Source organism: Mesocricetus auratus, unplaced genomic scaffold (assembly GCF_017639785.1).
Source record: "Mesocricetus auratus isolate SY011 unplaced genomic scaffold, BCM_Maur_2.0 Super-Scaffold_100007, whole genome shotgun sequence".
NCBI lineage: Eukaryota > Metazoa > Chordata > Mammalia > Rodentia > Cricetidae > Mesocricetus > Mesocricetus auratus.
Genome location: NW_024429191.1, coordinates 48,061,086 through 48,131,533, shown reverse-complemented (window position 1 = coordinate 48,131,533; position 70,448 = coordinate 48,061,086). Strand labels below are relative to the sequence as shown.

General features: G+C 48.2%; 2 protein-coding genes across 2 annotated transcripts in view; both read left to right on the top strand.

Moving 5' to 3' along the window:
• The window catches only part of Gucy2d (guanylate cyclase 2D, retinal), a 17,790-nt gene extending 3,057 nt beyond the window's left edge, over positions 1–14,733 (top strand). The window contains exons 3-19 of the mRNA XM_005067565.4: positions 1,154–1,505; positions 1,815–1,899; positions 2,110–2,212; positions 2,546–2,647; positions 4,145–4,225; positions 5,473–5,679; positions 5,837–5,993; positions 6,371–6,520; positions 7,311–7,459; positions 7,974–8,137; positions 8,224–8,416; positions 8,825–8,999; positions 9,235–9,333; positions 9,450–9,544; positions 9,677–9,762; positions 9,942–10,051; positions 10,520–14,733. Coding sequence (XP_005067622.1) covers positions 1,154–1,505; positions 1,815–1,899; positions 2,110–2,212; positions 2,546–2,647; positions 4,145–4,225; positions 5,473–5,679; positions 5,837–5,993; positions 6,371–6,520; positions 7,311–7,459; positions 7,974–8,137; positions 8,224–8,416; positions 8,825–8,999; positions 9,235–9,333; positions 9,450–9,544; positions 9,677–9,762; positions 9,942–10,035 — 2,292 coding nt within the window. The 3' untranslated portion in view covers positions 10,036–10,051; positions 10,520–14,733. The remainder of the gene's footprint in view (positions 1–1,153; positions 1,506–1,814; positions 1,900–2,109; positions 2,213–2,545; positions 2,648–4,144; positions 4,226–5,472; positions 5,680–5,836; positions 5,994–6,370; positions 6,521–7,310; positions 7,460–7,973; positions 8,138–8,223; positions 8,417–8,824; positions 9,000–9,234; positions 9,334–9,449; positions 9,545–9,676; positions 9,763–9,941; positions 10,052–10,519) is intronic.
• A 27,790-nt stretch (positions 14,734–42,523) lies between these two features.
• Positions 42,524–50,955, top strand: Alox15b (arachidonate 15-lipoxygenase type B). The gene is made up of 14 exons (XM_005067568.4): positions 42,524–42,670; positions 42,757–42,979; positions 43,256–43,337; positions 46,211–46,333; positions 46,548–46,651; positions 47,733–47,905; positions 48,115–48,261; positions 48,370–48,573; positions 49,014–49,100; positions 49,213–49,382; positions 49,542–49,663; positions 49,763–49,863; positions 49,942–50,112; positions 50,545–50,955. The coding sequence occupies exons 1-14, from the start codon at positions 42,524–42,526 to the stop codon at positions 50,722–50,724; spliced, it is 2,034 nt and encodes a 677-aa protein (XP_005067625.1). The 3' UTR covers positions 50,725–50,955.
• The last annotated feature ends 19,493 nt before the right edge of the window (positions 50,956–70,448 follow it).

Sequence of the window (70,448 nt, the reverse complement as noted above, 5' to 3'; positions counted from 1 at the left end):
CTCTTTTGTCTCTCTCCTACCCATTCCCCCCTCGATAATTCTGATTCATGACCTAGGGGAAGGTCCGGAACCTTCCACCTCTTCCTCCCTCCTTTGCATGCCTAAAGCCCTCCTGCTTCCCTGTGCCTTCACTATTCCACTCCCTTAGCATCTGGTTCCTCCTAAACCAAAGGAATGTTTGCTCACAGGAGAGGACTGTCTCACACACCATGTGTCACTAGTGTTCCGTGGTATCTGCCATCCCAAGAAACAGGAATTGGGCATAGTAGTGAGGAGAGGTACCAACGGTAGTACTTCTTTGGGGTAGGGATGGAGGAAACCCTGATAACCAAGGCAGGCCTGGTAACGTGGGCAAGTAATCATAGATAATTAAAAGGCTGAAGCGAGAGGATCGAAAATTCAACATCTGCTTTGGGATGTACCGTGTGTGTGGTGTGTGCGTGTGCGTGTGTGTGTGTGTGTGTGTGTGTGTGTGTATGTGTGTGTGTGTCTGTGTGTGTGTATGTGTGTGTGTGTGTTATGTAAGAAAGAGTGGAAAAGAGAGAGGAGGGAGAAGGCAGGAGTAAAGATAGATCCAGATAGATCCACCATCTTCCTAGGCCTCATAATGAGTTTAAGGTCAAACTCAGCATTTTAGAAAGATCATGACTCAATAAATGAAATAAACAACAAAAAGACATGAGCAGAGGATTAGGGGAGGGGTTTTAGATGAATGGTAGGTGATGAGATTTTTTGTTTTGTTTTGTTTTCTTTTTTTTTGAGACATGATTTATTTGTATTGTTTTGGAGCCTGTCCTGGAACTCACTTTGTAGACCAGGCTGGCCTTGAACTCATAGAGATCCACCTGCCTCTGCCTCCTGAGTGCTGGGATTACAGGCATGCAGGTAGGTGATGAGATTAAAGGTATAAGCCAGGCAAAAAACTAGATGAGAAAGTCTCAGCTATGGAAAGTTACTGAACTGATGAGAGAAGAACCTCATTTCTGAAAGGAGGTACCATCAATGCCAACAGACAATAAGGAGGATGGGGAGCCATCACCTAGGAGATAGGAACCCTCAGAGCTAGTGGGGCCGATGAAGGAACAGGCTTTCCAGAGAATTCTCGCCCGTTTATGGGTTCTAAGTCCTCACTCTCTCCTCTCCTCTCCTCTAGGTGTCTCCACTGTTTGGAACCATCTATGATGCTGTCTTCCTGTTGGCTGGAGGAGTGACGAGAGCCAGAGCAGCTGTGGGTGGTGGGTGGGTGTCAGGTGCATCTGTGGCCCGCCAAGTTCAGGAAGCCCAAGTTTCTGGCTTTTGCGGGGTCCTGGGAAGAACCGAGGAGCCCTCCTTTGTGCTGCTGGACACAGATGCCTCTGGAGACCGGCTCCTCGCCACACACCTGCTGGATCCCATCCGAGGCTCTATGCGCTCAGCTGGGACCCCTGTGCACTTCCCTCGAGGGGGACCTGCGCCTGGGCCAGACCCTTCCTGCTGGTTCGATCCAGATGTGATCTGCAACGGAGGTGAGGGGAGCACCCTCAGGCTCCCATGGAAACAGTTAGCATGGGCAATTCACAAAGTTCTGAGAGAGAGAGGGAAACCCGATATTTTCCCCGGCCCTCCTTCAGCCCATATCTTGCTCAGGGTTCCAATCAAGGACTTCCAAAGCCCTTGAGGACCCTGCAGCATCTCCAGACCACCCCTTTGAGGAATCTGTGAGCTTGCACACAGCAAGCCCATTTCTTAGATTTGTCATGACTGATTGAACATCTCCCTCCCTTAAGAGGTCCTTCTCCCTCCAAGACCAAGTGTCCGTCTCTTTGTCCCTTCAGGAGTGGAGCCAGGCCTGGTCTTTGTTGGCTTCCTCCTGGTGATAGGGGTGGCGCTGACTGGGGCCTTCCTGGCTCATTACTTGAGGTGAGTAAGGGAAGTAAAATTGGGTCACAAAGACAGGAGTGAGGGCCATAAAAGGGGGGAAAGCCATTTTGGGGAGGGACCCAGGGAGTTGGCAGAATTTTTAGGGAATAGCTATATTCCAGTACACTTCCTTGAACTAATGTCACCGTTCTGCTCTATCCCCTGTTGGCCTCTTATGGAATTTGTGGGGATGACCATGTCCCCCACCAGGCACAGGCTGCTACACATGCAGATGGTCTCCGGACCCAACAAGATCATCCTGACTCTGGAAGATGTTACCTTCCTCCACCCACAGGGGGGCAGCTCTCGGAAGGTCAGGAAAGCAGGGAGCCAGGAGGCACCTGTACTTCCCCCAGGCCAGCAATCCCCCCAGCTCCCATGTGAGAAACTTAGCTTCTGGCCCAGCTGTGTCCTTGGGAATCAGAGACCTTATCTATGCAATAGGGGTGACAGTCCTGTCTTGGGCTGGTATGAAGGTCCAACTAGAAAAGAAATATTTGTTTTGTAAGCTGTGGTGTACTGGGTACCATCTCCACCTGCCCTGCAGATTCCTTTTCCTCATTTCTTTCAGCCACAGAACTCAGCATGAGCCGAGGTCTTTAACCCCTGAATATATTCTGACACTTGCATTGCCCTCTGTCCTCAGGTGGCCCAGGGCAGTAGATCGAGTCTGGCTACCCGGAGCACATCAGACATTCGCAGTGTCCCCAGCCAGCCCCCAGAGAGCACCAACATTGGCCTCTATGAGGTGAGCTAAAGCTGGTACTCCAGGAGGGGAAAAACAGGAAGAATGCTGGAACCCATGCCAAGAGGAAAAACACTATCAAGGGAGAGTTAAGTCGTACCCTGGAGCATCCAGGCAGGGAGATGAAGCTGGGCAGGATCTAGGGCAAAAGTCACAGATTTAGCAACCCTAACCTGATTCTCCAATCTGGAAATCCTTCCAGCCACAAGATTCAGGTGAGAGCTCCCCAAAACCCAAAATCTGGAGGCTGGGGCTGCTCTGGAGCATGCTGGGATCAGGCTGGTGTAGCCAGTGAGGCCAGCGCCTTCTCTACTGCGAGTCCCTGCCCCTGCCCCCTCAACATTTTCAACCAGTTCTGGTCAGACTCATGAACACAAGCCCTCCACCAGAAAAGAAATGCCAGAGAGCACTAACAGCTGGGCCAGCACATGTGAATGTGGTCAAGTGGGTGAGAAATGCCAAGAGGAGGTTTGGAGAATTCAGCTCATCGGGAAGAGTGAGGAGAGCACCCAAGCCCAAGGCCTTGGAGAGAACGCACAAGTTCTCCCTGTGTCACCCGAGACCATGGTGACCGCTTCCTAGAGACACATTATTGTTGCTTTTAATAATCTACTTATTTTTATTTTATGTGCACTGGTGTCTTGCCTGCATGTATGTCTGTGTGAGGGTATCAGGTCTTGGAATTTCACAGTTGTGAGCTGCTGTGTGGTGCTAGAAATTGAATCTAGAAGAATAGCTGGTGCTCTTAGCCATGGATCCATCTCCCCGCACCACATTATTGTTATTTTAAGCACGGTGTTAGATGCTTGGGACCACTCTCTGCCTATGCTAAGTCTTTCTTCTCTCTGGCCCTGCCCACTAAATGCAACCCCAGTTTTTATCTCTACATTTACTTCCAAATGCTTAATAGGAGTCAATACCAAATCCTCATGAATCTCTTCTAGTTCATATCTCTTAGCAACAGGTCAGACCACTAATCTGATTTGCAAGGCCCAGGGCAAATTAAGAACAAAGGGCTCCCTGTTCATCCAGATGACAGCAGCAAGTCACTGAACCAAGTGGCCACACCATGGCATGCCATGGGCTGACCCCACAAGCAGCTGGAGACAAGGAGGCCAGGGTCCAGAGCGAGACCCCTCCCTCCACAGCTAGTTCACAATAATCCCTGATGACTCCTAGTTCTCTCTCATGACAGGGCATAGTGAGGAGGGCTGTGTGTGTAACAGTCCGCGTGTGTGACTGTTGATGGGAGTATCTGGGAGGTGAGGACCACCATACATGACTTCCCATCGTCCTCACCTGGGCTCTGACCCAGCTACCCGTGAAACGCATGGGCGTACATTGAGCCGTTTACCTCTGATGTTCTCTGTCTTATGGCAGATGTGCTGGGGCACTGGGGCACTGGGGCACTGGGGCTCGGGGGCACTGGAAATGTGACAGCCCTAGAGCAGCTTGCATCTTGGGGCTTTAAGGGCTCAATTCCTTAACCTTCTGCTGCAGGGAGACTGGGTTTGGCTGAAGAAATTTCCAGGGGATCATCACATGGCTATCAGGCCAGCAACCAAGACGGCCTTCTCCAAGGTGAGCCATGATGGGGAGTTGGGTGGCTGTCCTGCCCATTCCTGGCTTCTTTTTGTAGCAGGTTACAGGAGTAATTCCTAGGGTTTCCTTCCACTCCAGAGAGGACTTCCTACCATATCTCATGATATTAACCTTTCTCTTTGACACTCTTATCACAAGTTATATGTGACAAATGACATGTTAATTGATCACAAAAGTTGTACATTCAGCTATGGTCTGGCTTATCTGCCTCCACACATGGATGGAAGTCAAATGAGGGTGCTACCATATTCCCAGCACCCAGCACAGGGTCTGGAATATCAGAGGCCAGTGGATTTGTGTTGAGTGAAATGGTTAAAAAAAAAAAAAAGTAAAAATGAGGACCCATTGAGATGGCTGGACCAAGGTGCCTACTGACAAGTCTAGTCACCCCCATTAACAGAAGGAAAGAGCTGACTGCTGCCAAATTGCCCTCTGATCTCCACATGGGTGCCGTGGCACACACATGCCCACACACGTGCACACATGCAGATATGCACACATAAAAACAGGAAATGTCAATGGGTTTCCACTGCTGCGAGGACACCTGTGGGATGTGGCCCCAGCTGTGCTGACGTATGAATAAAGTGGGCATTTGGCAAGGAGGCAGTAGAACAACTTACCCCGGTGTTTTCAGCTTTCCTGGCCCCTTCCCCCAGCACCAAGCATCCGTAGTTGGGCCTCTTACCAGGAGGCAGCCACTGGGGCTTGTGATCAGAGTTGGGAGTGACTTAAGTGAGTTGCCTTTGTGGACAAAGTCACCGTTTGACACTAGGTGTTTAAAATGAAAAGCAGCTCTTAACTGGGCATGTGGCCCCAGGGGCAGCTGGAAGGCAGCAGCATTTGGTCTGTCCAGCCCTTCACCAACAACTGCCACATTAGAAAGAGCAGGGTATGGCAAGCTTCTTCCTGCCTTCCCTTTACGACGTGACGTAACTCTGTAGTTAACTAAGTCCCTCAGCTTTCTAGTTAGCAAATCGGAACCTGACTGGGTCCTAAGCCCCAGTGTATGTTCGTTTTTTCATTCATAATTTTAAGCTTCGCCATTCATAATCCGAACAGAACTATAGAGAGAAGAAAGGCCTCCCACCCCCCCCTTCCTATTTTACTTACCATTTTCAATCGTATATCCCCAGTTTGGATGCCCGAGACACTGAATGGGGGAGGGGGATATTGGTGCTCCGTGCATTGCCTCCTGGGGGGAAAAAGCCTGGGTTTCTGCCTTTCAGCTGCGGGAGCTTCGGCACGAGAACGTGGTCCTCTACCTGGGGCTCTTCCTGGCAGGGACAGCAGACAGTCCTGCCGCCCCTGGGGAGGGCATCTTGGCTGTGGTTTCAGAACACTGTGCTCGGGGCTCCCTCCATGATCTCCTGGCCCAGAGAGACATAAAGCTGGACTGGATGTTCAAGTCTTCGCTCTTGCTGGACCTCATCAAGGTGTGTGTGTGTGTGTGTGTGTGTGTGTGTGTGTGTGTGTGTGTGTGTGTGCCGGTGTGTGTGTGTGTGCCGGTGTGTGTTTGTGGGAGGTAGAGATGTACTGGCGGGGGAGGGGGTCAGGGGAACTGAGGTTGTCTCTTCCTGCACTCCTTCCAAGGGAATGAGATATCTGCACCATCGCGGTGTGGCCCACGGGAGGCTTAAGTCTCGGAACTGCGTGGTGGACGGGAGGTTCGTGCTCAAGGTGACAGATCATGGCCACGGGCGGCTGCTGGAAGCGCAAAGGGTGCTACCTGAGCCTCCCAGTGCGGAAGGTAGGAGTCCCCAGCTGTTCTACCCCTCCCCCCCCCCCCCCCCGGCACTGGAGCATCCCTTAGGATCTGCATAGTTGCAAGTGCTTTCCCCTCCAACCCTTCCTCGCACTCTTCACATTCCAGATCTACTAACACTAAGCCTGAGCTCTGGGATACGCTCTGGTTTGCTGAAAGCTGGCTCTCTGGAGGCGGAGTCTGCCCTAGGCACCGCCTTCGTGAGGGCGGACTTTTCTCTGAAAAGTTTTGAATCTCAAATAGTTTCTGCTCTGAGATATTTGAGGGGTTGTTGTGTTAATTAGTATCAGTGAGGACGAGGGTCTGATCCTCAAGGCCACCGCAGCCTCTCTGGTGACAATGCCCCTCTTCCTTGTTCCTAGATCAGCTTTGGACAGCCCCAGAGCTGCTTCGGGACCCAGCCCTGGAGCGACGGGGAACACTAGCTGGTGATGTCTTTAGCCTGGGAATCATCATGCAGGAGGTCGTGTGCCGCAGCACCCCCTATGCCATGCTGGAGCTAACACCCGAGGGTAAGGTGGCTTGGGGCCAGGTTAAAACGGCCAAGCCAGACCCAACCTGGTTCTTTAACAAAGTGAAGCCCGTGGTGAGACTTAAGTTTGTGGTGACTTTCTTAGAGCTGGGCTCTGAAAACAGTAGTGGGGAAGCCAAGCGTGAGGCAGGTGTTTCAGGACACAGATGAAACAGCTTCTGTCCTAACCCTGGACCCACCCTGCTCTTCCATCACACAGCTGTTAATTATTTTAATGTGGCTGCTGGAGACCCAAGCTCAGGTCTTCTGGCTTGAATGCCAGGCACTTACTGACTGAGCCATCTCCTAAAGCTTGGAAGTGTTAATTTAAAACTCCTAGCCAGGCGGCTTGTGGTGGTGCACACCTTTAATTCCAGCACTCAGGAGACTGAGGCAGGCAGATTCTGTGAGTTTGAGGCCAGCCTGGTCTGCAGAGTGAGTTCCAGGACAGCCAAGGCTACACAGAGAAACCCCGTCTCAAACAAACAAACAAACAAACAATTCTCTCTAGCTGGTTAGTCGAGTACTTACTTGCCTAGCGTACACAAAGTCCCGAGTTCAGTTCCCAGCACCGCAATGTCTCGGCATAGTAGTACAAGCCCGTGGTCCCAGCACTTGCTTGGGAGTGGAACTAGATGGCTTGGAAGTTCCGGGGTCGTCCTCAGCTACATAGCAAATTGGAGACAGGCTTGGACTCATGAGACCCTCTTTCAGTGCTCCATCCGAGGCCAGCGTCAGAGGTGGGCTTTATTTGCGGTCGCCCAATTCTCACAGTTTCTTCTTGCCTCTAGAAGTGATCCAGAGGGTGCAGAGCCCTCCGCCACTGTGTCGGCCCTTGGTGTCAATGGACCAGGCACCCATGGAGTGCATCCAGCTGATGACACAGTGCTGGGCTGAGCAGCCAGAACTTCGTCCCTCTATGGACCACACCTTTGACCTGGTCAGGAGCTAGGATTGGGCAAGGACTGGGCTGGCCCCTGGGGATCCCAGATTCTTGTTAGTGTCCTGTTCCCGGGCAAGCAGGCTGGCAGGAGCTTTGATCTTTTAGGCTCTTTCCTAAGGACTGCAACTTTGGTAGGGAAGGTCTTGAATGCAGATGAGGACTTGTGGAAGCCTTTGGAATGGGAAAGAGAACTCTGGGTGGGAGAAATAATTAAATCAAATCAAATAACATTGACTAAGAACCAGACATGTACTTGGTTTATTGAGATGGGAAAACCCTTAGCCTGAGTTCAGTGCCTTGTCAATTCCAACTCAGAGAAGCTGTTGGTGGGAACCCTCATTTTCCACACAACTCCTAATAATATCTGCAAACATTGACCAGGAGTCTGGGGGTGCTCCATGAGTAGAAGGTAAATGGTGCTCAGATGTATAGACCCATGAGAGGGTACAGGAGAGGGCCATGGCAGCCAAAGTCTTAGGTGTCTTTTTAAAATAGCTTTCTCCTCTCCTAGTTTAAGAGCATCAACAAGGGCCGGAAAACGAACATCATTGACTCCATGCTTCGGATGCTAGAGCAGTACTCCAGTAACCTGGAGGACCTGATCCGAGAACGCACAGAGGAGTTAGAGCAGGAGAAGCAGAAGACAGACAGGCTGCTCACACAGATGCTGCCTCCGTGGGTGCCTATGTGGACGGGAGTGTGGGGAGAGGGCGGCCAGACTGGGGTAGCCTCCAGGTGACCCCGCGGTTTCCCATTCTTAGATCTGTGGCTGAGGCCCTGAAGATGGGGACATCTGTGGAGCCCGAGTACTTTGAAGAGGTGACACTATACTTCAGTGACATTGTGGGCTTCACCACCATTTCCGCCATGAGTGAGCCCATTGAGGTGGTAGACCTGCTTAATGACCTCTATACACTCTTTGACGCCATCATTGGTGCCCACGATGTCTATAAGGTGGAGTGTTCCGGGAGATACAAACCTCCCACCCTTTGGTTTGGTTTGGTTTCCTATGGATATCTGGGTGTCTTAGGACTTGCTGTGTAGACCAGGCTGGTCTCAGACTTGTAGCAATCCTCCTGCCTCTGCCTCCTGAGTCCTGGGATTAAAGCACGTTCCAGCGTTGCCTGGCTCTGGCTTTCAGTTTAAATGGAGCAGTTCCACCTGCCTCAGGGCACCAGCTGGCTTTCCTCAGCCCTCCTGTCACTAATCTCCTCCTTCAGGCCCCAGGGCAGCTCCTGACTACCACCTAGGCTTTTCTGGGCTCTCTGTCCTTAACCCCCTTAGACCTCCGGACAAGCGACACTGCTATAGCTACTGGGGGAGGGGTGTTCAGAACTGAACAGACACTACCCTTCCCCCCAGGTGGAAACAATTGGAGATGCCTATATGGTGGCCTCCGGGCTGCCACAAAGGAATGGGCAGCGGCATGCCGCAGAGATTGCCAACATGTCTCTGGACATCCTCAGTGCCGTAGGCTCTTTCCGCATGCGCCATATGCCTGAGGTCCCAGTGCGCATCCGCATTGGCCTGCACTCAGGTGACTACTCAGCCCTCCCCGCTGCTGAGCTCCAGGCTTCAGCTACAGGAGGCATACCCTTGGTAGGGGTGGGGTGGGATGGGCCTTGCCTTGAATGTTTTTATTGGGGAAGCTGGTAGAGAGGATGGGTGCTTGCTAGGGTCTCTCAGGGCCCTTTATGCAGCCTAGCTAGGCACCGCCAGCCTCAACCCAGTCTCCGCTTGCCTGCCGTCTCTGACGTGCCATACCTCCCTAGGCCCGTGCGTGGCTGGTGTGGTGGGCCTCACCATGCCTCGGTACTGCCTGTTTGGGGACACAGTCAACACAGCCTCACGAATGGAGTCCACTGGGCTGCGTGAGTTTAACAAAGGAGAGCTCGGGGAGGTGGAGAGAGGCTGGAGGGAGCTGGTGGTCCAGGATGGGGGCATGCGAGGTGAGTCCTGAGATCACGGTGTTCGCTCACTGCCCCAGCTTACCGCATCCATGTGAATACGAGCACTGTTCGGATTCTTAGTGCGCTGGACCAGGGCTTCCAGATGGAGCGGCGAGGCCGCACCGAGCTGAAGGTAAGTCTGGGCCACACTCCGATGTTTTGTGGGGGTCCTTACAGACGTATGGTCTCCGGGTTTCACCTAGTCCTAAAGACTCTCCATCTCTCACCCTGGCCTGCCTATGTCTCCCCTCGTTTGTTTCCCCAGGGCAAGGGTGCTGAAGACACGTACTGGCTTGTGGGCAGAGTCGGCTTCAACAAGCCCATTCCCAAACCACCGGATCTGCAGCCAGGGTGAGTGGTTGGCTTGAACCTGCTGGGTGACACTGGGTAACTGGCTTCTCAGTGGCGCCAGGCAATGGGCCCTCTGTGCCTCCCACACCAAGTCTCGTCCCATACCAAGCAGCAATACTCCAAGTCCTGACCTCCCTCACCCGTTTCTCTTCTCTGAGGCTGCAGTCTTCTCCCTGCAGGGCCAGCAACCATGGCATCAGCCTGCAGGAGATTCCCCCAGAGAGGCGCAGGAAGCTGGAGAAAGCCAGGCCAGGCCAGTTCACTGGGAAGTGATGCTCCCTGGGGACAGGTACTGTGTCTTCCTTCCCTCACCCGCAGGGACCACTCAGTTCTGTTCTGGGGGGTGGGTGCACTTCCCGGGGGTCAGGTCAAAACTAGGCAGGAGTTACCCGCAGGATATATACCACCCAAGCCAAGTGTCCCTATTCCTCTCTGATTTAGGGGACAGGGACTGATTCCTTAGCCAAGAAAAGGAGTTTCCCCTAGAGGAAGCAACAACATTGGGCACACTGGTTTGGTAGGTCTGGAATTTTCCCCCAGAGCTACCCTTTCCCTGAACATAAAACAGGCTTCTCAGAGAGGCTGCTCAAGCTATATACTGCACAATAACAGAATTCTGGGGATAGCATTTGCAAGGTTGTATTTGCAGTTCTGTCAGAGCCAAAGGTTTCTCCACAGCCTCATGCAGGAATCTCTAGGCCATGATCCTCCCTATGCACACTTTTCTTCCTCTCTGAGACAGCTGTCATCCCCTCAGGACTATTGTGCAAGGTCCTTCCTGAAGTTGCTGCTATCCGTCAGACTGATGCTGGCTGATGTCGGCTTATATGTCAGCTTCTGTCCAGTTCCGCCTCCAAGGATTCTGAGCCAGGAGCCTGCTGCAAGCCAGCATGTGACCTTGGGAAGATCTGAAGTGCTCTCCAGGCTCCCCTCAGCGGTAGAATGAGGGGGGCTAAGTGGTTTCCACCACCCTGTGGCTCTTACAGTGAGGCTTTCGAGTGGCTGGCCTTGGGATTCAGGGCACTGTGGCATATGGCCCTCAGCTCCAAGAACCCTGAGCTCCACTCTCTGGGCCCTGTGAGACTCCAGAAGTGAGCATCTGGGATCAGAAACCCCAGAGGACGTGGAGGCCTCGTGTTCTACAGGTCAGGGGTCATTATGTGGCCTGGAAAGGCCAGGGCTTCTGTATAGCATCCATCCTGCTCCCTCTCCATCACTCATGGTCAGAAACTGGTCCCTTCTCCAATGGGCAGAACCAAATCACTTGCCCAAGTGCAGAGAAAAGCTTGCTTTGATGCTCTGGGGGAGGGAAACTAGCTGCACCCAAACTTTGCTAACCAGAATGGCAGATGAATAGTTTATTATCTACTTAGCTGGGTACTGGTGAAATGATAATAATAAAATAAACATTTCCCCTGAGATCTTTGCAACAAACATCCACACCTAGTCCTGACAAATCCCCCACTGAAGTTTCCTTTGTGGAGCTCTGAGGTGACAGCGCCTGGACTTTGAAATGTTCACTCTAGCTGTCTCTGTCGTTGGCACAGTTTCTGGAGGAAGTTGGCAGCAGACACCCACTAGGTAGTGAGTGTCCAGGACCTGGTCAGGCAAACAGGATGGAGATGGTGTTGGCAGAATCTGAAAGAGATGAAATCAAGTCCTCACTAAGAGAGGCACAGCTGGTAGGCCAGCAGCATCAGCATCGTCTGGGAGACTGTTAGACTCACAGAGCCTCAGTCCCCCCCCCCACACACACACAGAATCGAGTCTGCCTGTGAAGGAAGCCCCTTAAAGCTGCACAGGCCCACAATGAGAATGGGCAGGACAAATTGGTTTGATTTGGCTCATGGGATGTTTTGTTTTGAGCTAGCATATGGAAATCAATTTAAAAGTGGTACACACATACCCTACACACATATACTTACATGTGTGCTGGGGGTGAGGGGCAGGTGTGGTAGCACATGCACACCTTCAGTGCTAGCACTGAACAGGCAGAGGCAGGTGGATCTCTGAGAGTTTGAAGCCAGCCTGGTCTACAGAGTGAGCTCCAGGCCCACCAGAGCTGCCAGTAAGAACCTGTCTAAACAAAACAACTATGTGTAGTTATAGGGCTAGATTAACTTTCTTTAAAAAAAAATGTAGTTACCCCTGAGTATCTATAAGGCATCAATTCAAGGACTGTAGTGGATACCAAATTCCTTGGATCTCAAGTCCTTTATATAAGACATAACTTAAAAAATTTTTTTTCAAGACAGGGTTTCTCTGTGTAGCTCTGTTTACCAGGCTGGCCTTGAACTCACAGAGGTCTGCCTGCCTCTGCCTCCCGAGTGTTGTTAAAGGCATGCGCCACCACCATCCAGCTAAGATATAACTTTTTATACAGTGCCGATGCACTTTTTCCTGTGTACTTAAGTAATTTCTTCATTATTTGTAATATATATGGTAGAGATAATGACAAGAAAAAAGTAGTACATGCTCAGTGCAGATACACCTTCCTAGGCCTAACTGCACAGCACAGATTCATGGTTGGCTGTGTTGACATAAAAACCGCAGCTCTCATCATAAGGGGAGTAAGAGGTAATTTATGCTGGGGCTGTTTTGAGTGACCATGGCCTGGGAACACAGATTTTGGTTACCCCAGATTCCATGCTCCAACATGGAAGCAGTTTCATAAGGTTTTTATATTTTTACAGAAAGAAGGAAGTCACAAATCAAGCCAACTTTAAAACGCATCAGTGGATGGGCCAGAGAGGTGGATTCAGTGAGATGGGGAGCTAGTCTCAAGGCCGAGATGCTGCTTTATGACATTCCTGGCTCGTGGAGTGGTGGACGCTAGTGTTCTAAGCTTCTAAGAGGGTTTTTGTTTGTTTGTTTTGTTTTGTTTTGTTTTGTTTTGTTTTGAGACAGGGTTTCTCTGTGTAGCCCTGGCTGTCCTGGAACTCACTCTGTAGAGCAGGCTGGCCTCGAACTCACAGAGATCCACCTGCCTCTGCCTCCCCAGTGCTGGTGTGCCACCACTGCCCGGCTGAAGTTTTTACTTATTATCACAAGATATTAGTTTGGATACAGAGTGGGACAGGAATGGCTGTTCCAACAGGATAGAACTAGCTCAAGATAAAGTAATTTGCCTCTGAACAAAATTCCAATCTCCACAGTAGTGAAATTCCAGTTCCTGGAGTTTCTTGGTCACGGGCTGACGGGCTTCTTTTCAGGAATTTTTGTTCACAACCGAATCCATGGATGTGGCATCGGGAAATGCAAAGGCCTGACTATCCTAGACGCCCCCCTTTTCCCTGAAATTGAAAACGCCATGTGGGGCTTGCATCATCCCTTGGCCAAAGTCACTTTGATCCAGGTGTCACCCCTCCGGTTCTCACGGTCCTCACTAACCCTAATAACCACAAACACCACAGCTTCTTTTGTGAACACCCTTTGTCTGGCATCTGTACACATTAAGCCTAGAATGTTAAGATCACAGCTACTTTTAGAGCCTGCTTTTTCCTCCTCTTCCTTCTCCTTTTATACTGATTAATGGCTTCTTCCCCTTTCCTGATTGAAAAAAAAAGTGTAGTACTTTCAGTTCTAGTTAGCTAAGTGATGCTGTTGTGACTATTTGGTACAATTTAAAAATTTTTAACTATATTCATAAATGATGAGTTAAAGCTGAAAACAAAGCAAAAAACATTTAGTGTGCACACTTGCACAGCAATTTAAAAATGTACTTACATATTTAACTATCTTTCATAAAAGTTTTCTCTGTACTTGGGTTCCAGGGTTGAAGGGCAGATTCCAAATTGCTGGCCTTGGACCTGACTGGGAATTAGCTGTCAAGAATCCTCCCCTTCCTTCCCCCCTGTTCTTTCCCATGCTTCCTCCTCTTCCTGCTTGGGGCATGGAGTCACTCCTAGTGTGTAATTCAGGAAGTCTCAAGAAGAGTTACCCTGGGTTCGGTGCTGGAGGACTAGCCTGGGCAGGCTTGGGCAGGGCACCCCAAAAGAAGGGAGGGATAGGCTGAAGTCCATGCTTAGCTTGAGGCTGGAAGAGTGGGCAAGGCTCGGCAGGTCCATCAATTCCTTTCCCTCGGCATCATTTCCAGGCCAGCTGGTAATGGTCTCAGGCCACTAGATGGGATGGACTTAGAAGCTAGGCCCTTGCTCCAGAATCAAAGACAGTGGGAGAAAGGGAAGAAAGGTTAAAAGGTTCCTCACAGACCTCTCTGTCCTTCACTTTCCTCCATTTCCCCCGTGCCCCCTTCTCTGTCCATGTTCCCCTTCTATACCCTAGAGCCCTCTTTGCCCTGTTCCTCCCTGCCTTTCTCTGAAGCTTCCCTCATTTCTGAGGAGCCCCCCCCTCCAATGACGTTTAGATTACTAGCTGTCAATCTTAGAGCCCTGACTCAAATATTCCCTGCCTCCCATTCTGTTGTCTCCAGACCCAGGCAACTCCCAGCCCATTAAAGCACCTGACGTGGTCACTGGACACCCCACATTTTCAGGTGTGTTTTTACTACCTCGGCCAGTTGGCATGCCCCAGAAGCCCACACTTGGGCCTGTTTTGCCTTTGGGGTGGCTCTGTAGCTGAGACTCACCATAGCCAAAGCAGGGACTTGCCCCAGCTGCTGAGTGGATTCCAAGGCATACCCCAGGGCTCACTCGCGTCTTTCCTGCGTGCTGCTGCTTCAGTCTGGGTCCTGCTCTGCCTGCTTATATGGGGTGAGACCCAGGGACCCCCCTTGGGGAAGTGGGGTGAGCTGCAACTTGGCAAGGGCATGTAACACAACATTATAGGGTCAACCGTGTTGACAGGGATCTTCTGGACTTTGTACCCGGCATCCCAAGTGGTGTATCCTGGTGTTTGGGTCCTGGGATGGTGAAGGTTGAAATAACAGTATGGTTCCTTCCATCACATGGGATGTGGTCCTGTTAATCCCACTGGATGGGAATAAAACCACTACCACAGTTTCGGGCCAAATTGAAGCAATCTTTATTCTATTCAGGTGTACCTGAGAGCTGGCCATCCATCGCCTCCTAAGTCAGGTTAGAGAGAACAGTGCTGTTTCTTTTAAAGCAGGTTTACAGAAGGGAGACAATGAGCTCTTACTGAAGTACAGGGGGAAAAAATGATCATATGGAAAACAGCCACCGTCACGTGGTCACTCATTAGAGAGGTCAGGGTGTTCTCAAACACAAGTCTCTGTGGTTGAGGAGAGACACCATGACCACAGCAACTCTTGCTGAGGAAAGCGTTTGATTGGGGCTGGCTTACAGTTCAGAGGTTTAGTCCATTATCACGGAGGGAAGCATGGGGCATGCAGGCAGACATGGAGAGGTAGCTGAGAGCTCCACATCCCAATTGGAAGTAACAGGAAGCGAGAGAGCCACCCTGGGCCTGGCTTGAGCATCTGAAACCTCAAAGCCCACCTCCAGTGACACACTTCCTCCAACAAGGCCACACTTCCATGGGGGGCCAGTTCTATTGAGCAGGTTTTCTTATAAACAAATCAGTCAGGTTCCAGGAAGCAGAAGCTTAAAAACCGTAACTCATCTCTTACAATAAATGGAAACATTATTAATAACAAAATGGTTTCTGTCCTCAAAATGGAGTCAGGCAGGTTCCTCATTGCTTCCTTGATGTATGTGTCCCTGTCAAATCCTTGATAGGGAGCTGTTTTTAATAATGTCATCTGGTTCTAGCATTGCTTATCTGATGGGTGATCAAGTTGGTAACACTTGGAGAGCCCAGGGCTCAATTTGGTTATTAATAGTATGATAGAAATCAGAGGTATTAAAACAGCACATGCCAGCAAATTGCTGACAACCAAGATGATGCTTAAGCAACAGGTAGAACCCTTGTTCTCAGTCCCCACATTTCTTGATTAATTGCAGCTAATATGTTGTTGTAATGTTAGTAGTCTTGGCAATCAACCAGGCTAGTTTAGAGACATCTCACCGTAGCCCGACCACGAGCCCTGGGATGGGTGATAGAAAAGCCACCGGGGCGGGGTCTAATGGGTGTAAGAGTTGTCACAATTCTCGGGGAGAGCTCTCGTGGCTCCATTGCTTGATTGTAAAGATTTGCCCAGTAAAGTGGGGACAACGTGTTTTCTCACATAAAACTTTGCATGCTTCAGAGGGAGCAGAATAAGTAGGATTTTCACTGAAAAAGGTCCCCCCTAAGAGCAATCGTTTGCCAAAGGGGAGGGTGTGATGAGAAGTGGATCAGGATGGGAGGGAGCAAAACGCTGACAGTGGAGGGAAAGACAGCATTAACAGCAGTGTCAGCTACGGCTCCAGCAGTATTGGGGACATGTCCCACTTCTGTCCCCACTGTTCTATAATTTTCACATGTAACCCCTATTCCACATAAATTTCTTTTTTAAAAGGAGTTTCCTTATTGGCCATTTAGGGTTAGATGGAGCCATAGGTTATAACCTATACCTTTAGTAAGTTGTGTTAGACATCAAACCTTAGCAAGTTTGATTTTTAATGGTCCCTTTTCAGTCACTGTTTACCTCTGGGGGTTGGGCTCCTCTTCTGTGGGTCCTGAGGATGCCTTCTTGAAGTGCGAGGGATGAATCTAGGCAGGAATACCAGCAACCTTAACAGCAGTAGCCATCCGGAGAATCACAGTCTGAGGTCCTTTCCATCTGGGTTCAAACCAGTCAGTTTTAAAGCAGTGGACAAATGCAGCATCGCTAGGCTGTAATGGATGGTCAGGTGGTCAGCACCCAACGGGTTGAGCGACGTGGACCCAAGGAATGATCTTATTCGAGGTTAACTGGGGCCTTTGGAGTGGGGCAATCTGATCACAGTTCATTATGTACCCGAAGAACCATGGGAGGTGGTGGCCCATAGACTATTTCACATGGAGTGAACATTTCTCAGTATGGAGTACAGTGACCCTGACAAGGGCAATAGACAAGAGGTCAACACAGTCACTATCAGTCTCAAGAGTATATTTAGCTAAAATCTCCTTCAAGGTTTTATTTATCCTCTCTGTCTTTCCTGAACTCTGAGGATGATATGTTATAAGCCTTAGCACTTGAGATGGCTAAGTGCTAGACTTGGCCATGAAGGCTGAGCCATTGTTAGACCCCAGAGATATGAGGAGGCCAAACCTAGGGATAATTTCTATTAATTTAGCTACCACCTCTGCTATTTCTGTTCAGGATGGAAAGGCCTCTACACAGCCTGTGACAATATCCACAAAGACCAGCAGGCATTTGTAGCCATATAGTCTTGGCTTGACCGCAGTAAAGTCCAATTGACAAAACTCACTGGGTATAGCATCTTGACTGTTGTCCTGAGGAGGCTTGTTCTTCTTTGAATTTACACAGATCCGACATCCGTCTACAATGCTCTGAAGTATTCCCAGTATCAGGTAGCCAGATTGAAGGGAAGTGAGTTCCGAGATCTTAGATGACAAGCGTGTGGAGCAGTGCAACAGTTAGGCAGTTCTGGCATGCCAGTTCTTCCATCTGAAGATGCGCCCTCTACTGCAGCTCTCCTGATCCCAAGCCCGAACAGAACATGATCTCTTCTGGATCATGCTCAAAAACATCTTCACAGAGGCACAGTGGGGACTTGGGGACAGTCTGTCGTTCTAGGATGGTCTGGGGTTCGGGTTCCCACAAAGCAGCCTCTTTGGCAACTTGATCTGCATGATTATTACCTTGAGTTTGGGGGCTTTTGTTTTTTGGTATCCTGGCCAGTGTGTGTTACAGCCAGTTCAGTTGGCAGCCAGATGGCCTCCTTCAACGGGAAAATTTCATGTTTATTTTCAGTAGTGAGTAAGCCCCTCTGTTTATATATCTGTCCATGAATATGAACCATGCAAAAGTATATCAGCTGTCTGGGTAAATAATGCCCTTTTTTCCCTTTGGCTCATCTTAAAGCCTTTATCAGAGCAATAATTACTGATCTCTGGGCAGATGTGTCCCTGACCTCCTTCTGGCCCATGACTGTTCCCCTCACCCTGCATGCTTGGTTCCTTCTTGAATGAAGCTGTTTCCATAGGTGCAGAGATCCACATCTCTGGTACTGAGAGGGTCCAGCATCTCCGGGCAGTCATGGATGAGCTCCTCAGGGTTGTCATCTGGCAACAGGGTGGCGGGATTGATGACCAGGGATCTATCAAAGATCAATCTGACCTGTCCAAAAGAAAAGCTTGGTACTGACTCAGATGGGCATTCGATATCCACCAGTGGGTGGCATCCACAGGGTGTGCACAGTCTGTCCCCGCGTGAGCTTGTTGGCTTATTTAAAAGAATGCCAGTAGCTACGCTGGCTCTTAGACAAAGGGACCACCCAGAGACTATAGAATCCAGTCTCCTTAAGATGAAAGCTATCTGCCTTTTCCAGGGACCCAGGGTCTGGGTTAGGACTCCCTTGGCAATGTCTTTTCCTTCATAGGCATAGAGATGAAAGGCCTTGGAGATATGGGGGAGATTTAAATTGGGGTCTGTACAAGGGCGTCTTTTAAGTTCTTAAGGTTCTGCTCATGTTCCTCAGTCTGTTCCAAAGGTGTGTTGTCCTGGTCATAGCAGAGCACCAGGGTTTGGCGATTTCAGCAAACCCAGGTATCCAAAGATGGTAATATCCAACAGCTCCTAGGTACTTCCTAGTTTGTTTCTTGGTGGGTGGAGCTGGGATTTGAATTATGGCTGCTATGCAGGTCTGGGTCAACAGTGCTTTTCCTTCTTCTAGTTCATATCCCCAGTTAGTAGATTGGAACAAGCAAATTTGGGCTTTCTCTTTAGAAATTTGATAGCTCAGTTGGGCCAGGGTTCAAAAAGGCCACAGGTGGCTCTCAAATTGTCCCCATTCTTAGCAGCTGATGGTAAATCACCCACATGTTAGGGAACTTACTGCAGAAAAGACTTCAGTCTTGGTTGAATGCTCCATTGAAGATGGCAGGAGAGTTTTTGAACCTTGAGGAAGTCTGCCCATCCAAATGTAAAGACGAACGAACATAATTTTGACAGAGGGATGGAGAAGAATGAGTCTTTAAGTCCAATACAGTGTAAACTTTATGCTCTAGCGGTAGTAGACTAAGTGAGCAAGGTGTAGGGATTTTTAACAATCAGGTAAATGGTTTCTAACCATTTGTTCACTTCCCTCAAGTCTTATACTGGCTTTTGGACAGGCAACAAGGGGGTGTTCTAGACTGACCAATGAGGAGTCAGTATGTCTGCTTCAAGGAGGTGCCTGAAGTGAACCTTTATCTCTTCCCTGGCTTCCAAGCACATGGATATTGCTTGGCTCAAACAGGCATAGTCCTGATGTTAGTTGCACTATGACAGATGGCACATGTTTGGCCAGGCCAGGAGGATTGTCCGCTGCCTAAGCTGTCAGAATTTCCTGGTTTGGATTTTGGAGGAGCAGATATTCCTTGCTTACTGAGCAGGTTATATGTTAAAGCCTTATCAGGGCCTTCCAACTGCACCCCAGGGACGTCCCCTGAGAGTGATATTGTTGCCTGGAGCTTGGTTTAGAGGTCCCATCCCAGTAGAGGGTAGGGGCATTCAGAAATAACAGTAAAAGAATGAGCCACAGTTTCTTGTCTTAGGTTAACAGTCCGGTAAGTGGTCTGTTTATATTCTTTAATATCCCCTGTTGTCCCTTGTATTTCCATTGTTGGTGAGGGGTCTTAGGGACCCCCTTGTCCACCAGAAAATGTATAGTTTTGCCCTGGATGATGAAGGTTACCTGAGGCTCCTGGGGGCCTAGTTTGAAGGAGCCTTAGCCTCAATGGTCCTCCACAGCCAGGATTGACTTGGGGCTGAGGTAGTGGGGTAGCCTGCCTATTTCTGTTGTGGGCATTCATTCTTCCAATGACCCATTTTTTTGTAGCAGGTGTATTGGTCATTGAAGCTATTCCTGGAGTTCTTCAGTTGCTTCCATGGGAATTGTTCCCTTTCTTTGGTAATGAAGAGGGTATGGAGACTCTGCCAATAGCTGTCCCTCAGGGGGAAGTGATTGAAAAAGAGATTCAATTAGAAAAATTAAGGAATTAAGGTTGGTGCTGAAAGGGGGCTCTGGTTCTTCCAGTTGTAGAGATCTGTGGTGGATAATGGGACATACAGGTGCCGATTGTCAGGAAGCTGCCCAAAGGATAGCAAGGATGAAAGGAGATGCTGTCCCAGAATTGGCATCAGAGGAGGAGTCAGAAGAGCATCTGGGGACTCCTGGCAGCTGTGGGGAGGGGGGAGACAGGGGGAATGTAGGGAAATGCTAGAGGGAGAGAAGACAGGGGGAAGAAGGGAAGAACTAAGTGGCAGGGAAAGGGTTGAAGCAGATGGGGGTAAAGTGAGGCCATGGCGGGCGTGGGGGGACTGAAGTGGTGAGGTGGAGGGGAGAAGAGGGGAGCAGGGTAAAGATGGTTCCACGGAGGGAGGAGGATTCTTCCTCCTGTGAGTCCTGCAGCCTGGGTTTCAGAGGGTGCTCCTGGGTCTCTGCTGCAGGTCTTTGAAGGACTCACTTACTGACACCTTACCCACACCAGACCATGCACACTTGCATCCAGAGGGACCTTACCCACAGCAGACCATGCACATTTGCATCCAGAGGGGGCAGGTTGGAGGTTGCCTCTGCCCAGGATAGCATGTATCTATTCTGACCTGGGTGACGGGCTTGTCGACCGAGAATGTGTTTCACAGAATGTTTGGAGGTGACTTGGTTATAAGACAATCATAATCCTCCTTGACTATGGTGGGGGGGGGTGGTATAGATTGTCAAAATTCTTTAGAACACAAGCTATAGGACTCTTAGGCTTGCTAATCTTGTTACCTAAACTGTCCATCTGTTCAGTTGCCCCAAGTCCAAGATAAACCAATTAACACAGAATACAGAAAGTTCAAGAGATGATAAAGTAAAAATGAAACCAAAGACAAGACAAACAAGACACAAAACAAGACCAAAAACTTCAATGTGACATTTTGCTCTTGCCCTGGACAGGAGAGTACTGGATCTCATTAGCCCCCTCCTCGTCCATGATCTGGATCCCAACGGAACTAAAGGTCACAAAAAATTACTATGACTTACCAGGGGAGGCCTCTGTAGACCCTTGCTGCTTTTCTTGGCATGGCAGTTCATTCTGACAGTCTGTGAAACCAAAGGCATGCCTTGGAGCCTTGGAACATCTCAGGGTATGTAGTTCCTGAAGTGGCCCTTCAGTCCCAGAGTCCTGCAGTGAAGGTGCAGTTTTAGAAATTGGGTGGGTGGTCTGATCTCCCTGGGGCTTCAAAAAATGTTAATGCTACCAGATGAGATTAAGACCACTACAATTTTAGGTGACATTTATTCTATTCATGTGTACCAGAGAGCTGGTCAGTGACTGCTCTCTCTAACCTAATTTATGATGTGGTCAGGCAGGGTTTCAGATAAGAATGAACTCCAAAGGTGTCCTGGGAGCAGTAAGGTCCAGCTGCCTCCAGGAACTCTTAGCTCAGGAACTCTGGTCTGAGAGAACCTGACGGAGAAACATCACACTTCTCAAACTTCTGAATCCTGTATATGGGAGTTATGATTTCATCTTTTGATCATGGGCAAGAGAGAATGAAGAGAAATCCAGAACCTTCCATGGTGATGACCAAGACCCACAGAAGCTAGAGTTGGAGACTGAAGGCACAGAGTCCCAAAGTGGAGAATGTGAAGTCTCAGGGCAGACCCCACCAACAACCTAAACTCTGTCTCCCACACTTAAGAATCTGCCCCTGGACTTACAGCAGGAAAGACTATTCCAAAGCCACCAAGGGTCCATAGTATCTCCAGCTCAGGCTCAACGTCCCTGACGCAGCAACTGACAAGGAGCACTACTTGTATTTATCCACAGCGTCCATCCTATCCACCATGAGCAACGATTAGTACCCCATGCTCAGTCACCATGTCTATTATTCACTTTCCTCATGGCTGAGACAAAATGCCTGGTGGAAACAACTCCTAGGAAGACATCTTTTGACTCATGGTTTCACGGGAATGTCAGTTGATCAAGCCAGAGAAGGCACAGTGGAATTCATGATAGCAGGAGCTTGTGAGGGACTCCCCATCAGGGAAGACAGGAAGCAGAGAACTCAGGTGGGAACTGGAAGAGATATATAACCTTCCTAGGCCCCTAGTGACCTATTTCTGCCAGCCAGGTTCCAAAATACTTCAAAATATGTGCTGGTGGGGATATTTCTGACCCAAACCACACCATGATGGGACTAAGTAGAACTGACTCCTGGCTTCCCCTTCTAGTCCAGGCCCCAGGAAGCAACTGCTTCTTTCCTCTGGGGTTACTAAGGGAACAAGATACTGAGCAGTCGACACCACAAAGACAGAGAGCAGACAGGGCACAGGGAGACAAAGTTTTCACAGTCACTGTTTGAGCTTACACACTTTGCTGAACCTGAGGCAAGATGTAGCTGTATAAGGGCATAGGCTGGAAAATTGTTTTGTTTTAGGGGTGGGGTTTCTATTCAGGTTGATTTGGGGGTCCTGTTCTTTGTAGTCCAAAACATCTTAATATTCTCCAAGAGGATTATGGAAGGCAGTACAGATTGTGTCAACTTAATAAGAAAGAAAAGAAAGGGCTGGAGAGATGGCTCAGTGCTCAGTGATACCCAGCACTCGTGTGGGGCAGCTCACAAACATCTGTAACTAAAGCTCCATGGGATCTGATGTCTCTGGCCTCCATAGGTGTTTGTACTTGTGAGCAGATACACATGCAGAGATATACACATAATTAAAAATAAAATAAATCAGATGGGTAGTGGTGGTGCACACCTTTGATCCCAGCACTTGGGAGGCAGAAACAGGTGAATCTCTGTGACTTCAAGGCCAGCCTGGTCTACAGAGTGATGGGGGATGTCCTTTGGTATGCTGTGAATATATGTTTCTCTTATTGGTTGATTAATAAAGCTGTTTCAGCCAATGGACAGTCAGGGTTTAGCCATGTGGGAAATCCAAACAGGGATAGAGAATGGTAGTAGGCAGAGTCAGGTAGACACCATGTAGCTATTGAGGAAGCAAGAGACCCAGGTATCACTAGTAAATCAAGACCATGTAGAGATTCATAGATGAATAGAAATGGGTTAGTAATTAAGAGAGAGGTAGCCAATAAGAAGCCTGAGCCATCAGTCAAACAGTTTGTAATTTATATAAGCCTCTGTGTATTTATTTGGGACTAACAGCTGTGAACCAGGTGGGACAGAAACTTCCTTCTACATGTGGTGCCCAATGTGGGGCATGAACTCACAACCCTGAGATTATGCGTCTCATGCTCTACTGACTGAGCTAGTCTGGCTTCTTACTGGCTTAGCTCTCTCTTAATTATTAACCCATAACTATTAATCTGTGTATTTCCACGTGGTTGCCACTGGCCAAACAGTTTTTAATTAATATAAGCCTCTGTGTGTTTATTTGGGACTAAACTGCTACAGGACCAAGCAGACAGAAACTTCCATCTACAACAGAACCAGTTCCAAGACAGCCAGGGCTACACAGAGAAACCCTGTCTCAGAAAACAGACAAATATTAAATAAATCCTTTTGTTAAAAAGAAAACTGTGTCTTGTGAGGGAGGTGTAAGAGTGGATAAGCAAGAGATGGTCACCACATACCGACTCCACAGAGAACCAACTGATCCCACCTCTGTGGCCTAACTGATATGGTTGTTAGCAATCTAACAAGGAAATGTCGGGACCCGGGGTGTGAAAGTGGCTCATCATTTCTAAGCAAGCAAGAGTGCAATGCAGTATGCTAGATTTGTGACAGCACTATGTTGACATCTTTGGGAGTTAAATGACTAATCTTTGGCAAGGAAGTTGGGATAGGGACAGATTTCTCCTTTTGCTCCCAGGAAGGGAGTAGAAGGCAATCATGATATTTGGGAATCCAGCATCCTGCAAGGCATGCTCATGTGTCACATCCCAAAGACACACCCATTCCAGCTAAAGCCGTTTTGTCACCCCCAGGAATGTCCCACATCACCACCCACCCTCCAGCAGTCTTGCCCTGTTGAAGGTTACATGCCTGGTGACTGCAAAATCTAGGAACAAGTCTGAGCATTGGTGTGGCTGCGAAGGATTTTGGAGCCGTCCTTTGTCAAGAAGACAATCAAAACTGCAAGTCACTTGCAGGAAGGCTTGAATGGTGAGACATGAATGTGGACACACTTTACATTCCTCAGGTTGCTGCCTGTAAAGGTTCAGCCTAATTGAAACCATTCACTTCTCTGTTCCTGGACATGCGTGCTTCTAGCCATGCCTGTCAGAGACCTGAGGGAGGAATTTGTATCTGCTAACTTTATTTTTTGTCCCACTGTGGCTACTTAGTCAGAAGAGAAGACTCACAGAGTGGCCTCATTATATTTTTGATCTTTGCCACAGCAAGGACCACGGTAGAGGCTTGGACTGGCTACCAGCTGGGGACATTTTCTGGTCTGGTTTTGGCTCAGTTGCTGATGTCTCTAAGAGTCTGTCCTTGCCCGAATGGTACATATGTGAAGTGAGGAGTGCTCCATATACGTGAAGTGAGTGCTCTGGGAAGCTAAAAAGTTGAAATCTTGTGGTCTCTTATCTGCTCAATTCCCTTCCTAGTCCCCCTACACAATTATGCTAGGATTCCCAAGTGGGCCATCACACCCATCTTGAAGGTGTTCTCGCCAAAAGAAACACAGCACAGGTGTGCTGGTGCCTGCCTTTAATCTTAACACTCAGGAAGCAGAGTCAGGTGGATCTCTGTGAGTTCAAGGCCAGCCTGGTCTACATATCAAGTTCCAGGCCAGCCAGAGAAACACAGTGCAGCCCTGTCTCAAAATTAACAAACAAATAACTAAATAAGTATATAAAACATCTTGAAAACTGGGCAAGTGTCCAACATTCCCATCTGAATTTTACTACTTGGTGTGATTCCTTGGGGTCACTGAGGACCTTCAGATGGGAGCGTACAGGTCTGTGGGGGTGCAGCGTCTCGTCCTACATGCATGGCTGTCTGGGAAGCCTGGACAGAGATGCAGTTTCAAGTCACACTCCCATCTGTCCTTTTTCATGAGCTGCTGCAGGAACTGTCCCTCTCCCCCACTTGTTAACTGAGAGCTAGTCCACTGGGCTAGGATACCTTCTGTCTTCTTCTCATCCTTACTACTCTGAAATTCCATGGAGCAAGAAATGACTTGCCCATGTCCAGTAATTGAAGACTCCTCCACCCTTGATATCTTAGAGTTACCATTGCTATGATGGAACTCCACGACCAAAAGCAAGCTGGGGAGGAAAGGATTTATTTGGCTTACACTTCCACATTGTAGTTCATCACTGAAGAAGTCAGGCCAGGAATTCAAACATGGCCAGGACCTGGAGGCAGGAGCTTATTCAGAGGCCACAGAGAAGTGATGCTTACAGGCTTGCCCATCTTGGCTTGCTCAGCCTGGTTATTAGCAAACAGGACCCCAGCCCAGGAACAGGACCACTCTCCATGGGCTGGGCCCTCCTCCACCAATCACTAATTAAGAAAACGTCTTTCAGCTGGATATGGCAGTTTCTAAATTGAGGCTCCCTCCTTTCAGATCACCCTAGCTTGTGTCAAGTTGAGATAAACAAGTCAGCACACTAGATAAATGAGTTTTCCAAGGTAGCCACTTAAGGGATGTGGGGAATGCTGCCTCCCACCTACTCCCCCTTTTCTTCTCTTCTCCACCCATGAAGACTGCAAAGCAGCAACACAGATTATGACAGGGCCAGTTCCAAAAACTCCCAGAAGCCCTTGGGATGGCAGCATTGGAGAGGCAGCCAGGTTCTCTCTAGAATGTGGAGTTCTCAGCACTTAATTGTTTTAGGTGTGGGCCCTTTTTCTAATTCTGTGACCACAGAGAAAGTTTAACTCAACATCTTATTATAGCAGAATTAATATACAGTCAACCTTCTGTGACTATGGGATGAGTACCCGAAAAATTCAATTAAATACAGACTGAAATTTGGGGGGAGGATATGTTGGGTTTTTTTAATTTTTCATCTGTGCGCGCGCGCGCGTGTGTGTGTGTGTGTGTGTGTGTGTGTGTGTGTGTGTGTTGTGTGTGTTGTATGAGTGTTTGATTACCATAAACATACTAGTGCCTAAAGGTACCTGATCCTTGGAACTAGAGTTACAGATAGTTGAGAGTCACCATGTGGGTGCTGGGAATCAAACTCAGGTCCTCTGCAACAACAAGTGTTTTTAGTTGCTAAGCATCTCTCCGGCCCTGAAAGTGTTACGTTCCTCCTGACCTGCTGCTCTCCACTATGTAGTTAAGCTTGTGGAGGTTGTGTCTATGCTACGCACTAAATGTGAACAGACTGTTTTGTGTGTGATTGTTCCTTAACAATGCAATGCAGCTACTATTTACACAGCCTTGACATTGAAGTAGGTATTGTGTATGAGCAACTAAGTGATGACTTAAAAATATATGGGGGAGGAGCATAAAATTCTATTCATAAAATTTCTATGCAAATTCAGCACCACTACACATATTGAATATGAGCAGCCCAGTGTTTAGGAGCAGTCTTGGAACACCTGCAGCTACTGAGGAGGTGTGAATGGGCTACCTTCTCATTGTGAGTTAACATACACCATTAAAAAAAATTAGTTAGGTATGGGGCCTCCTAGTACTCAGGAGGCAGAGACAGGCTGATCTCTGTGAGTTCAAGGCCAGCCTGGTCTGGTGATTTCCAGGCCAGACAAGACTACCCAGTGGGACCCTGTTTCAAAAAAATTTATTGTATTTATTGCTTGACCAATTTATTGATTCACACACACACATCACAGCAACTGTATGGAAGTCAGAGGACATCTTAAAGAATTTAGTCCTCCACTTCCATCATGTGGGCCCTAGGGATGAAATTCAGATGTCAGACTTGGTGGCAAGCACCTTTACCCTCTGAGCCAGCCCACATCATTTTAAAATGTCAAATAAAATTAGCTTTGTGCACTACAAAGCCCTCATGATCCTTTCATCTTAACCGAGCATGGGTCTGCTGGATCGGAAAGTGCAGGCTCAGCAGGAGGCTCTCCCATACATCTTCCCTTACTTAAACCACCAAGTGAACCAAATAAATATCCAGCCACCTTCCGCCTCTCGCCCCATTCCCTTCGCAGATGCCCAGGCTCTGTCTCCAGGTCTCTCCTTGGGTCCTGAACACCCGCCCCCAAGCTGTTTGTCTCCATCAAACATTCCTGTCACTACCATCAACATGTGGCCAGGGTCTCACGCATATGGCTTGTGGGGCCCTCACCGTGGTTCCTAACATTATCTCCCTCACAGGTTGCAGGTTAGCCTCCGTTCCAGGTCAGGCTTTCATACAGAGGCCCCTCCTAACTCTCTGCCTGATTTGGGGATTTGGCAGGGCTGACAGTGACCCCAGCTGTTACAAGACCTCAGGACAGTGAGGCTCACAGTGAAAGGTTGCAGATAGACTTCCCCGGGAAATGCAGAGGAGGAAAAGCTAACGCTGAACACTTTATCCCCACACAGCTGCTAATGGATTCTGACCCTTGGAGGACAGGTCTAGACCAGATTTCCACCTTGGGGGAGTCCCTAGGCCTTGGTGGTATTAGAATATGGGGTAACACCCATGTGCATCAAAGTGGTTGAACTGGATGATCTTAGATTTGCCCCCAAAATGAAAGCTGGGCCCAGAAACTGGTCCTTCCAGAAGTCAGTGAAGCCTAAAAAAGCCCAAGACACGCCCTGGGATAGCACAGCTGTGATACTGCTTTGCAAGTCAGAAATCAGGGGTGGGGGAGTGGGGGGGTTGCAGGTAGAGATTTATGGGTTTTGGTTTTTGGGTTTTGGTTTTCTTTGTTGTTGTTTTTTAAGATTGGAGAGATTTGAGCCCATCCACACGATGAAGGGAAGAAGTCAGTGTCGAGGGGGGAGATGCAGGATGGGGTTCTAGAGAAAGATGGGTTTTGTATCCAATGGGACAGACTGGTGTATAAGAAAGATTATGCCAGGTGGGAGGAAGGACAGACATTGTAAAAGAATTATGGTAGAATATCTGGAGCCGAGATTCTGGCTTTGTAAGCTAGTTGACTGCAGATTCTGTAACTTCACACGGTTAAGCTTCCTGTTTTGTGTGTGGTGAGCTCGTCCTCTGTGTGTGTGTGTAGCGTGTTGGGGAGGGAGGAGATACTCTGTTTTATTGAGTGCTTACTATATGCTAGAATCCATGCTAAGCATTTTTCCTGAGAAAATTCACTCTAAAGCCTCCAGAACCAATGAGTCAGGGATCTTTGTAACCCCATTTCATAGCTGAGAACACAGAGGCTCACAGAGAACACAGGCCCACCTCCAGTTACAGGTTAACTACTCAATGAGTTTCAGGACTATAATTTTTGTAGACTCTATTAACAAAGGGACAAAAATTGATCGAGTCCCTGAGGAAATGCAAGTTGCTTAGGACAACAGCAGGCAAGCCTCTTCCTGAAAGCAGGGAAGAAAAGCTGTGTCTGCAAGGGTTAGTGGAAAGTTGTCAAGACATCTTTCCTGCCTCAGCATCAGTGGGCTTGAGCAGGCCGACTGTTGGTGATTTGCAGGGAAGTCGGGAGAATATGAGGGCTGGGATTGGGGAAGGGCACACAGAACAAACTTAGAGTTACAAAAAACCACATCCTCTAGGTCATCAATTTCCTGGAGCCCAACACCCCTGGGTGTGGAGACCTTCAGAAAAGGGCCAGCCTAGCATTGGGTGTTCACAGCAAAAACTGTGTGTCACCAAGAAATCAAGCAGCGTGTAGCCACCAGGGAATATCCAGGATGGGGCAGTGGGCACTCAGGGACAGCTACAATGGGCAAACACGCAGGCTGGGGTCTTCCCAGTCATTGCTGGAGTCAAGACCGTTTTCTCTCTCACATTCCAAGGCAGAGGAGGTATTTGTTTGGAAAATTTCCCCAGTTAGGGTCACTATTCCTGTGACGAAACACCATGACCAAAGCAGCTTGTGGAGGAAAGGGGTTTTTTGGTTTACACCTCCACACCAGGGAAGGAAGTCAGGACAGGAACTCAAACAGTGCAGGAACCCTAGGCAGGAGCTGATGCCGAGACCATACAGGAATGCTTCTTACTGGCTTGCTCCCCATGGTTTTCTCAACCTGCTTTCTTACAGAACCCAGGACCACCAGCCCAGGGGTGATCCCACCTACGATGGGCTGGGCCCTCCCCCATCAATCCCCCATCAATGGCCAATTAAGAAATTGCCCTACAGGCCTGTCTGATTTTATGATCTTATGGAGGCATTTTCTCAATCAAGGCTCCCTTCTCTTTGCTGACTCTAGCTTGCGTCAACTAGCCAGTAAAAACATGCATAAGGAAATCATGAGACTGGATGGGACAGCTGCATACCCAGAGCTAGGCATGCTTTCCTTTGCAGAGGCCCCCAGACATTTGGTTCTTATTTTCTCTCACATAGCTCAACAACAACAGGGGTCAAGGAGCAGGCGGTGACTCAACCAGAGGCTTCTGGGTAAACACAAGGGTGGGAGGAAGATAATAGAGCAGTGGTTCTTACCCTATGGGTCACAACCTCTTTGGGGGTGAATGACCTCTTCACGGGGGTCACCTAAGACCACCGGAAAACACAGATATTTACATTACAACCCATAACAGTAGCAAAATTACAGTTATGAAGTAAATGAACGTAATTTTAGAAAGAAGAACTGTATTAAAGGGTCCCAGCGTTGGGAGGGTTGAGAACCACTGATGTGTGGTGTTGGAGAGTGTGGGTGAGTATGCTCTATCTTAGGAGTCACTCTCACTCACTTGTGGGAGCAAGTGCTGTATCGCTCAGCTACACCCCTACATCCATTCCTGCAAGAACCCGAATTGAATTGTGTAGAGGATTTTATGTTGTAGAGCTTCAACTGTGCAGAAACAGTCTCCCCCCACCCCAGCTTCTGTGAGAGACCAGAACCAGGCCATTTTAGAAAAGAGGGCCAGAAACAGAATATGGGAACCTCGCCCCATGACCTGTGCAGCTGGCTCCAGGAAAAGCAGGCTGTCAGGAAGAACAGATAACCACAAATGGCCCTGACCCCAGGTTAGCCAATTAACAGAGTTGCAAAAACAGCCTTTATGGGCACATGTGGCGCCAGAGAGCACATATAGTGCCAGATATAAATCCATGGAAGTTCCCCAAGTTCCTCTAGACACCCCAGCCAATCAGCTTTAAACCCATCCCCCTCACCCTATCCTGTGATCTTTGTGTTTAAAAACCCCTTGCTTGTGAGGACCTTCTCCTGCAGCTGCTGAGTCAGTCTGTGGGACAAGGTCCCTGCCTAGGCTTGAACTCAATAAAGAAAACTTATGATTACATTTGGCGATTCGGCTCCGAGTGGTGGGGGGGGGAGGGGTGTCTTGTGGACTGGGCATAGCACACACCACTCCCACAACTCATGGCATCTCTAGCTTGGCTAAGGGGAGAACAATCTGTGGGGTGATTTCTATGATCTCTCACTCAAGCAGAGGTCACACAGGATCAGGGAGAACCCTGTCTGTCTACCCTGTCAAAAACAGATCCTACGCACAAATGTAAAAGCACAGGGTATGCTGGAAGTCACTTTCTGCCAGTGGAAAAGAAATGGAAGAGGAGCCGTGGGGTTGTAAGGGAGACAACGAAGTGGAAGTACACAGAGGACGATGAGAAGAACGGATTCCTGAACTAGGCCTCTAGACTGTCCTGAGACCATTGCAGTCTCCTAATAGTCTCCCCTTCACTCAGGGTCTCTATAGTGAACACCTGTTACTTATAAAGGGAGAGTCCTAATTAACCCAGCTGCCCCAGCAGAAGACAGCTCTCTGGTCCCGTCTCCCTTTGCTATGGGTCTGCCATCCCCCTCCTTCCATCCATCCCCCTTTTCCTTTTGTTCTTCTCTTTATTTCTTTCTTCGTTGCAAAAGCGAAGTTCTTGTGTAAGTGTCTTCAGGTCTTTCCAATTTTACAGCTTATAATCAGGTATACACTTCTAAATAAAACAGAGAGAGAGAGAGAGAGAGAGAGAGAGAGAGAGAGAGAGAGAGAGAGAGAGAGAGAGAAAGCAGAAGAGATCCATTTTTCAACACATTAGAAGGGTCTTTCCTTTTGCTGTCTTGTTTTAAAACCTTGACATTTACTTCACAGTGTTCAAATTCCAATGAGCCACGCATGGTGGACACATCTATAATATAATCCCAGTCCTAGAGAGTGGAAAAGGAGAGCCAGGAGTTCACGGCCAGCCTTGCCTGACTATGTTGACCTGGGCTAAATGAGATCCTGGTTTTTTGAGACAGTTTCTCTGTGTAGCCCTGGCTGTCCCAGAACTCACTTTGTAGACCAGGCTGTCCCATTAGAGAACCACCTGCCTCAGCTTCCTGAGTGTTGGGATTAAAGGTGTACACCACCATGCCCAGGTGACCAATGTGATTTATAAAATAAAGATGTACTGGGCTTAAGGTTTCATAGGTCAGAGTCCGTTATGATGGAGGAAAGGTTTGGCAGCCAGAACAGCTGAGCACTCATGTCTCATCTATAAGAAGTCTGAGAGAACACTGGGAATTGCCCTCGTCTTTTGAAACCTCAAAGTCCAGCCTCAGTGATAGACCTCTTAATCTTTCCCAAACAGTTCCACCAACTGGAGACCAACTATTCAAACATATAAACCTATGGGGGCCATTCTCACTCAAATTGTGGACATACACTGTCAGGATTGCCAGGAGGTCTTGTGAGTGAGAGTACTGAGGGGCCCTAATTATAGTCTGAGGCTTCCTTTCATGGGGTTCAAGAGAGGGAGAAGCTGGCTATGAAGGGATAAGGTTTAGTAGGTTCTCTATTTTCTTTTGTTTGTTTGCTTGTTTTGGGGTTTTGTTGGATTTTTTTTCCTGACACAAGGTTTCTCTGTGTCATAGCCCTGGCTGTCCTGGAACTTGCTTTGTAGACTAGGCTGGCCTCGGATTCACAGATATCTGCCTGCGTCTGCCTCCTGAGCTCTGGGATCAAAGGCATACGTGACCATGCCCAGTTGTTTTCTCTATTTTCATTGGTAGGTAGTCCTATATTTATTTTTCCTACTGCTTGAGTTCTTTCCCATATGCATCTGATTTTAATCATATGCATGCCCAATTAAGCATAGGCATAAGATGGTAAGTGGGGGATTCCACCTAAAGTTTACTAGAAGACAAAGTTTTACTCCAACACCCAGAATCAGTTCAAGCTGGATCAGACCTCCTAATCCAGGTACTTTAGGAACACACTTGGATAGAAACTTGTCTAAGTTTGATTATCCCAGAGGTGGAGAAACTTATTGTTCAGAGATGGGAGTGGTTGCAACCTCGAGCAGGTAGGAGGTTGAGAGAGCTCTGATGTAGCTAGATGTAGATGTGTTGTTTGGAGAGGGGAGCATGTACATAACACCTGTCCACAAAGAGACTACACTGCCAAGTGCCTTATTACAAACACAGGGCTGTAAATTAACCCCAAACCCACTGGGAGTTCGAGGGTACTAAACTGTCTTGTGTGCTTGCCTTCCACAAACACTAACATTCAGTTTGGGGCCCTGGGTTTCCCCATCAGTTCAAGGGATCCTGGCGAGCAAAGACTACGTCCTCTTTGGGATTTTGTTGTTGTTTTGTCCTCACTGTAAAAAGATTTGCTCAGTTTGGGTGTGATAACACAAGTCTGTCATCTCGACTGTTGGAGAAGATGAGGCAGAAGGATCACAAGTTCAAAGCCAGCCTGAGCAATTTAGTGAGACCCTTTCTCAAAATAAAGGAAAAATGAAAAGGGCTGGGAATGGGAGCTTAGTGCCGACATGTATGAGATCCTGGGTTCAGTACCCAGTACCTCAGGAAACAACAGAACCAAGAAGCCCTTGTTCATCTAGGAAGAAACTCCTTTGATCCTGCAACCCCACCACACTCTGCCTCTCTGCTCCCCTGTGCAGCAACCACAAGGATATTTCACACCCACTGTATCCACTTCCATGCCATGCCTTCTGTCTGCGTGTGTGTGTGTGTGTGTGTGTGTGTGTGTGTGTGTGTGTGTGTGTGTGTGGACAACCTTTGGGAATCATTTTTCCTTCCACCTTGTTTTGAGGCAGGGTCTCTCTTATTTCTGCTGCTGCGTGTCAAGACCACATCTGACCTGTGAGTTTCCAGCCTACTCGCTCCTACCCCTCCAGGTGGGCCCTGGAATTATAGGTAAACTCCACCACATTTGGCTTTCTTTTTAAATGTGTTTTTTTTCCTGCATGTATGTATGTCCATCACATGTAGGCCTGGTAGCTGTGAAAGCAACAAAAGAGCTTTGGGTCCCCTGGATCTGGAGTTACAGATGGTTGTAAGTCACCATGTGGGTGCTGGGAACTGGACTCAGGTCCTCTGCAAGGGATGTTCTTCACTGCTGAGTCTTCTTTCCAGGTCCCACATGGGTCCTGAGGATCAAACTCAGGTAGTCAGGCTTGGGTGTCAAATTTTTTACCTGGTGAGCCATTTCCCCGTCATGTTCACTGATTTTTAATAATTTTATGAGCCTAGAAAGAGTAAGATTGGTGCAAAAACCAAAAGCAAGAGCAAATATTTTACTTCGCTCTTCTTTTTTTGTTCAGCCCTATCTTCCTTTTTTTTTTTTTTTTTGGTTTTTCGAGACAGGGTTTCTCTGTATTGTTTTGGAGGCTGTCGGTCCAGCCTGGCCTGGAACTCACAGAGATCCGCCTGCCTCTGCCTCCCGAGTGCTGGGATTAAAGGCGTGCGCCACCACCGCCCGGCCCTATCTTCCTTCTTAACTTATCTAGGAGAGCTTAATGTTTAGTCCTTCAGGGTACTCCCTGGATCAGCACCTGGACACTTGTCTCTTGGTATCCATGAGTGGTTGGTTCTCTGAGAATATCCAATTCTGCAGATGCTCGATTTTCCCACATAATCACAGCATTTATGTAGAACCTACTCATAGTGCCCATACACTTCAAATCACCTCCAGATGACTAGTAACGTCCTGGATAATGCAAATGCTATGCAAATAGTAACTATGACATATTTAGGAAATAATGGCAAGAAAATTAGTGTGTACATGTTCAGTGCAGACATAACCACTGCAGACCTAGGAATGTGACTCACATTCCTAGGTTGGTTGAATTCAGGAATGTACAAGCCAACTTACAGGTCTGAAGCTGTATATAGAAAATAATAAAAGGCAATAGAGTATGGTTATTGTTGGAACCAGTCAGGAATTACAGCCCAAGAAATGCAATAGGACAAAAACTAGACGACATCACATAAGTATAGATTTTTGGCCGGTCCCTAAGACCCTTTAAAATGGCAGTAAAAGGGTGCTTCCCTTTCCTTTGCATCAAGAGGGTAAGCCCGGGTTCCTCTTATTTGGATGCTAGGCCAGGCTGTAACTGAGTTTTTCCAATAAGATGCTTACGAATTATCCCTGCCAGAAGAGAAAGGCCCTGCCATTGCACACACGAGAGTGAAGTCACTTCAGATATTCCTGTGGTAGCCTATCCTTGGGTGGGAATACCCCCTGACACTTCTCCGAGCCCTAACCAAACTGCAAGATCATGAGCAAATTAGTAAGTTCTTTTATGTTTTAATCTATTGTGTCTTGGGGCAGTTTACATAGGTGACCAAAACAATCATATACCACAAATCTCAGAAATAGACCAAAAATGTTAAATATCTTATAGAAAATATGACAAACTGAAAAATGAGCATGCTATCATTTAAAAATATATACAGAACAAAACATATCTCCTGGAATTAAAAATATGATAGAAAAAAATTAAGGTCAATAGAGGATTAGAAGAGATGATTTAGACAAAATACTAGAAAATAGCAAACATCACCGTTAAGGAAATGGGAGAGAAAATAAGAAGGGAAATGGAGAGCCAGCTCAGAAGAAGAAACACCCAGATCACTGGTGTTCACAAAGAGAATAGTACACAAAAGGAAGGGGAAAATAATGAATGAAATCATTGAACATCTTCTAAACACTGGGGAAACACGAGTTTCCAGACAGAAGGACCCCACTGAGAGCACTGTCCTGAATAAACAGCCATGGCATGTTACACGGAAGCTTTGGATAAAGACAGACCCTCAAAGCTTGGGAAAGGATATCAGGTCATCTGATAAGAATAAGGATCCCAGATGGCCCAAAACTCTTTTGAAGCAACCCTTTGAAGTAGACTGCTGTTATCCTGAGCAAAGATATTTCCAAACTAGAGTCAAACATATAGGTGGGCATAGGCATTTCCGTGTCCACAGCACCTTCTCACTCTTCCCTTCCCTCTTAAAGGACATGCTTATAGACAAGAAGAGCAGGGCAAGGGCTCTAGCACAGCAGAGAGGGAAAGGGAACATGAAAGGTTGGTGGTACAGCAAGAATCCAGCTAAGCAGCAAGTGAAGTTATAGGTGGTGGTTATGCACTGCCCAGTGTAGGGCTCAGAAATAACTCTGTTCCTTTGAAAGAACAGCCAGTGCTCTTAACTGCTGAACCACCTCTCCTGCCTCTGTCTTATGCGTTAGTGTTATAAGAGGGTAGACACAAAGGTGTGTGTGTGTGTGTGTGTAGCAACTTCCTCCAAGTTAAAACTTGGAGCTTCCTAAAGGAAGCCAGGAAATTTGGCTGGTTGTGGTTTAGGCACACACCCTTTATTCCCAGCACTAGGGAGGCAGAGGCAAATCTCTGTGATTTCAAGGATAGCTTCATCTTCTTCATAGTGAATTCTATCTGGGACAGCCAGGGCTATGTAGAGAGATCCTGTCTCATAAAACCAAACCAAACAAACAAACAAATCTCAGGAAAGTCTAAGAGATGCTTGAAAAAAACTCAGGAGGAGACAATTCACAAGTCTCAGGAAATCCCTGAAATTTATCAGATGTACAAAGCCACTCTCTCTCCTAGGTTGTATAAGCAATGAGAACAGCTGAGGAGAGGATACTCTCTAACCTGTAATTTGTACAGAGAGTTCCAGGATTTCAGGTTTTATGAATCATTATCCATGCTAGGATGGGCTTTGGGGAAGGCTTTGAGTTATCCATGATCCTACTAGTAGCTCTTCTCCCATAGGCCTATAAGTATATATAGTTATACTCACCAAGTAGGAATTTGCTGATATCATTACTTCAGTCTGTAATCAGTTCTCTATCTGAGGTGAAGAGATATTTGTGTCACATCTCCCCAGGAAAAGATTTGCACAACACAGCTAGCATCCAAATGGTGACACAATAGAGCCAAAGATGAGTTTGGGAAGAGTGATTGCATAGTCCTGATTTGAGGGACAAGGCATGCAATTGAGACTGAAGAGTCTGAGGGTGGAGTATCTGCAGAGGGGACTGGTTCAGTTGTCTTTCCCATGTGATGTGAGTAGTGAGCCCTTTTGCTATGGTAGTTGCATGGGATTTGCATGAGAAACACAACTGAGATGGAGTTATCTAAAGGAATTTGTGATGGGGGAATCCCTGCGTGACAGTCTTCTATGTGGTGTGTGTCAGGTCCCAAAGAAACCCTGGACAAGTCTCAGCACCTGTGGCTCCTCCCAGCACTTCTCACCCTGCCTCTACCCTAAACCTCACCAGCCCAAGCACTGGGCTTCCCCTCCCCCAGCTTCTGATTCCTATATAATCCAGCCATTCATTTGACCACACACTTTCTTACCCTCTTGGCCCTCTACTCCTTTCTTGATCTGCTTGCCCTATCTCCTCTCTCTCTGTCTCTCTGTCTCTCTGTCTCTCTGTCTCTCTGTCTCTCTCTCTGTCTCTCTCTGTCTCTGTCTCTGTCTCTGTCTCTCTCTGTCTCTCTGTCTCTCTGTCTCTCTGTCTCTGTCTCTCTCTCTCTCTCTCTCTCTCTCTCTCTCTCTCTCTCTCTCTCTCGCCCTCCCCAGCCTAGTGCAGTCTGGACCCTTCCAGATCCTTCCAGATGCATCAGGTTGAACTCTCCCTCATATCACAGTGGAAACCTCCTCCACTATACCCAGGATGGGCCATGCTCTCATTTTCATTCATTGTGGACCAAACTGCCTGCTTGATGAGTAGGATGAGTGCAGAGATGATCCAAGAGTGGCTAAAACTCCTGGGAGAGGCATGGAAAGAACAGACATCTGCTCAGAGGGACTTAGTGTAAAGGTGAAATTACAGCGGCAAAGGAGAAGGGCCTAACATCTTCCGCATTAGCCTCTGATTTGGAGGAGAGATTGGATAAAGAAGAGGATGAGGTGGGGGTGCTGGGGGACTGAAGGAACTGAGAGGACAAGCTAGACCACTGCTGGAAAGCCCTCCCCCAAGTGAGAAGCTAAGATGCCCTCTTGTGTCTTTCCCGTAATACAGAGGAAAGGAAAACCATGACTCAGCAAACGGGGCCTTAGTGATGCCCTGGTCGAGGGAACCGTGATGGAATAGTCTATCTTTAAACCCTTGTGTTGGGAAGGATGGTGTAGCATGAGTTTTTCTGGCCCGGCGAGGTCCTTCTGACCTTCTCTACCCCAAAGAAACACGCAGACGCTAAATTAGTTATAAATACTGTTGGCCTTTGGCTAACGTTTCTTATTTTCTAGCTAAGTCTTAATTATTCACCCGTTTTCTAATAATCCATGTATTTCCACGTGATCTTAGCTTACCAGAGAAAGGTCCAGGGACTTATTCCTCTCAACTGTTCAGAGTCTCTACAGAGAAGAGAGGAGAAGAGAAAAGAGCGATTTCCTGTTTGTTCCTGCTTATATTCTGATTCTGCCCAGCTATGTCACTTTCTGTCTGGCCAATCAGCCAATCAGTGTTTTATTTATTAACCAATAAGAGAAACATATACACAGAAGGACTTACCCATTAGGATGGCTTTTATGTAACCTCCAGAAATCCTTCTATAGTCCAGCTTGAGCTCATTTCTGGACATGTGGACTGCCTCACACCTAATAAGAACACTTGATGCTTTTGCAGGAGCCTCCAGTTTGGTTCCCAGCACTCATGTCAGGCAGGTCATGTGACTCCAGCTCTAGGGAATCCAATGCTGTCTTCCAGCTCTGAGGACACCCTTATTCTTGTCAAATTCTCTCTCTCCCTCCCTCCCTCCTCCCTCCCCCTCTCTCACACACACACACACATACACACACATAAAAATTTAAAAACAAATTAGAACAGAGAAAGAGAGCAAGGAAAGAGATACCTTAATAGAGGAAGCCGTTATGGGTTTAACGAGAAACCTGGCACTAGGGAAATCTCCAGGAATCCACAAGGATAACCCCAACTAAGAATCTAAGCAATAGTAAAAAGGCTACCTTAAATGCCCTTACCCTATAATGAGATTTATGACTAGGTCCTGCCCCAATAATGTGACAGACTTTGATGATCCCCCATGGGAGGCCTCACCCTCCCTGATGAGTGGATGGGGTGAGATGGGAGGATGATTGGGGGAATGGGAGGACGGGAGGGCGAGGAACTGGGATTGGTATGTAAAATAAGATTGTTTTTAATTTAAATAAAAATTAATTATAAAAAAGAAAGAAAAATGTCCATTAGGTAGTGGCTTGTTGAGCCTTTTGGTGTCACATGATCTTTATAAGTTAGGAAAGTCATTGGTAGATCCGAGTGACTTAGACCAATATGTAAATCAGATCTGTATAAGGGATGATACAATTTAGAGGAGATGAAAGAAAAATAAAACAGAGAAGTGGGTCAATCCAGGTTACTCAGAGGCAATATGGTAAGATATGAATCAAGCTGAAATTCTTAAGGAGAAGAACTAGCTGAAATCCAAATGCTATGCTAGTGAGCTTCTAGAAGACTTTAAAGCCTGAGAAGAACAGTGCATAGAAGGCAATGAAAATTTAAAAAGATCATGCTTGTTCAAGGTCTGGGCAGCCATGTTCCCAGGGGGTGGGCAACCATGTTTCCAGGGGTCTGGGCAACCATGTTTCCAGGGGTGTGGGCAACCATGTTTCCAGGGGATGGGCGCCATGACACCTGAGTAAGTTTGTGTTCATTTCCCTCCAGCAGGAACTATGCTGGAAGTGGATATTGTTCACCTAGCCTGGGGCTATCACAGCAGACAGGTGCAGTTGAGAAAGGGACAATGGGAGTGGCCACAGCTACCAAGTCTGCCACCCATGGAGCTTGCTACTCAGGCAATGACAGTGGCAGCAGCCTCGAGTCTGTCAGGCCAAGGAGCAACTCAAGTGGCTGGCACAAGAGTGGCCCTGCTCCCCCTTGAACACAGGCCTGGCCAACTTTAAACCATGCCCCTTAAACCTGTCAGGAGTGGGGAGATGCCCTGAAGCCCCATGGAAGCATGCAGGTTGGTTCAGGAAGAATGGCTGCCCTGACCAACAGGACCCCAGGGGAGGGAGGGAGACTGGGGGAACAAGAGACAAGAGAGATGGAGACAAAGTAATCTGATCAAGTCTCGTTTATTGAAAGTACCAACAGGGTTTAAGTAAGGCAGGTAGCAGAAGGGCGGGGGAGCAGAAGTTCTCCGTGTCAGGGTATGTTCCAAGGACATGAATCTGCAGCTGTGGGAGTCTGGATTGCAGGCCAGGAGACAGAAGGGTGGGAGAGCCTGGACTGCAGGCCTTGAAAATGTGCAATACAGGAAGATGAGCAGGCACAGAGAAATAGAAACTTAACTAAGTGTTAGTCTCTAAGAATACAGCAGGAATATTAAGATGGCTTCTATTATGCTATCCTTATTTAGGGCCCTCCACAAATCGGTGTGGAGTAGGGAGCGCTGAGACGATGTCTGCCACCCATGCCGCTCTACCCAGCGTTGCTCTTCTGAGACTAATTGATACAAGCAATAGAATCCTTCAGGCTTGCTGGGCCTTGCTCACCTTTAACATTCCCTTAGCTGCTGACTTCTGAGACTACTGACACTTGGCTTGGAATGGACAATGATCTGTGGAAAGGTTTCGATAATTAATGCTAATCTCTGGAGTCTTAGGGGGAAAAGCAGTTAAAAAATTTTAAAAAGTAAAAGGTATCCTGTATGGATGGCAACAGACCTGCCTCAGAGCTATAAAGTTTATCTCAATGCCTGAGATGGGCTATCTCTACAAGTTGTTGACCAGTAAAACCTCTGAGAGCCTACAAAATATTAAATAATAAAATAGAAGTTGTTTTTCCACTGTTGTGGGCTACATGCTGGAACTAGAGAGTAAGCCCCATTGCTGAAGGTCTTATTCAGGACTGATGGAGGAGAGCTGGAAATAAAGGGTAGAGAAGCCTCTACCGGGACAGACTGTCCTCTGATCAGAACACCTTAAGGACTCCGGTCTGTCCTGGGGATGGAGATGTCCTGGGGATGGAGATTGTGTCCAGGTGCAGGGGCTTGGGTTTTACAGGGCAGAAGAGGGAACTCTTTGGTTGCAGGGTGTAGAGAAATAAAACTGGGATTCGGCTAGACTCTCCTACTATACTGACTGGCTGTCATAGACTGGCAGTTGCTATGTAGGCACCAACAGTCCTGATCAGCTATGGACCTTAGATGCTATCATACCAAAATGCCTGGCAGGGTGTGCCTGCTAGTGCAATAGTTAGCATGACTACCATGGATATAACCAACAGCTTTTTGATGGGAATTAAGGCCTGCGAAACAGGAGAGAATTCACATATGCTACTGCAAGCCAAGATAAATACATGTATCTGGGAATAATGAGGAGACATCTGCTATTGTTTTTGTTAAATGGTTGTGATGAACCTGTCAATCTGTCATCTAAATATTCTTGCTTACACCTGTAGATCACTGTCAACCCCAATCTGTCAGGGGAAGAAACTGCCTTTTGAGATGATGGTTTCTTTCTTCTCCTTCCTTCCTTCCTTCCTTCCTTCCTTCCTTCCTCCCTCCCTCCCTCCCTCCCTCCCTCCCTCCCTCCCTCCCTCCCTTCCTTCCTTCCTTTATTTTTGTTTTTTATTTATACAAAAAGAGCTACATACAGGGTTTCTCTGTATGTAGCTCTGGTTGTTCTGAAACTCACTATGTAGACCAGGTTGGCCTTGAACTCACAGAGATCCGCCTGCCTCTGCCTCCCGAGTGCTGGGACTAAGTGCTGGCCACAATGATGGTTTCTGAGAACTAGAGAACTGTTGCTTCGGCACAGTGATCTGATGCTCAATTATAGATGGACATCTACACAAGTTTTCTTCATGGCAGAGGGACATTGTGGAGGAGAAGCTGTCTCAGCCCCCAAATAACACATGAAACACTATATTAATTATGAAGCTGTTGGCTGTTTGCTTTTTTTTATTGGCTAGCTCTGACTTAATTATTAACCTATAACTGCTAATCTGAGTGTTTTCACATGATCTTCTCTTACCAGAGAAAGCGTTCAGACCTCTTACTCCTCTGGTGTCCTACATCATGGCTGGCTGTGCCTCTGTTTCCCAGAATCCTCCTCAACTCCTAGTCCCACCTATCTTGCTTCCCTATTGGCCAACAGTGCTTTATTAACCAACCAGTAGGGCAACATATACACAGAAAGATTTCCCCCATCACTGTCTAACACTATACCCCAAACAAGGGTTACTCCCCCTACCCATTCATGTTTATAAGGTAATACCACAATCTCCAAGATCTTCTGGTTGGCCAAAAAACAAAAAAACAGACCAGGTGATGGTAGCATACATCTTTAATCCCAGCACTTGAGAGGCAGATGCAGACGGATCTCTGTGAGTTCGAGGTCAGCCTGGTCTTCAAAGCTACACAGAGAAACCCTGTGGTGGTGGTGGTGGTGGGGACCTTCTGGCTGACAAACCCAGTGATCATTTCTCCACCTTCCTCCTAGGACAAGCAACATGACTCTACAGCCCCTTCTTGGGTCTCACAAGACCCCTCTTGTAGCCCCTCTCCTGCCCCATTGTAATAGTTTGGATCTTAAACCCCCAGATGCCCAAGAGTTGCAGATTTACCCTTTGCACAGACAATTCCCCCAACAGGAAACTGTCCTCCCTAGACATACCCTTTTAAAATGTATACAATATTTTAGCTTATTATTTGAGATTCTCACATATGCATGCAATGTATTTTGATTATATCCGCCCCTATTTCCCCACTCCAACTCTCCCTGAATTTCCCCCATGTACCCCCTCCCAACTTCATGCTCCTTTCTTTTTTAATAACCCACGGAATCCTGTTAGTGCTGCCCATGGACACATATCCTGAGCTCACCTGTCACTTCCTCTGGGTCTTTAGGCATTTCTCTCCACCCCAGTTTGTCAGGCTCTCACATCAGCAATGTCTGATGTCTTTCCCAGCACTCACTATCATCTAAATGTCTAATACATACCGCCTTTGAATGTCTTTTCCCCCTTGTGCTTGATTTTAAAAAGCATGCGGGCAAAGGTAGAGTCTTGCCTCAATCTGTGCTGCCAGCATCTAACAGTCCTGGCACAATTATTTATTAACAGAAATGAACGAATGCATGTAGCCCAGGAAGAGTTGTAGAAACGGGGAAGTAGACCTTGCACACACATTTAAAGCTAAGCCGGCATATAAAATAAAATCAATAATTGTACCCCACATCCCAATTGGGTCTCAAACTCTCCCTGGGAACTCGAGTCACCTCCCTATGACAAGTGCCACTCATTGTCGCTCCGGGTTTCAGTCTCTCAATCCAGCTCCTCCCTGTCCTAATTTTGGCGCGCTGTTTCTGGTGCCAATGAAGCCAAGCGGGAATTCAGTTGGGAGCAAACACGTTTTTCCCCCTAACCTGGCATGGTGGGCGGGGCATTCCTGAAGTAGAGTCACCTAGCCTAGTAGTCCAACTTGCAGTAGAGAGCCAGACTAGTTAGGAGTATGGCTACATTCAGGGTGAGAGTAGCCACTGGGGAGGCCTGTGGGGCTGGCACTTGGGACAAAGTGTCTGTCAGCATCGTGGGTACCCAGGGAGAGAGCCCCTTAGTGCCTTTGGACCGTCTAGGCAAGGAGTTCACTGCCGGTGCTGTGAGTGTTTGGGGAGCGGGCAGTGGCGACGGTGGAGGGGGGGCTGGGGGAGAACTGCCCTCGGCATACTAAACAGCCCCTCCTAGGAAGAGGACTTCGAGGTGACGCTCCCCCAGGATGTTGGCGCTGTGCTGATGCTGCGCGTACACAAGGCACCCCCGGAGCTGCCCCTCTCGCTTGGGTCCCTCCCGCCCGATGCCTGGTTCTGCCGCTGGTTCCAGCTGGAGTGGCTGCCGGGGGCTGCACTCCGCTTCCCATGCTATCAGTGGCTGGAAGCGGCAGGGGACTTGGTGCTGCGACAGGGAGCAGGTGACGGGGCAAGGGAAATGGTTGGGGCTGCTGGAGGGGCACAGCAGTCTGGGGGGAGGCTAGGGTTGGGAGCGGAGAGGCGAACTGGTGTGGATACCAGGAAGGGTCAGAGGAGGAAGGAGGGGATTGGTGAAGCTGCAGAACCAGGCGGCAGCCAGCCTGCTGCGGAAATGGACCTGGGGTGAGGGGACTGATGGGTTGGTAGTAGTAGAAGGGAGAATGTTTGGAGCCAGAGGTCAAGGAGAGTATCCTTTCTATCCATGTCCCCACCCATAGCCAAGGTCTCCTGGGAAGACCAACATCCTAAGCTCCAGCACCAGCGTCAGGAAGAGCTGAAGGCCAGGAAGGAGATGTACAGGTGACAGCCAAAACAAGGACTAACATCCATTCTAAACACACACACACACGCGCACACGCACACGCACATGCCCAGCAGCATTAGCAACAGTGGGCACCCGGGACTCGCAGGCCCAGGTGACTTTGGCAGCCCCCCCCCCAGTTTGAAAACCATTGTTCTAATAGCGGTGCCCTGTGGCTTACTCCTTGTCAGTGTTTCTCTGTGGTGGTTAATTTGTTTCTCTTTTTCTCTCATCTGTCAGCTTGTAGCATCCTCTCATAAACACAGGTGAGACTTGCGGGTATCTCCTGGGGAACTTGGAACACATCCCCAGAAATGAGACGTTTCCGACAGGGGTGCTTTCTCTGTTGTCTGTGCAGTGTGGGGAGTTAGAGGGGAGAGCTACCTAAATGCTCAGCTCACAGGAGGTGGGAATCACAAGGGGGTGAGGAGGGGCTCCCGAGAAATGAAGTCAGCAGCAGTATCCAGGTGGACACGTTCAAAAGAGCTTGGCACTCTTAATCTCGGTTGCTTTGCAAATCCTGGGCCACCTGCTTTGAGACCAAGCAATCACCAGCTCATTTGTTTCCTGGTGATTCTACGTTTGTCATGAAAGCCGTGACACTAAATCTCACAGCAGCAACTGGGGCCAGGGGCAGATATTGAAATCTACTTGGTCCTTGAAGAAGCAGTGTCCATCTAGACCCTCTAACAAAAGGAGCTGGGGGGGGGTGTCTTAGGGAAATCATTTAATTTATTTGGTCTTTATTTTCTTCGTATCTGGGTTGTTAGGGAAAGCCACTGGGAAATGGTTAAGAATGTAGTCAATAACTCCTGAGAGTGTAATTCTATATTCAAGACTCTGGGTTTGTCCTTCAGCCCTGCATTCTTATAAAGAGAAAAAATAGGGCTGGGGGGTATAGCTTAGTTAGTAGACTGCTTGCCTAACAAGAAGCCTCGAATTTGATCACCAACCCCACATACCTATATTCCTAGCGTTTATGAGATGAAGGCAGGAAGACCAGAAGCCCAAGGTCACCAATGGTATGTGAGCAAATGTGAGGCTTAGTATGTATGAGACCCTGCCACCCTTCTGGGAAAAAAAGCAAAAACAAAACAAAAACAAAAAACACTCAGCAACAAAAATGCTAAACCCTGCATAAATGTGTGCTGTTAGCATTATTCCTATGTCTGGTCTGTCTGGGTCCTTAATATTATAATTAAAACGAGGACTCCAACCCCTAACATTAGTATCTTCTGGGAACCAGTTAGAGAAGGCAAGCTCTCAAGCCCACCTCGTACCCAACTGAGAATCTGTGTTTTACCAAGATTTCCCAGAGAAATAAAGCACAGGGTTGTTTGAGACAGAGCTTGGCCACCACCTGGTGGCCGTATCCTTTAATTGCAAACTGTCCCTTGATATCAAAAGCTCAACTCTTATTTTGTTTGTTTGTTTGTTTGTTTGTTTCTCAAGACAGGGTTTCCCTGTGTAGCTTTGGAGCCTACCCTGGAACTCACTCTGTAGATCAGGCTGGTCACAAACTCACAGAGATCCGCCTGCCTCTGCCTCCCAAGTGCTGGGGTTAAAGGCGAGCGCCACCACTGCCTGGCAAAAGCTCAACTTTTAAAAGCTTCTTCATTATTAAATTGTTTGTTTTTGATACTGTTGGTTGAACTCGCATCTTTGGCATTCTAAATAAACACACATCCCCAATTTGTTTCCCCAGCCCTTTAAATTTTGCATTTTTAAAAAAATTATGCCTGGTGGTGGTAATGCACGCCTTTAATCCCAGCTCTTAGGAGGTAGAGTCAGGCAGATCTCTGAGCTCCAGGACAGCCTGGTCTATAGAGTGAGTTCCAGGACAGCCAGAGAAACCCTACACAGAGAAACCCTAACTTGAACCCCGTCCCACAAATTGTAATTACATTTTTCTTACATGTGTATGTCTGTATGTGCACAACCTATGATATTTATATGGAGGTTAACAGGCAGCTTGCAGGGATTGGCTCTCTCCAGCCATATGGGACCCAGAGATTGGCCCCAAGCTGCAAGACTTGACAGTAAGCAGCAATTTTTTATATCTTTATTTTATTTTTATACCAGGGATTGAATCTAGGGCGTTGTGAATGCTGGTCGAGTGCTTTTCCGCTGAGCTGTGTTCCCAGCCTTTTAAAACTATTTTACTTAAAGAAAGGGTCTCGCCAAGTTGGCTTTAACACCTAGAAGCTATTTTTTGAATGACCCCCAAAACCGAATGTTCAGCTTGTCGGAAAAAAATTATTTCACCGAAAGGTCTCTGGCTGTGGCTTGCATGATTGTGGGACTTACAGACAGCCTCAGGCCAGAGCAGAGTAAACTGACAGTTCCCAAGCTTTGGAAGCTGTGTGCCTCCAAATGGATGTCTGCCAAAAACAACTGACTCCTTGGGAATAACCCAGCTCAGGACCAAACAGATCGAAAAGCAGGTGTGTCAGCAGAAAAGGTACTTACAGACCTGCACGCAAGGAAAATAGTCCCATATCAGGCCACAAACAAAGGGATGCCCTCCCAGCTCCCAGGTGCTTTTCTCCTCTCCTCTCCTCTCCCTCCCTCCCTCCTTCCCCCTGCTTTCCTGAATTCTTTCCTGGATTCCTACTCTCCCAACATTCACATACTGTAATCCAGACACTTAAGAGACCCCACCTGTTTGACTCAGCTCCAACCTCAAATTCCTCCAGTTGGCTCAGATGTCTCCTGTGGGGGTGGGTTGCTTCCTTACAACCCAGTGAGCACAGGGGAAGGGTGGGTCTCGGGGAAGGTCCCTGTTGGTCCCCTGAGGCCAGGACCCTTCTGTGTCAATCCAAGGGCCCCTCCCTAAAGCCATTTGCTGATCTTTGCCTGTGGCCTGTCCCAGCTGGAAGACTCACATAGAGGGCTGGCCTCGCTGCCTCGACCACATGACTGTGAAAGACCTGGATCTCAACATCAAGTACTCCGCCGTCAAGAATGCCAGATTCTACCTTAAAGTCCAGTCTGCGTGAGGATGCCACACTCCCTTGTCCCTACCTCTATGTCCTCTCTTCTTCTCCATCCCCTGCCTCAGTACATAGCTCACTCAGCCCTGCTCAAGACAGTTTGCTGTCCTGTAAACTATGGCTCCCTTAGGGGCGGGGCGCTGACTGGTTCGGGCAGACAGGGGAGGGTCTCCTGGAATCTTGTGCCTTTTCCCCACACTCCACATGTTTCATCAGGGTTACAGAGCTGAAAATCAAAGGCTTCCTGAGCCGCACCGGACTCTGGAGGAGTCTGAGGGAGATGAGAAGGATGTTTAACTTCCACAAGACTCCTGCAGCCGGTGAGGCATCAGTTCCCATCACGACCAGGAGGCTCGAAACAAATCACCAATTCACCCTGTGGCTTTCAGCAGGCTCCTTGCCCTTCCTCCTAGACTTTAAAGTTCCCACAGACACAAAAGGGCTGGTAGGCAGATGGGACCCCTGACCCCACGCGATGATTACCCAGATAACTGTGGTTGGGGCTATGGATACGGGGACTGACAGTGAGGTTAGGCTGTGCTTACTAATAAAACTTACATTCACGTCATCATTAGCATCCCTTGATGATGTATTTATTGACTGCAGAAATGGGCAGAAAGGGGACCCACCACAGCTTTCAGGGCTCCCTAGAGAGCTCTCATGGGGTGTGGTTAAGTGGGTATTAACCCTGAGGATAAGGCATAGGGCAGAGAGTGCTTTGGGACAGGGGGACAGGAAGATGAAGGCCCTGACGAGGAAGCATAGGATACCTGTGAAGAAAGAAGTTGCTGTGGCCCCGGTGGGCTGAGCAAGGGAAATAAATTCAGGGAGCAGAAGTCACATCCACACTTGTGTGGACTGTGGCAGGTTGGAGGCTTCCTGTGACGGGCGGCCATGGGGAACAACATGACTACATGTGCACCACCGAGTGGGTGGATTAGCCATGGGGTTCCAGCTGAGGCCAGCAGGGGGCAGTGGCTTCATCAAGGCTGGGGCTATGTAGGAATGAAGTGAACAGATGGGCCAAAGATGGAGAGTCTACAGCGGGAGGAGAAAAGTTGCTTCCTGAGGAGCATCTGCCACGGACGGTCAAAGAGATAAACTTGCCATTCCTTGGGGTGCCAGGAAGCAAATGAAGACTGAGCTAGAGGAAGAGCCCACACTTGCGTTGCATCTGAGGCTAGTGAGTCATGCAGGTGGTATTAGGCAGATGGCATGATGACGGGCAGAGACTAAGATTTGACATTTAGTGGATAGGCAGTAACCAGAGTCAAGGGGCTGGGGGTCACTGGAAGAAATGAAGAGGTGTCCAGAGTGGACAACAGAGAACTCCATCACGCAGGCAAGGAGGAGCCCTGTGGCGCTGTGGTGACCAGTCCCCATGTCCCCACCCTCCTGCAGAGTATGTGTTCGAGCACTGGCAGGAAGATGCCTTCTTTGCCTCCCAGTTCCTAAATGGCCTCAACCCGGTCCTGATTCACCGCTGTCGCAGCCTCCCAAAGAACTTCCCGGTCACTGATGACATGGTGGCCCCGGTGCTGGGCCCTGGGACGAGTCTGCAGGCTGAATTGGAGGTGGGGCACAGGCTTCAAGCTCTGCAAACCCCTACCCTAGTTTCTCCAGGTTCATCCCCTACTGGAGACAGCGGGGCCAACTATGTGTTTACATAGCAAGAATCACCTCTCTCAAAATGTACTCCCCTGGCAATCCCGCATCCTCTTCCTGCTACCTGTCCTCTGCCTTAGAAAGCCGGGTGCTGACACGGCTCCCCTTTCTCCTGCAGAAGGGCTCCCTGTTCTTGGTGGATCATGGCATCCTTTCCGGGGTCCAAACCAATGTCATCAATGGAAAGCCTCAGTTCTCTGCAGCCCCAATGACCCTGTTATACCAGTGCTCAGGGTCTGGGCCCCTGCTCCCTCTCGCCATCCAGGTCTGTAAAAGATGACAAGAGACAGGGGGGTGGCAGAGGGACAGAGGTCCCACTGAGTGGCTGACAGACACTGACACTGCCTCCCTCCCCACTGGCCTTACCCACCAGCTCAAACAGACTCCGGGGCCCGACAACCCCATCTTCTTGCCCAGCGATGACAAGTGGGACTGGCTACTGGCCAAGACCTGGGTGCGAAATGCAGAGTTTTCTGTCCACGAGGCCGTCACACATCTGCTGCATGCACATCTGCTGCCGGAAGTCTTTGCCCTGGCCATGCTGCGTCACCTGCCCCGCTGTCATCCTCTCTTCAAGGTCAGTGACTCAACAAGTTGGCCCAAGCCAGCTGTGATGGCGCATACCTTTAATCCCAGCACTCAGAGAGCTGAGGCAGGAGGATCTCTATGAGTTTGGGACCTGCCTGGTCGATATAGCAGAGTCCCAGGACAGCCAGGACCACTACATAGAGAGATCCTATCTCAAAGCAAGGTGCTGTGTCTGTAGCCTAGCCTGCAGCCAAGTCTGTAGACTCCTAGGCTTCATCCTGTATCCTGTGCTGCCTCTTCCAAGTGACCTTTCTTCAGGTGGCCTTACCCTTCCAGGCTTGGATGTAGGGCTGCCATTCTGACTGAAGAACACAGAATAGGTCCTGCATCCAGGACGTAAGAGAGTATCTAGGCAGAAATCAGAAAGTGTAGGCAGCGGGCGCAGATGATCTGGGCTTCCCTAACTTTGCCACCTCCTACCCCTTGCAGCTGATGATCCCCCACATTCGGTACACACTACACATCAACACGCTTGCCCGAGAGCTGCTCATTGCCCCTGGGCAGGTAGTGGACAGGGTAAGCACATGACATGAAGAATGTAGAGTTCTGGGGTGGGAGTGTCTCTGTTTCCCTAATTGACCCCTGCTTTTGAAGCAAGGTTCTGGTTCCCAGGAGTTCTTTCCCTCAGTCCACAGGTCTGGGCATTGGAGGGTTTTCTGAGCTGATAAAGAGAAACATGGAGCAGCTGAGCTACTCTGTCCTATGTCTCCCTGAAGACATCCGAGCCCGAGATGTGGAGGACATCCCGGGCTACTATTACCGGGATGATGGGATGCGGATCTGGGGGGCAATAAAGAGGTGAGGGAACCATTCCCAGGAAGCCACAGTGGGCAGGGGAGGCAGGAAGACTGGGCAGGAGATGGGATGCACTGGAGAGGTCTACGGTGAAGAGGGCAAAGGATGGCTCTCAGAGGGTCAAGGTTGGAGTCAGGGCCTGAATCCAGATGCATCTTGTAGCTTCGTCTCTGAGATAGTCAGCATCTACTACCCAAGCGATGTGTCTGTTGGAGAGGACCAAGAACTCCAGGCCTGGGTGAGGGAGATCTTCTCTGAGGGTTTCCTCAGCCGAGAAAGCTCAGGTACAGGGACCTCAGCCCTCTGGCCCCGCCCTGCCCTCTGGCCTCTCCCTGAGGTCCTCAGATCCCCAGCAGCCCCACCCTAGCTCAGCCTTCCTACAGGGATGCCCTCCTCGTTGGATACCCAGGAAGCCCTGATCCAGTATGTCACCATGGTGATATTCACCTGCTCAGCCAAGCATGCAGCTGTCAGTGCAGGCCAGGTAAGGAAAGGCCAGGGCTGCAGGCAGTGCATTGGAAGGGTCAGAGTCGTGTTCTCATTTTATCCTCTCTGCCTTCAGTTTGACTCTTGTGTTTGGATGCCCAACCTGCCACCTACCATGCAGCTGCCACCACCTACTTCCAAAGGCCAGGTTCGGCCTGAGGGTTTCATAGCCACTCTCCCACCAGTCAATGCCACGTGTGACGTCATCATTGCTCTCTGGATGCTAAGCAAGGAGCCTGGGGACCGAGTAAGTATGAAGCTAGGAGTCAGGCCAGGCTAGGCTGGATAGGAAAGCACACGTTGTTTACCCTCCCTGGACCAAACTCAACCCTGACATCAAGACCCCCATATCAACCCCCCCACAACTCACTAAAAGGTGAGACACATGACCCTTGACCATCTCACAGTGAGGATCTAGTGTTCAAATAAGATGACGAAAACTGTCGCTCTCAGCAATGACGATAACATGGGACTAAATGTTCCTTTAAATCCTCAAATTAAATGGTCTAAGAGCTTACAGATCACTGTCATTTGGGAAAAGGTTTAGGATAGGGACAGGGTGAAACTCAGCAAAAGACTGGGCAAGGTGACTGGGTCGAGGGACAAACTGTGGGCTGCAGCTGCTCAGAAGATGGGGACAATCCTGACCAATAAAGTCAATCCTGTTATTGGTCCTCAGAGGCCTCTTGGCCACTATCCAGATGAACACTTCACAGAGGATGCCCCGAGAAGAAGTATGTCTGCCTTCCAGAGACAGCTGGTCCAGATCTCCAGGGACATCGGAGAAAGGAACCGAAGCCTGGCACTACCCTACATTTACCTAGACCCTCCCCACATTGAGAACAGTGTCTCCATCTAACATCTTGAAGAGGGTCCCCTTGACCATATCATGCCAAGACAAATGTCACCCAGAGAAAAAGGGCCTTTCAAAATGTACAGGTTCCTGGACTGACAGCCTCCAAAACAATACAGAGAAACCCTGTCTCATAAAACCAAAAAAAATAAAAATAAAAAAAACCAAAATGTACAGGTTCCCATTGCTTCTCCTAGACAGCCAAGCCCCTATCTAACTTACCTGTGAAACACTCAAACACAACTAATAGAATCAAAACAGACACCTAAACTCCTACTGAAGACAAGACCTCACAGGACAGGGACACCAAAATGTCTGGAGACACCGAGGCTTCAGCTCTGGTTAAGGCTTTGTTCGTTCTCTTTGCTTTGTGTCCATTAACAGAGCACTGTGACAGAAGCAGAGAACCCTGTTCCACAGCTGATGACACCTCACAGTCACCGACTCGGACAGGCTTCTCAGCAAAACAGGAAATGGCCCAACCAAAACCTACAGGCCTGCCTTGAAGATGACACTGGACCGGGGCATTGGGGGTCAGGCACAAAGGGAAGGGCGGCTGAGCGCATGGCTCTGTGGCTAAGAGCACTGGCTGCTCTTTCAGGGGACCAGGGTGGCTCAGAGCCCTGTGCAATCCCAGTGCCAGGGGACTGCACACCCTTTTCTGGCCTCTGACAACACCAGGCATGAAGGCAAAACATCCTTATACATAAAAATTAGGCTTGGGTTTTTTGTTTGTTTTTGTTTTTAAGGCAGTGGGGGCATTTCTAGCTCACCTATTCTCAAAGCCTCCCCTCAACTGTTGAGCAGGCCCTGTTTCCAGAGAATTAGAAAACATTAACATACGTCTAATACCTCACCCTCTAAATTCCATCTTCATTCTGGAATCCCAGTATTTGGTGTGCACTGTCTAGTTCTGGTTTGTTTGTTTGTTTTTGTTTTCCTGGCTCAGACTCTGAACATTCATTAAAGTAACAAATGAGGCCTTTTGAAGTCACCTAATGATTTTCATCTCTTATACTCGGCATCAAAGTTTTGGGTCTTTGGTTTCATACATTTTTTTAATGAAACAATACTGAAAATGTAACATGTGCACTTGGGCTGGATGGCCAGCAGTTAAGAGCACTTGCTGCTCTTCCAGAGGACCCGGGTTCAACTGGCTCAATTCCCAGCACCCATGTCAGGTAGAACCACGTAACTCCTGCTCCAGAGGATCTGAGACCCTCTTCTGTCCTTGACAGGCATGGTACTCCTGTACACACGTACACTTACACACACATAATTATGCATTGTGTATGTGTGTGTTTATTACATATGGCTTGGGCAGACAGCCACATGGCTGAGGCTATGAGGAGAGTTCAAGCCCCCATACCATCGACAGCTTGGTGGGGTCTTTGATGAGAGTACAGGCCTATGAAGCAGAGTGAGGGTCCCTTCTTAAGGGCCTCAGCAGGAAATGAGAGGTTTTACGCAGCCAGGCTGTTGGTGATTCCTAGGCAGTGGGGTGGGAGAAATTCCAGATAGGAATGTACAACACTGAGAATGTACAGGAAGTGAGGAGGAGGGACGTATCCCGCTGAGGTGTACTCGTTAAATGAGATGGGGGAGTGGGATGTGTCACCACTGCCACCAACAGCCCTCAGGTATCCCAGCGAGTCTGGCAACCCGAGTGCTGTAGGTTTCCTTGGGGAAGTGAGAATGAATGGTATGGTCATTCTCTGGAATTTGGACACCTGACTCTTTCCTGACTCATGGACTGGCTCTTACTGGTGGATTGCCTTTACTCTGTAACAGCTGTCAGAAAGAGGCCGCAGGTGGGTGTGGCCACATCAGCCCATACCCTCACACCTAATCTGGGCACATGGATGAACTTGTGAGCTATTGTACTCCAATTATATATATAGTTTCTCTGTGTTTTACTGGCTGTCCTGGAACTTTCTCTGTAGACCAGGCTGGCCTTGAACTCACAGAGATCCACCTGCCTCTGCCTCCCGAGTGCTGGGATTAAAGGCATGTGCCACCACTATCTTTAATTTATAATAAAATTACACATTTTAATTATGTGTAGATGGGTATGTTGTTTGTATACCTAAGCGCAGTGCCTGAAGAAACCAGAAGAGGGCGTTGGGTCCCTGGGAACTGAAGTCAACAATATTATCTTGTAGCCACCACGCCTGAGTATGGGGCTGTGCCTAGATCCTGTAGAAGAGCAGCCGGTGCTCAGCATATGTCTTTTGAAATGAACTATCATCTTCGCGAGATGGGAAGGATCCAGTGCATCTCAGCTGTAGGAATCCATGCAGTCAGTCTCCACCCAAGCTTGGAGAAGTACGGCTGCCTTCAGTGCAGGTCCTGTGCAACTGTGAGCCCCGTGGTTACAGGAGCGGTGGAATCCCAAAGAAACTCCTGTCTTTGTCTCAGATGGCTTTTAAAACCCATTAATTTTGGAGGTCATATAGCTTGGCAATACTTTAGTAGTCTCCCGCTAGTTTGCTGTAGAGAAGACCTTTGCCATGTGTGCTAGGTAGACATAAAACAGGGCCATCGGAGAAGAGGGGATCTTAACTGAGAAAATGCTTCCATCAGACTCGTGGGCAAGTCTGCGTGCATTGAGTGACTGATGTGGGAGGGCCCAGCCCACCATGAGCGCATCTTCCCTGGACAGGTGTTCTGGGTGGTACAAATGTAGCTGGGGGCTTTGAGAGCTGGCTAAGTGGCTGAAAGCACCTGTTGCTCGTGAAAAGGACTGGGATTTGATTCCTGCACCCACATGGTGGCTCTCACCCTTCTGCCACTCTAGTCCCAGGTATCCAACGCCCTATTCTGACCTTAGCAGGCACCAGGCATGCATGCGGTGTACAAACATACGTGCAGGGAAAACACGCATGCAAATGGGTTTTTTTAAGGGAGGGTTGGATGTGAGCTTGGAGGACAAGTTCTCTTCCGCTGAATGGGGTTCCATCTCCTTTGTTCTCCAGCCACTGCCAGCTCCAGCCCCACAGGCCCCAAGGTCGCTGAGTCTCTGCTTGCTGGCGTGTCTGGCTCCCGCCGGCACCACGGAACCTCAAGAGCCTGCCCCAGATTTCTCGAGCAGCCAAGTTCTCCCTTACCAGTGGCCTGCTGAACTCAGCCCCTTCCTCCCCACAGGCTCCCGCAATCTGCGCGGGGCTCTTTCCCCTCCTTTTAACAAAATCCTGCCTGCTAAATTTCTGTAAAAGCTGCTTAGAATTTTTCAGATTTTCTTTGGGATGTACCAAGCTTCCACAACGGAACTGTGTTTAGCAGTACATCTGCGCCACCTGCTGGCCTAATGCAGTTACTGCAAGTGAAGATCCCACACCTCAGCCCGAAATTGCTGAAGGTAAACTTGGTATTCTGGTAGTTTAAGATTAACTGTTCTAGGGGGCTGGAGAGATGACTCAGAGGTTAAGAGCACTGACTGCTCTTCCAGAGGTCCTGAGTTCAATTCCCAGCAACCACATGGTGGCTCACAACCATCTACAATTCAATCTGGTGCACGCCCTCTTCTGGCATGTAGACAAACTGTATCTGTAATAAATAAATAAATCTTTAAAAAAAAAGATTAACTGTTCTATATCAATGGCGGATAATCTTACGATGCAGACCGTTAGGGGTCTCATTGCTTCTTTCATGAATGACATCCTGGGAGAGGATTATGACATGCCCCAAATATAGTTATGTCTGATACTAATGATTAGCTTCATAATCCATATAATATCCTGGAAAGGGGCCTTGATAATAGGGCAGAGAGAAGGAAAGTTGTGCAAACTATTGGTAAATTAGAGACAAGAATTCAAAATCGTAATGACAATGGGGAAATGACAGAAAGGTTTAACACCTTAGCATGTAGCAATGACCACCGAGGGGATAGGATTGGTTCCATGACAAAAATATGATCAATTCAGGATGACATTATCAGGCTAGCAGAAACAACTGTTTCCATGTCTGATGAGTCGATTAATAAAACTCAAAGACTGGAACTTCAGATTGGAAAACTTACAGAAAAAAATCCGTGTCTGAGGATAATGACCAGCTATCAGATAGAACACTGTTTCTGGAGGGCAATTTACGTGCCATTGAGATTATTAAATGTTTGGAATCGAGTATAAATACTGAATCCAAGAAACTGACAGATTCTATGGAGTCCTTGGAAATTTATTTGACCCAAGAACTTCAAGTGCTCAGGGAAACAATGATTAATAGATTGCAGCTCTCAGACGACCTCCAATCTGATACATCAGAATCAGACATACAAGCAACAGGTCATGAAAGAGGTTTGCCTACACCTCTCAGACACCGGGAAGACCTCCCTAAGGTTGTTATGCCCTCTCCTATGGTCTTCCCAGTATCTATGACTGAAAAACCAGCAACAACAAAAAAAACCACCCAAATGGCTTTGTTGCTTATCAGTGGGAGCCAATACAGATGAAGGATTTGAAGGGAATCAAGGAAGTCATTGTTTCTTATGGTCTTCATTCTCCACACGTCAGGGAGCTCCTGAACTCATGGGCAACCAAGACTAAAGTGACCCCTAAGGATTGGAGCCAATTGTCCTCAGCAGTGCTGGAAAATTCATCTCAAATACAATGGAGAGCTTTATGGAGGGAAGAAGAAAGAGCCCTCGAGCTTCAAGGTTTAGAGAAAGGTTATGAATCTCCTCAAGATAAGATTCTTGGTGAGGGTGCTTATGCTGCTCCACAGGCTCAGGCTATGTATGATGAACACATCTTGTCTTTATGCCATACAGCAGCTCTGAATGCTTTGGATAAGGTTCATAAACCAGGAGAGAAAACAGAACCTTATGCCAAAGTGGTACAGGGACTGGGAGAAAGGTTCACCGAATTCTTACAAAGATTGTCCAGAGCAGTAGAATTACAGGTAACTGACTCAGATTCTAGGAGAATATTTATAGAATCTCTAGCTTATGAGAATGCAAATCCACAATGTAAACAGGTGCTTTGGCCATTAAAAATCAGATCAGCATCATTGGAGGAATGGGTCCTATATACACCTAACCTTGAATATAAAGATAGAGATACAGAAACTTGGGTAGAAGAGGCAATCTCCAGAGATTTAAAAAGACATCGAAATACCAGGTACTTTAACTGTGGCAGAATAGGACATCTAAGAAGAAATTGTAGGCAAAGCATTCCTAGAAATAATGCTCCTCCTAGGAATGACTCAAACAGAAGGCCTCAGCCTTCTGGATTATGTAGATGTGGCAAAGGCCGACACTGGACCAATGAATGTAGGTCAACCACAGACAGACAAGGTAACACTTTGAAATCAGGAAACTCATTGGGGGGCTTCTCGAAGGCCCCATGTCAAAAGTGGTCTGGTCATTCCCAGTCACTGTGGAGGACAATCTCTCCCAGGACAATTAGAAGATCCACTGCCTATTGTAAAGAATAATACAGCTCTGGATGATGGTTTAGCTACTGAGGATGAACCAATCGTAACTGGAGGAAACAAAAAACGTGTATTTTGGCACATTTCTATACAGGACCACAGACCCAACTTACCAGTTAAGGCAAATAATAAGAATATTATCGACATTGTAGACACCAGAGATAATATTACCAACATAACTCAAAATCCTGGCTATCCAGATGGCCCCTACATGAAGTAAACATTCAATTCTTAGTGATTGGAACCCTACCTCAAGTAAAACAAAGAACAATATTCTCCTTCAAGAAGAACAAGAAGGAGGCGGGCGAGGGCGCTGAGGCCGAGGGCGCCACCGCCGAAGGCGCCAAGGACGAGGCCACCGCGGCGGCGGCCACCGCGGCGGGAGAGGCGGCCTCCGGGGAGCAGGCGGGCGGGGCGGGCGCCGAGGGCGCGGCGGGCGGAGAGGCGCGCGAGGCCGAGGCGGCGGAGGCCGAGCAGCCGGAGCAGCCCGAGCAGCCGGCGGCGACCCAGGAGCCCCAGGCCGAGGAGCCCTCGGAGGCCGCGGGGGGAGAAGGCCGAGGAGGCCGCGCCCACCGCCGCCGCCACCGCGGGCGACGCGCCCTCCGCCGCGGGCCCTGAGCAGGAGGCGCCCGCCGAGGACCCCGCGGCCTCCGCTGCCCCCACCGCGTCGCCGGAGCCGCAGGCCGAGTGCAGTCCGGAGGCGGCGTCCCCTGCACCCGCCGCGGCCGCCGAGTAAGCGTGAGCCTCTTACGTCATCGAAGAACTTTTCCCCTCGTTTGTTTGTTGGAGTGGTGCCAGGTACTGGTTTTGGAGAACTTGTCTACAACCAGGGATTGATTGACTGAGACCATATGTTGCAGACATCGCTGTAAATCTCTGGGGTCATGATCTGTTGCAACAATGGAATACCCAGATTAACATTCCTCCAGTATCAGATATGAATCATAAACAAGCTCTTGGTGGTAGAAAAGATATTGTAAGGCACTACAGAAAACAGATGCCAACCATACAGGCTGTACAGAAACAGGATACAAGTGCCAAACCTACAGAGGAACCAAAAGCCCTACCCTTAAAATAGCTAACAGATGAATATGTCTGGGTAGTGCAATGGCCTATGACCTCTGAGAAGCTAGAGGCTTTAGAAAAGCTGTTTTGGGAACAGCTAAATGCTGGACATATTGAAGAATCTACCAGTCCATAGAATTCTCCTGTATTTTTTATCAAAAAGAAGTCTGGTAAATGGAGGATGTTTACTGATCTGAGAGCCTTGAATAAAGTAATTTAGCCTATGGGCTCTCTACAGACTGGGATGCTATTGCCTTCTCTGATACCTAAAGGATGACCTATTATAGTAATTGATCTAAAAGACTGCTTCTTCACTATAACTTTACAAGAAAAAGATAGAGAAAAATTTGCCTTCATAGTGCCTATCTATAACAATTCTAGGGAAAAATTTGCCTTCATAGTGCCTACATATAACAATTTTCAACCAGTTAGGATATTTCAATGGAAGGTTTTGCCATAGGGAATGTTAAATAGTCCTACTTTGTGCCAGAACTAGTGCAAAAAAACCTTTGGAAATAGTTCACAAACAATTTCCACAATCCATAATTTACCATTATATGGATGATATACTGTTGGCTGACTCAAAAGAAGGTATGTTGGAAAAGATGTTTGAGGCAGAGGAAATCTTACCTCGCTGGGGATTGCAGATTGCCCCTGAAAACATACAAAGAGATTCTATTAATTATTTAGGTTATAAAATAGATCTACAAAAAATTAGACCACAAAAAGTACAGATCAGGAGAGATCGTTACCAGATCCTTAATGATCTTCAAAAAATACTAGGAGAGATTTCTCAACTACAATTATTGGAGTAGAAGGGCATGATTTAAAACACCTAAAGATGGCCATAAAAGGAGACAAGGACTTAAATAGTCCATGAATACTATCAGATGAGGCTGAAGAAGAATTAGAATGGGTAGAAAAGAAAATACTAGAAGCACATGTGGAACGTGTGGCTTCAAAACTAGACTATATTCTTGTTATTTTAACATCTAGAGAATACCCCTCAGGAATTTTGATGCAGAGGGAAGATTTCGTATTAGAATGGATATTTATGACATGTAAACAGAATAAAAAACTGAAGACATACAGGGAAATGATCTCTGATTTGATTTTAAAAGATAAATTAAGGCTTTGTCAACTAACTGGAAGGGTCCCAACAGAAATTATTGTACCTTTAACTAATGAAGAAATTTCCTCCCTAAGGAAGGATGACAGATATTGGCAAAGGACTTGCAGTAACTTTTTCGGAATGATTAATAACAATTATCCCAAAGCAGAGAATCAAATTCATAAAGAAAACAATTTGGATCCTTCCACGTATTATAAGAAAAACGCCAATCTCTGGAGTCCCTATATTCTACACTGATGCAAACAAGTCAGGAAAGCAGGCTATAAATCAGGAAATATAAGTAAGGTAGTTCAAAGCCCTTGCCACTCTGTATAAAAGACAGAGTTGTTCGCCATTCTCATGGCACTTATGGATTTTACAGAGCCTCTCAATATTGTTACTGGCTCTTAATATGCAGAGAGAGTCGTTTTACTCATTAAGACTGCTGAATTCATTCCTGATGATATGGAATTAACTTCATTGTTTATACAGTTGCAGGAAACTATCATGGATAGAACTCATCCTATATATATAGCACACATCAGATCCCATACGGGTCTGCCAGGTCCTCTTGCACAAGGTAATGATGACATTGATCATTTATTAATAGGAAATATGCTAGAAGCTTCAGAATTTCATTTAAAAAAACATGTTAATAGCGAAGGATTTTTCTATCACTTGGAAACAAGCCAAGGAAATAACAAGAAACTGCCCCACCCGTTCATTCTATAATCAAACTCCATTACCAGCAGGCAGTAATCCCAAAGGTATTCGCAGAAATGAAATTTGGCAAATGGGTGTGCTTCACTTTCCAGAATTTGAAAGTTTAAAATATGTGCACCATACAATAGACACATTTTCATGGTTTCAATGGGCCACTGCTCTAAGCTCTGAAAAGACGGATTCTGATATCACACACCTCTTAGAGGTGATGGCTGTTATGGATATACCTACACAAATAAAAAACTGAAAATGCTCCAGCATATTTCTCCAGCAAATTGGAAGAGTTTTTCAAATATGATAACATAACACACATAACTGGTATACCATACAATCCCACAGGAGAGATCAAACCTCACTTTAAAAGGAATGCTCCATAAACAGGCAGGGGGAACAAAGGCCTCCCAAACACAGAACAGGAGAAATCTCGGGAGGAGGAAAGATGACAGCTCATCCACAAAGTCATATTCCACGAGGTGTATGGAGATCTCACAAAGGAAAGGGAAGTGTTTTGTTCTTGTCTTAACAGGAAAGCCATCTCCAAATAGCGAGAAGACACTGAACGTGTGGATACCTAAAGAAGAGGGGATGACTATCCAAAGAGAACCATCAGACAAAGAAGAATCTGATATTTGATATAATGTCTAATTCATTCAACTTATATCCTTATAAAATCTATTTCTCTTTACTTCCTAATACTCTTTTGGTCCCAATTCACTTAAACTAATGCTAGCTTTGGAGCTGGATGTGGCTCTCCTCTTCTAAATCCAAGCATATTGTTAAAATGAAATTCAGAGTTTCTGTATTATATCAAGAAGCCAATTGATGTAAGACAGAAGAAAACAAAAATCTAGAGATTGTCATCTGTTTATACTCAGTTTTTTCTCTCAAAGTCTAATTTCCCTCATATATACTATCTTCCTTATTGTTGCATTTCCCAGTATGCATACATAAAAAAGTTGAAATTTCCTTGTTGACATTAATGTTTGAATTTTCCATAGACAACTAAGAATTTCCTAACAGCAATCTTCAAACATTCCAGAAAGAAAATGGGGCCCCACTTCACTGATTCCACCTGATCTGACTTGATGCATCTGAACTGAAAAGTACCCCTCTGAAACCAGTTTGGGACTACATCGCTCTACACAACTCCAGATATGGTGCACCTTCTTATTACACTCTGGCCAGAATCTCAGACGAGAACTTCAATCAAGATAAGAACGTCAATCAAGCATCTTCCACCAAACAGGGACTGGGTACACATGTTGTAGCTAGTCCACTCGAGACTGTCACTACACTAACATTTTCCTCCTACAGGATCCCGTGAGGTTGTCGTCATCCCATTTCTGCAGGAAGTAATTCAGAGAATACTATTCCCCGCTTTCCCTACTGTTGACATTACAGCTGTTTAGAGTTAGTTTTCAATTGTTTAGGGTTGGGATTGGAAGGAGGTGTTCAGACCTGGGCATTTGTTTCAGATAAGTTTAGGGTTTATATGGGATAGATATGCTTAGGATAGGATAGAGGTAGATTAACATTTGTTTATCATCTTCTATGTACATATGCTTTAGATATGTTTGAGACAATTTAGTTTTAAGTCTAAATCTTTTCTTTAGACTAAAAGGGGAATAGTAGGGAGAGATCTTACATACCTGTAGCGCTGACCACGCCCCATTTGGGCATGGTCAAAGGTACGTAGAACATATGGGGGATAAAAGAGGAGGAAAGGAGACATGCTCTCTTTGGGTTCCAGTCGAATCTTGGAGAGCAGTGAGCAGTCCTTTGGCTCTTGGCTTTTGTGGCTTCTCCCTCAATAAAATATCATAGGACTTCCCTACTTTGTGTAGCTTAATACTTCCACAATAGCTCATGACTCTGGTTTTAGAGGATCTGAGTTCCTCTTTTGGCCTCTATGGGCACCCACAGAGCAAAACCCTTAATAAAAAATCTTTTTAAAAATTTAAGAAAGGAGCTTGGCGGTAGTGGCTCATACCTTTAATCCCAGCACTTGGAGGCAGAGGCAGGTGGATCTCTATGAGTTCAAGGCCAGCATGGTCTATAGAATAAGTTCCAGGTCAGCTAGGACTGTTACACAGAGACACCCTTGGAAGGAGTATTAGGTCTACATCACCAACCTTCACAGCCAGTGTTGGAAATCTTGTTTGTCACATGGTGAGAGGCTTCAGCCAGACTCCAGGGTGGCAGGCCCCTTTCCCTATCCATGTCCCCATAATTTCCCTCTATCCTGTGCCATTCAAGAACCTTCCCCATACCTTCTCAATAGTATCCGAAAGTGACAAATTAAGAAGACAACTGCTGAGCCGGGCCATGGTGGCATATGCCTTTAATCCCAGCACCCAGGAGGCAGGGGCAGGTGGATCTCTATGAGTTCAAAGCCAGCCTGGTCTACAAAGCGAGTTCCAGGGCAGCCAGGGCTACATAGAGAAACCCTGTCTTGAAAAACAAAACAAAACAAAAAGACAACTGCTTGTCTTTGGTGTTTATGTTGGCCTGCATGTACACCTGTGCACTCCTTGTGTGTCTATTGCTGGTGGAGAACAGAAGAAGGTATCAGATCTCCAGGAACTGCAGTTACAGATAGTTGTGAGTGGCCATGTAGGTGGTGTTGGGAATTGAACCCCTGACCTATAGAAGAGCAGCCAGTGTTCTTTACTGCTGAGCCATCTCTCCAGTCCCTGCTGGTCTTAAGGACATCTCTTTTCTAGGTTTATCTTTGCTGCTTATGAACAAAGACTTCAGACTCTGTGAAGCTCATGTAACACGGGTCCCTTAGAAAGTCAAATGGGTTTTATTCAGTAAAAAAGATAAAACACTTGTTTAGTGTCCAGTAAGACAATGATGATTAGTTCTGTATGGAAACTCAACAAACATTTGTTTGTTTTGTTTTGTTTTGTTTTGTTTGAGACAGGGTTTCTCTTCTGTTCTGGAACTTTCCTATAGACCAGGCTGGCCTTGAACTCAGAGATCCACCTCCCAAGTGCTAGGACTAACGGTGTGTGCTATCACACCCAGCTTTCTGGTAAACTTCTTATCCCCCAACATTGGTGTGAGCTCCCCGAAAGCTCCATACCCAAGACTTTTCATCTTCCTCTATCAGTTGCTACTTTATTGCTACATTTCAGACCCGCTCAAACTGAGGCTGGAGCTCAGACTGGCCCGGCTGACGGGCCCCAGAAGTCCCCGGGACCTGCGTGTTTCCACACTGTGCCAGGCTTTTTGATGTGGGTACTAGGGATAGAAACTCAGGCCCTGTTCTTACACAGCAAGTACTTCACCAACTGAGCCACCTCCTAAGCTTGTTAAACTGTGCTTTTAATATTACAAAAAGCATTCTTTAATAGGTCGGAGAGAGGGGTCCATGTGCCACTTAGATCATGATCTAGGACCCAGTCTCTATGGTTCTCCTGAGTCCTCTGTTAGTTGGGTCCCACTAAACCACACCCAACCCCCATCCGGTTGCACCTCCCTGAGGCCTAGGGCAGAGACAAAAGCTGGCAGGGAGTGATTCAGTGTCTGCTACTCCAAGCGGTTTACCCCTGCAAGGCTGGGGGTGGATAGAATGGAGACAAAGAGGCCCAGCCAGTGTGGGTGGTGGGGAGCCAATCTGAGCCAGCAGGAGAGGGACCTCCCAGTATTCTTGAAGCAGAAAAGAAACCCAGGCCTCCTCAGGCCCGGACAGGAAAGCATAGAATGTCAAGGTGACAGCCAGAAAGAAGTAAAGTTAGCTGAGGGCTTGGGTTGAGCTAAAGACATGACCGCCTCTTCAGATCCCACCCACAATCCCCTGTGCCCTGGAGCAAGGGGAGGGTTTGGGGACAGGACACCTTACAGAAGCAGCACTTCCACGGGGCAGAGTCGCAGTTAAGTGTACAGGTTTCACCAGAAGCACCTGCCCTGTCACCCCAAATACTCTCCAGGCCCCCACAGCGTGAGTTCCAGCCAGACCCAAGCCTGCCCTGACCCCTGAACCACCAGCCATGGCCAAGCACCATGTGGGTGTGGTCACCAGCTCCTGCCTGGGCTTGGGGACTCAGGTGTGGGTAAGCCTAGTGGAAGCTGTGGGAGAGTCCTACCTGCAGCTGCTGGACATCTGTGGAAAGACTTGATCTGTGTGTAGTGAAGGCAAAGCCCCTGGACCTGCTTACCACATCTCACCATCCACTCCGTCTACTGGCCCCGGGAGGAGGACTTAGAGGTGACCTATCACCAGGGATAAGCCAAGAGCTGCTGCCATGTGTGCCCTAGACACCAAACTATCTCTGGTTCCAGCTGGGAGCCCAGCTCTCCTATTGGGCTGCTAGTGGACTTGATGAGGAGGAAAGGGACAGATGAGGGGGCAGGGTCTGGGCCCTGGCTGTAGAAGAGCCACCGAGAGTGGCCATGGGTCTGTGTGACCATATGCCTGAGGGTGTGATGGGGAGGACGCAGAATGGGAGACACAAGCAGGGGTGGGGAGTGATTTGGGGGTCTCCACAAGCAGGGGTGGGGAGTGATTTGGGGGTCTCCACAAGAAGTGTTCTGTGGTTAAGAATGCTGGCCGCTCTTCCAGAGGACCAGGGTTGGAATCCCACCACCCATGTGGCTACTCACAACTGTCTATAACATCAGTCCCAGGGAATCTGACACTCTTAAAGCACCCATGTGTAACTGGACATTTCTCTCCCACCCACCAGTTCCTGAATAACCACTCAGGGGCTCAATATTAATAACAAACCGTTTGGCCTGTTAGTTCAGGCTTATTATTAAGTAGATATTACAACTAAATTAACCCCTTTGTTTTGGCTTGGTTTGGTTTGGTTTGTTTTTTTTGAGACAGGTTTCTCTGTGTAACAGTCCTGGAGCTCCCCTTCTAGACCAGGGTGGCGTCAAATTCACTGAGATCCTCCTGCCTCTGCCTCCCAAATGCTGGGATTAAAGGCGTGCGTCACCACCGCCCAACACTGCCATGAGGCTCGTGGCTTGTTGCCTCACGTCTTGTTTCCCCCGTGGCTGTTGGCATCTCCCTGACTCTGCCCCTCTTCTCCCTGTCTCTCTGCTTGGATTTACCAGCTGGCTCTATTCCGCCTGGCTATTGGCCAAATCAGTTTCTTTATTAACCAATGGTAATAAAACAGATTCACAGCGTGCAGAAAGACGTCCCACATCACCCATGCACATAAATAAAATGGAAAAAAGAAGGAGGTAGAGTCATTGGGAGAAGACTTACTCAGAGATGGGGCTGGGGAAGAAAAAGAGCCAGTTCCAATTAGAGGTCAGGTGGCTGTTGGGAGGAGCCTGAAAAGGAAGTGAGTGAGGCAGGGTGAAGGATGGGTGGCTATGACTACAGTCCTTTCCCTTCCCACCCACTCTGTTTCCCCCTGATCCCCTCTAATCCCAGCTATTTGGAGTCAATGACTGGCTTAAGCTGCTTCAATGGTAGAATGAGCAGGGACTTACCCATTGATGGGGGAAAGAAGTAACACAGACCAGGAAGCCAGAGACCAGTGGAGATTCAGGGGGAGTCTGGGAAGGTAAGGAGTGGATACAGCTCCTCTCACTCCCCCTCCACAACACCATCTGGTGGGGCAGAGACCCTGTCCCTAGCATAGCACAGGAGCTAAGGCAAGGGCAAGGTGGCAGGAATGTTGGTGAGCTTTTGGGAGGCTGCTGGTCCCCAGAGCCCTCAGCCCGGGCTCCCACCTGCTCAGTTCTCCAGAAACAAACAAACTCTCTTCCGGCTGCCCTGTGAGGTCAACAGAACCTGAGATCTGGCTAAGAAGAGCACCCCAGTGGTCCTGGCATATACCAGTTCAAGGGCAGGGTTCTGACTCTTTTTTCCTCCATCTCTATCCCTGACCAGGTAGAGTGAGTTTTCCCCAGTTTCATGCCTGTATACAGAAACCTTCAAGGAGAGGTTGCTCTTTGCACTATTCCAGCACCAAAGAGCTGACCAGAAGTCCCACATCCTTTTACCTGCCTGTGTTCTGCTGCTGTCTGTACAGTCACTGTGGTGAAGGGGTGTGTGTGTTGAAAGACCCCTACCCAGGACCCCCTAGGAAAAGAAAAGCAAGGCCAGGCAGTTGCCTAATGAAAAAACCCAGACCAGGTGCCTGGCCTAGCTGGCAGGATGTCAAACAGGATCTGTGGTCACCAGAGCAGTCATGGGACCCGGATAATAATTGCTGAAGCGTGTCAGGGTCTTTTATATGGCAATACCAGGACACCTAGTCCTTGGCAACTACTCCTGCCCCCAGTTGTGTCTATGATCACCATAGTAGTCATGGGACCAGGATAATAATTGCTGAATCGTGCCAGGGTCTTTCATGAAGTAATACCAGGAAACTTAGTCCGTGGGAACTACCCCTGCCCCCAAGATGAGCCAATGAAATGCCTGTTGCTATGCTGATACTTATGTAACCATTAAAACTCTATAAATATTGTGCTCCCTGAAAGCCCGGTATGCTCTGCACCCGAGTTGCAATAGCATCCGCAGGCGCCTGTGTACTCAATAAATCACCTCTTGCATTTGCAGCCAGTGGTCTGGCCCCGGTTCTTGGGCAGAGGGTTTGGTTCAGTGCCCGGCGCTTTGATGCCGAGGTCTTTCAGTGTGTGTGTGTGTGTGTGTGTGTGTGTGTGTGTGTGTGTGTGTGTGCCTGTGTGTGCCTGTGTGTGCCTGTGTGTGCCTGTGTGTGTGCGGGCGCACAGCCTGAATAAGATGCACCTCTGCCTTCTCCATGTCCCAATATCAGGTCTGCAATGCCAGGAGGAAGCTGTGGCAGAAATAAAGGGGTCCTTGGCTGTCAATTGGGAACCCAAGATTTGTCCAGAACCACTACCAAGTTCCTTCCCAGACCTGAAAAGAACCTCATTTCTGTCTGAAAAAGGGTTCATTATGTGTACCCAAGGCTTCTTGCCAGAGTTACTATTGCACCCTCTCCCATGGGGGTCTGTTGACCACTTGTTACTAGGAGCTTTTAGCAAAACACTCCTTGTCCCCTCCCCAGTAAGGCCTGCTTGCAAGTTCCTGTTTATTGTCTAAATGCTAATTCCTGTATTTGGCCCACCCAAATACAGGAATGCTGGAGGGCACTGGGAACATAGACTTCTGACCTTGATGTTTTTTCCACCATACCTGCCTTTGGTATATAAGGCTCCACTCTTGTTAAAATAAATGTCATTCTCCTTGTAAGAAAGAGGGGCTGTCTTTGTCTTTATTTTCATCCTTAGCCCTTAGCCTGGGATCCTTGTGAAGTATGGTAGCGCTGTAGCTGCAAACACACCCGGGGCTCGCTACAAGTTACCTCTTGGTGGAAAGAAGCAGGCTGAGGGAGGCTGGAGTATGCCCCACCAAAGCAGGCTGAGGGAGGCCGGAGTAAGCCCCACCAGAGCAGGCTGAGGGAGGCCGGAGTAAGCCCCACCAGAGCAGGCTGAGGGAGGCCGGAGTAAGCCCCACCAGAGCAGGCTGAGGGAGGCCGGAGTAAGCCCCACCAGAGCAGGCTGAGGGAGGCTGGAGTAAGCCCCACCAAAGCAGCCTCTCTCGTGGTTTGTCCAGGTATTGCACCTTACAAGGCTTCCAAAAGTATGGCCAAACACAGAGTCTCACAACCCCACTCTTCAAGGCAGCAAGGGTTGCACACACTTCCTGTGGCACAAACACTGCTCCTTTTCCTTCTCCAGGCACCTGTGCCCTCTGTCCCTCGCAGCAAGCCAAGCGGCTAAAACTGGGGTACCTGGGTCAGGGCTTTGTAGTCTGCTCACCACCGCTCTCTCCACAACCTGGTAGAGCACCCCATCCTTTGTCCTGGGTGAACTGCGATCACCCCCCAGGTTCCTGTCCACCCCATCCTTTGTCCTGGGTGAACTGCGATCACCCCCCAGGTTCCTGTCCACCCCATCCTTTGTCCTGGGTGAACTGCGATCACCCCCAGGTTCCTGTCCACCCCATCCTTTGTCCTGGGTGAACTGCGATCACCCCCAGGTTCCTGTCCCAGGGTCATTAACTGGAGGCCTTGCTTTCACCCCAACTCTGCTGCCCCAGCATCGTTCTCTAGCAGGGTGCTCACTGCCCAGGTGAGCAAGTCAGGGCCATGGGAGCTGGCAGAGGAAGACAGCACATCCGGGTACAGCTGTAGCCTGCCCTCAGTGCTCAGTGCTGTGTTCCTAGAGCTAGGCCAGGGCCTCTGTGGCCCTCCCTCGCCCATCCCTAGTTTGGGTTTTTGCTACTTGCTTTGCTTTGTAGTGTTTAATCTGCATCTTGATGTAAAGGTGATGGTTTGTGTCAGAACAAATCGCACTTTGGCACAGATAGCACCATCCACCCTGCTGAAACCTGTCATGACCCCAGCAGTTAGAAAGTAACTAACTTTAACAGGAGGTGTCCCCTGACCAACCCTTTGCATCCTTGTGGTCTCTGTCTCACTGGGCATCTGCATGACATTAGGCTGGTATAAAGGTAGTGGCCTTGGTCACTTTACCTTCTTGGGGAAAGCTGAATTACAGCAGGGTAGCTGGTCTTTCTTTGTACTCCAGCCTTAGCTTAGGCTTAAGCTTGGCCTTAGTTTAGGCTCGTTCCCAGCTAACTCTTACAACTTAAACCAACCCGTTTATATAAGCCAGCATTCTGACTTGTTACCCCTCCTCCATACTGCATGTTCAGCTTCCTCTGCGTCTCGCTGACAAATCCTGTGCACATCTGCTTCCTCCCAAAGTTCCTATCTTTCTCTGGAAACCCCACTTATCCTCTCCTGCCCACCTATTGGCCATTTGGCTCTTTATTAATTAAACCAATCAGAAGGTGCCTTGGGCAGGTGAGGTAAAACAGAGACATCTTCACATTGTTCAAAAAGATTATCCCACAATGCAGCAGGAAGGCTAATTAACTTTCCCAAGGTTACAGAGCTACTCGGGGAGTAGATCATATGGTTAGCCTTGTGGCTGTAGCACTGAGTCATACGTCAGTTTCTGTCTGATGCTTCCCTGTCCCATCATTCCAGTTCACTCTGATATCTAGCCCAGAGAGGCCCATCTTCCTGCCCAGTGACCCAGCAGAACACTGGCTCCTTGCCCAAGACCTAGGTGCATCACTCAGAATTGCTGTTGCCTGAGATGGTCACTTATGTGTTCTGAACATAGTACCTTTGCAGCAGCTACCCATGTGGCACCCCACCTTCACTACAGGGAGGAGCCCGGTCTCCATGCCCAGAACTGCAGAAGACTTGGGCTGCTTCCCCTAACATCTGCCTCTGGTTCCTGGTGGCTGCTTCCTCCTTATTTCTACTACACCTTCCACATCAGCACCCAGGAAAGCTCTGAGACAAGCTGAGGGCTCTCTGGCCTTTACAGTCCATATCACTGGGATGGACGGACTCCTTGGAGTCTGGTGTCCTCTGCCTGTCCCACCAGCTGTCTGATCTAGAGGTCCACGATTTCTCCCACTACTACCACCTAAACTGTTTGTGGCATGTCTGAGCCACCGTACATAGGTGAAGCTCCCTGAATGGCTCACTCTGTGCTACACCTCCGTTGAATTGTTTATTACTTCCCCAGAAACCACCTCCAGATTCTCAGGGGCTTCCTCACTCGCCTTTTATTTCTCAGCTGTGGGACCTTGGGGAAGTCTCTCTATGTCTGTTTCCTCCTGTGACAATGTAGAAAATTTGGGCACCTGCCTCATAAATTGCTGTTAGGACTAACTGCAGAGCCCTAATAACAGACACAGGTGAAGGAGACATGTTTTCTGAGTATGAGCAGTTAATGTGATTGTTATTGTGGGGTATGCCGAGTGACTGTTCACCCATACAGTCCCTAATAACAGACACAGGTGAAGTAGACATGTTTTCTGAGTATGAGCTGTTAATGTGATTGTTATTGTGGGGTATGCCGAGTGACTGTTCACCCATACAGTCCCTGCTCCACAGTTACTGGCTTTCCCTTTCTAAGTCTTCCCCAGGGATGTGTCCTTGGGTTACACATAGCTCTCGTCTTCATTATGGACATCGGGTCTCCTTTGGGTCCCCACCTCCTCCACCAGCCTGCCTAAGGACCTCTGTCCTCTCTGGCATGGTGACAGTGCTACTGCTGTTCCTGAGACTCATGTGACTCCGTGTGTGTGTGTGTGTGTGTGTGTGTGTGTGTGTGTGTGTGTGTGTGCATGTGTGTACATGTGTGTGACCATGTGAGTGTATATGCTCATGTATGTTCGGGTGCACATGCCTGTGTACACACAGAGGTCAAAGGAGGATGTCAGACTCCTCGGAACTGGAGTTACAGGCATTTGTGGGATTCCCAGTTTGTCACGTCGGTCCTGGATCCAAACTCTGGTCCACATCGCTCAGCAAGGCAAGTAGAAGTCACTACTGAGCCATCTCTCCAGCCCCTCCAGTTTTTTTTTTTATTTAGGTTTTTGTTTTTGTCAGATCCACTGATGAGCTGATGTCTTACTCCCCTAGAATCTTCCTCCTCTTTTCACTCTTCCTCTGCTTCAATGTTGACAAGACATTTGACTAAAAAAGTAAAAGTAAAATAAACCTGCCAGCCAATCAAAGCACATCTGCAGGTCAGCAGGGCCCCGAGTTTGCACCTATAGTGAGGAGCACAGCCTCCGGGCCACACTCCACAAACGTGGCTGCTTCCCCTCCTTGGCTTCCCTTTCCTCCTTTTGAAGCAGCCGCTTCCACCCGTCTTCCCTGGGCAGCAGCAACGCCCTCCACCAGTTAGTCAGCATGCACTGCTAAACCCCAGGCTTTGTGGGCGAGCAGTGCTGTCCATCTCAACAACAGCACAGGGGGCAGGGACTCAGAGCTCCAGCCCTGGCCAGGTGGTTTTTTAGATTTACTTTATTTTATATGTATGTTTCACTTACATATATGTCTGTGCACGTCATGTGTGCCTAGTGCCTGTGGAGGTCAGAAAGTGGCATCAAATCCCCTGGAGTTGGAGCTCTGGGTAATTATGAGCCGGGGTGGGTGCTTAACTGCTGCACCATCTCTCCAGGTCCGGAGGAGGCTCTTCTGTGAGGCTTTTCTGAGTCATGAACTTAAGTGAGGCTTCCGGCTCTGGCCAGCCCCCCTGTTGTGTAACAAAGATGCAACACACAGACAGACACCACACACACACACACACACATACCCCTAAGCACACAGAAAGGAAGCCCACAACAGACCAAAGGACAGATACTATCCAAGTCCAAGTCCAACTTGGTAAACCAATGAATTTCATTGGGATTACTTACTGGAGTGTGGGTGAGGAATTACTTACAGGAACAGAAACGACTCAAAGATCACTTCATCACTAAAACCCGCTCCAGTGTGGTGACAGCTCCTAAAAGCTGGGAGCCTGGAGCGCACTGCACAGCCTGCAGGCAGCTCAATGGGTTGGAGAGTGCCCTTTCCAGGCAGCTTCACTGGTC

Bases quoted from the DNA above. Each gene is read 5' to 3' on its own strand.
- Alox15b (XM_005067568.4), top strand. From the start codon at position 42,524: ATGGCTACATTCAGGGTGAGAGTAGCCACTGGGGAGGCCTGTGGGGCT. The intron at 46,334-46,547 runs GTGAGGATGCCA...ATGTTTCATCAG, and splicing joins TACCTTAAAGTCCAGTCTGC to GGTTACAGAGCTGAAAATCA. The intron at 47,906-48,114 runs GTGGGGCACAGG...TTTCTCCTGCAG, and splicing joins GTCTGCAGGCTGAATTGGAG to AAGGGCTCCCTGTTCTTGGT.